This window comes from Melanostigma gelatinosum, assembly GCF_949748355.1.
Source record: "Melanostigma gelatinosum genome assembly, chromosome: 7".
Taxonomy (NCBI): Eukaryota; Metazoa; Chordata; class Actinopteri; order Perciformes; family Zoarcidae; genus Melanostigma; species Melanostigma gelatinosum.
The window spans coordinates 25,663,099-25,735,187 of NC_136640.1; the positions used below are offsets into that span (position 1 = coordinate 25,663,099).

Sequence of the window (72,089 nt, forward strand, 5' to 3'; positions counted from 1 at the left end):
ACATAGACAAATGGCTCGACGGCTGATGTATTTTTAACCATGTACTTAGTTGGCAAAATGGGGAATGCTGGGAAGGCAGCTAGAGGGAAATTTACTGATGCATGAAATCATACAAGCCAATAAGATTATAGCTTTTTTCACTACCATTTATCACAGATGGGTGAATTTACAATTGCACAACAATGCTAGATTCTAGTTGGTGATGTTGGTTCTCTGGTCAAATCAAGGCAGTATTTGTGTATTCCTGGTTGCTTTGGAGGACTGGACTGATGTGCAGCTGTGTAGACTGCTCTCTGGTCCCAGTGACATCTTCACAAATGTGTTCATATGTTTCACCACTATTAAGGAAAGGTGTCCACCCCAGTGAGTGTATATGAACACAAGAAACCAGGTTACTCTGAGAAATCATTTTAAGCAGGATATCATACGCCTCTACTTCTATAGGCAAGGCAAGGCAAGTTGATTTGTATAGCACATTTCAACAACAAGGTAATTCAAAGTGCTTCACATAAAACCATTAAAAGCATCAAAACATAAGGCAAAAGAAAAGGAGATTTAAAAACAATTAAGAACATTCATTGCATTAAAACATTTAAAAACAGTGTAAGAAATAAAATACAGTAGTAAAATGCAGAAATGCAGGAAATTGATTAATATATTAATTGAATGTGGTTCGTGGTGGAATGTGGTTTGCTGGCAGCAGCAAACAGAAAGGTCTTCAATCTTGATTGAAATGAGCTGAGGGTCTCAGCAGACCTGCAGCTTTCTGGGACTTTGTTCCAGATATGTGGAGCAGAAAAACTGAACGCTGCTTCTCCATGTTTAGTTCTGACTCTGGGAACAGAAAGTAGACCGGTCCCAGACGACCTGAGGGGTCGGGATGGTTCATAAGGTAGCAGCAGATCAGAGATGTATTTTGGCCCTAAACCATTCAGTGCTTTGTAAACCAACAGCAGGATTTTAAAGTCAATTCTTCGTTGGACAGGAAGCCAGTGCAAAGACCTCAGAACTGGAGTGATGTGATCCACCCTCCTGGTCTTAGTGAGGACTCGAGCTGCAGCGTTCTGAATCAGCTGCAGCTTTATAGTCCATCTTTAAATGTATTATTTTGAAGAAAAGTTCTCCCACACTATACCGCCCCCCTACGCTGTGCACTGGCTGCTGCTTGTATCTGGTACAAGATACGTGCTGTGAATGGCTCAGGGCCATCCTACATCCAGGACATGGTCAAAACATACACACCTGCTCGCTTACTACTCCATCACTACAAAGGGGCCCCTCTACCACTCAACAAAGTCTCACCTGTTTGCTGTCCTGGCTTCACAAAGGTGGAACGAGCACCCCATAGCATCAGGACAGCAGAAAGTCATCTGTTCAGACAACACCATGGCCCATAAAATAAAACCAACAAAAATACCTTTTTTCTTACCGTCTCTAAGTGGAGCACTTGAAGTGGATCAACATATTTGATGGTGTTGATGTATTTGTATGATTCTTGCACTTTTTGGGTCCTACCCACATGGTTGAATGGACTTCTTGTTTGTCACTTTGGAAAAGTCAATGTGATGTAATATGATCTCTCCGTCCATCCTGCTGGCCTGCCATCATAGTGATAATAAAGGCTTTGTCATGCATCCACGTTAAAGTTGATTAGAAACCCTGTTATGTGTAAATGTGTTTCTCCCGTAGAAATCTAGTAAAGGTCCATCTAGGTTCTGTACCACTTACAGAAACCTGATTTCTCCTATATTATGCTTGAAGGAATAGTTTTGGTAAATGCACTTATTTGCTCTCTTGCCCAGAGTTAGATGAAAAGATATGTACCACTCTCATGTCTGTATGGTAAATATGAAGACACAGACTGGAACCAAGGACCTGAACAAATCGGGTTAGCGGTACCCAGTGCGTGCACGGACGACCCTAGCATCTGACTGATAAGTAAAAAGCATGATGATCATAATAAATTAATTCATCAATAAATGATTGTTGGAGACGCTGGTATGGGCAGGTATGCTGTGCTGTGCTTGGCCCAATTACATTACTGTCTGAGTCCATGGAGGAAAAGGGATTCCTTTGTTAGCTGGTGATTCCATCAGTGGTGGAGGAGTCAGGCAGGGAAAGTTTGGGATCCGCTGTCAAATGATGCAGTCCCAACTGTGCTGTGTTCCACTCTGTCCCAACAAATGCAAAACCACATGTCATTTTTGCATTTCTGTTTGTGTATGGATTACACAAACACTCTACAGGAATCTGTAACAAAATAAAAATGCTCATTCGCAGATAAAAAAAAACAGACAAGCTATTGTCTCCCTATTGTTGCATTATCCCCGTGCTTCCAGTCTCTATGCTAAACTAAGCTAATCGCCTCCTGGCTGAAGCTTCACATTCAGAATATAGACACTAGAGAGTTTTCAATCCCATCATCTCACAGAAAGCACATCAACCTGGTTCTTAAAATGTTGAACTAGTCCTGTAAGTAATCAGATTACTGCATAGAGCAGACTCTAACTCTGTCATGTAGTGGGACTGACTTTTATGATGCACGAGGGCTACACAGCTGATTACACCATGTGAAACTGGAAACACATTGACTACATCAAATAAAGCAGCAGCACACATATCAAAAAAACATAAGCCGACATGATTGTGTGATTATGTTTAACAACAGGGCCATCCTACATCCAGGACATGGTCAAAACATACACACCTGCTCGCTTAAGTAATTACCATGGCAATTTAAAATCATACGACTGCCACAATTAGATAAGACTTCTGGTGATCTGTTGATTCCCTGAGTATTCAGCTCTATAAAGCTGATTTGGTCTGATCCTGGAAGCGTCTGATTCGAAAAGGTGAAAGGTCATAGGAGGGCACTTCTCCCAGGATGAGTTCACACAGGAGCTTTCCAATGATTGGTCCAAACTTGAAGCCATGACCTGGAGAAGAGAAGTCATTACAGTGAGCAAAGTACATACGGGGATCATCAAACCCCGCCAGATTAATCAATAATGTGAGCAAATCCATGCCCTGCACATTGTAGTTACCCTATAAATAGCCTGCATCTGTGGACCTTTGTCTGAGTCAGGCGATGGGTTTGAGCCCCACATGAGTGCATACATAAAAGAAGAGTAAAGCTGTTGCGATGCCTGTCACTGAGCATCTATTCACTTTCGTGAACCGGGACCAAATGCTAAATTAAGGGGGATTTGTTCTTTCTCTGCGTAATGGCTTCATGTGCTCAAGCCCAGGAGTGAGATGAGAGTGTGTGTATTTTCAAAATGCAGCAGTCTGATTGTCCTTGTTGCTAAGGTCTGGGAGGCAAATTGTGAATGTCAACAGGGCTTGAGGAATGCAGCACATTGCCATCTGACAAAGGTCTCGGAGCTCTTGTGGATTCTGCCTGGCTTTGAAGACATAAAAGCTTGGCTCCGACAGTTTGGCCACGTGAATTTTCATCTCGCTAGAGAAGGAGAATGGAAAACCTCAATAGATGGCCAAGCCCACGGGGTGACTTTGTAGCTGTGGCAACCCCCCAGTACTTGCTTTAAAGCACTTGTGTCGGGCTTTGATGACAAATGCATGTGAAGGAGGGCGAGGAAGGCAACGCCGTTTTTTCAGTATTTGGGAGAATCCCTGTGAACCTCTCCAATATGGCTCTGAGCATATTTTCTAGAGAATGAGCACAAAGAGTACAGATAATAATTAACAGTGAGTAATAAACATAATGAGCAAAAAGGATCATAAATGTCTCCGGAGACATTGTAATCTAAATATAATGCAAAACTGAAGTCACGGGAGAGTTATCCTAATTACCAGTTTCCGTCTTTAATGCGGATAATGTCATCATCCAAGTCATAATTACGACTGGAAAATGTGGAGCTTAATAGTAATAGTATGGTGGTATCTTTGAAAAGAAAAAGGTAACAAACATGGCTGTAGAACCTCAGGGATGGAAGTAATAACTCACATTTACTCTTGTTGCTGCAACGTTGTTTTGTGAACAAGTATTTTCTAACTTCAGTAATTTTATATTTTCTTACGCAAGTACTTTTTATCTCAAGTATTTTAGCTGACTACTTTTCAAGCCACACTGGTTATACTAGAGAGGACTGGTTCTAGTGGGACAGAGAGGATGAGTAGACTGGTTCTAGTGGGACAGAGAGGATGAGTGGACTGGTTCTAGTGGGACAGAGATGATGAGTGGACTGGTTCTAGTGGGACAGAGATGATGAGTGGACTGGTTCTTGTGGGACAGAGGATGAGTGGACTGGTTCTAGTGGGACAGAGAAGATGAGTGGACTGGTTCTAGTGGGACAGAGAGGCTGAGTGGACTGGTTCTAGTGGGACAGAGAGGATGAGTGGACTGGTTCTTGTGGGACAGAGGATGAGTGGACTGGTTCTAGTGGGACAGAGAGGATGAGTGGACTGGTTCTAGTGGGACAGAGATGATGAGTGGACTGGTTCTAGTGGGACAGAGATGATGAGTGGACTGGTTCTAGTTGGACAGAGAGGATGAGTGGACTGGTTCTAGTTGGACAGAGAGGATGAGTAGATTGGTTCTAGTGGGACAGAGAAGACGAGTGGACTGGTTCTAGTGGGACAGAGAAGACGAGTAGACTGGTTCTAGTGGGACAGAGAAGACGAGTGGACTGGTTCTAGTGGGACAGAGAAGATGAGTCGACTGGTTCTAGTGGGACAGAGAGGATGAGTGGACTGGTTCTAGTGGGACAGAAGATGAGTGGACTGGTTCTAGTGGGACAGAGAGGATGAGTGGACTGGTTCTAGTGGGACAGAGAGGCTGAGTGGACTGGTTCTAGTGGGACAGAGGATGAGTGGACTGGTTCTAGTGGGACAGAGGATGAGTGGACTGGTTCTAGTGGGACAGAGAGGATTGGTTCTAGTGGGACAGAGAATATGAGTAGACTGGTTCTAGTGGGACAGAGAGGATTGGTTCTAGTGGGACCGAGAAGATGAGTGGACTGGTTCTAGTGGGACAGAGAGGATGAGTGGACTGGTTATAGTGGGACAGAGGATGAGTGGACTGATTCTAGTTGGACAGAGAAGATGAGTGGACTGGTTCTAGTGGGACAGAGAAGATGAGTGGACTGGTTCTAGTGGGACAGAGAGGATTGGTTCTAGTGGGACAGAGAAGATGAGTGGACTGGTTCTAGTGGGACAGAGAAGATGAGTGGACTGGTTCTAGTGGGACAGAGAAGATGAGTGGACTGGTTCTAGTGGGACAGAGAGGCTGAGTGGACTGGTTCTAGTGGGAGAGAGGATTGGTTCTAGTGGGACAGAGAAGATGAGTGGACTGATTCTAGTGGGACAGAGAAGATGAGTGGACTGGTTCTAGTGGGACAGAGAAGATGAGTGGACTGGTTCTAGTGGGACAGAGAAGATGAGTGGACTGGTTCTAGTGGGACAGAGAGGCTGAGTGGACTGGTTCTAGTGGGACAGAGGATGAGTGGACTGGTTCTAGTGGGACAGAGAGGATTGGTTCTAGTGGGACAGAGAATATGAGTAGACTGGTTCTAGTGGGACAGAGAGGATTGGTTCTAGTGGGACCGAGAAGATGAGTGGACTGGTTCTAGTGGGACAGAGAGGATGAGTGGACTGGTTATAGTGGGACAGAGGATGAGTGGACTGATTCTAGTTGGACAGAGAAGATGAGTGGACTGGTTCTAGTGGGACAGAGAAGATGAGTGGACTGGTTCTAGTGGGACAGAGAGGATTGGTTCTAGTGGGACAGAGAAGATGAGTGGACTGGTTCTAGTGGGACAGAGAAGATGAGTGGACTGGTTCTAGTGGGACAGAGAAGATGAGTGGACTGGTTCTAGTGGGACAGAGAGGCTGAGTGGACTGGTTCTAGTGGGAGAGAGGATTGGTTCTAGTGGGACAGAGAAGATGAGTGGACTGATTCTAGTGGGACAGTGAAGATGAGTGGACTGGTTCTAGTGGGACAGAGAAGATGAGTGGACTGGTTCTAGTGGGACAGAGAAGATGAGTGGACTGGTTCTAGTGGGACAGAGAGGCTGAGTGGACTGGTTCTAGTGGGAGAGAGGATTGGTTCTAGTGGGACAGAGAAGATGAGTGGACTGATTCTAGTGGGACAGAGAAGATGAGTGGACTGGTTCTAGTGGGACAGAGAGGCTGAGTGGACTGGTTCTAGTGGGACAGAGAGGATTGGTTCTAGTGGGACAGAGAAGATGAGTGGACTGATTCTAGTTGGACAGAGAAGATGAGTGGACTGGTTCTTGTGGGACAGAGAGGCTGAGTGGACTGGTTCTAGTGGGACAGAGAGGATGAGTGGACTGGTTCTAGTGGGACAGAGAGGATGAGTGGACTGGTTATAGTGGGACAGAGAAGATGAGTGGACTGGTTCTAGTGGGACAGAGAGGCTGAGTGGACTGGTTATAGTGGGACAGAGAAGATGAGTGGACTGGTTCTAGTGGGACAGAGAAGATGAGTGGACTGGTTCTAGTGGGACAGAGAGGATTGGTTCTAGTGGGACAGAGAAGATGAGTGAACTGGTTCTAGTGGGACAGAGAGGATGAGTGGACTGGTTCTAGTGGGACAGAGAGGATGAGTGGACTGGTTCTAGTGGGATAGAGAGGCCGGCCAACCCTATCTACCCAATGAGCCACGACCACCCAAAATAAGTACATCAACTAAGGATGAACATCACAAATGTACTGAAAACATAAGTCTCCTGGTTGAAAGTCCTGTTTGTTTGCCCACTCACGGTGTGTTTTTTTGGTCTTATACTGCGTCATCACACTCTAGGAGCTGTTTCTCTGAGAATGTCAAAATGACAGTTTACACTGTAGTTACTTAAATCCCTGGTGCATCTTATAAGACGAAAGGGTTTCTTGTTCGTCTGTATCAGACGCAGAGGGATGTGACAAAGAGTCTGTATTTGACGCCCTAGAAATGAAATTACAAATGTGAAATCCTCTTTTTTTCCTATATTCCATAAAAAGTACCGTAAACAAATACTGCTCCAGAAACAGACATTGCCATCTAACCCTGAGTTAGATGAGAGGATGATATCAGTTTCATCTCCGTGCAGCAACTACAGAGGTCAGGGACATTCTGGTCTAGCTTATTAAAAACAAAAGGAGCAAAAACACTGCTAGCATGTCAAAACTAAAAAAAACAATATTTCTTTCAGTGACTTCAGCTTTTATATTGTACATGTTTGTCAGTTTATGAGTCAACAAGGTTTAGAGCTGAAACCTGACAGCCCCACACAGGGGAACTTTGAGATGATGCATCCAGTCACTTGTAACTGCTTGTGAAATCTCAATGCATATTACATGACTGTTTGCAGACATGAATAAAACAAGAAAGGGTGCTTGGGTAAATAGGACAGTTTTGGAGTTGTCTCTGGTATTTGAGCAAAGCTAAGCCATTCATGTCCTGGGAATAGCTTTGTGCTGAACACATGACAGAACTGATATCTCATTTGAAGCTGACACTCACTAAGACAATCAGTGGTTGTAGCTGCAGCACACAGCTCATAGAGGTTAACTTCAAAACCCTTAGTTTATCAATCAACAATAGTTTTCCTGTTAACATCCCAAAATCATGTAAACTGTATGTAAAAACCAAAGCGCATGTTAGAAGTAACGCAAAGAATGACAAATTCATGAAACTTTTTTCAAGTTGCACTATCATATCTTTTTTGACATTACAAAGGCTCCCTTCAACATGCTACAGCACTGGCTCTCTCCTCTAGCCAGTCATATACACATACGCACTGTTAAAAACCTACTGACAAAAATTACAACTTTCAATTGCCTTGGCCAGGCGTCCATGGTCGCCGAGGTACCAGTAACCTGATGTGTTCAGGTCCTATGCCTGGGCTGTCCTGGCCCTTACTACTCAAGGTTAATGCCAAACCTCAACCAACCGTCTATTCCAAGAAATGCAGTGGGATTCATAATTACGTGAGTATGACATGACTCAGTTGTACCGATGGAATTAATGCTGTCCTGAATTCAAAGACAACAGGAAATAAACATGGAAATGCGGTAGTGTCTGTATTAGGGAGCAAACAGCATGTACAGCTAATTAACAGGAGAGCGCTCAAGGAAACATGGTCTGAGCAAAATGTTTTAAAATATAATCATATAACGGTAACATTTTCAAATGAAAGCCTCTCTCTAATTCAAGCCTATTTCAAATAAAAGGCTGGTTCTCTCTTTTACTAATCCTGTCATTTCAGTTTTCTTCCTCCTGTCCAATGAGTCCTTCGTAGACCGTGACCGTGTTCCTCTGACCACAGACATATACCTCTGGAGCTTTTCATGTCTGAGCTTGAAACACACACCACAGCTCTGTGCTGCTCACTGAGCACTGGACCACTTGGCTCTGTGTTTCTTGGTTGAGGAGGAGAAACAAGTGATGCTGATTCATTTGGCTGCTGCAGTTTATGTGCTGGCACTCATCAGCACTTTTCCTTCTGCTCTTTGACTTGTTGAGCCGTTTGCATTGTTCATTTAGACATAGACTCCAACACAGAAGCTTTTTGTTGTTGTTGTTTTTAAGCATTTTAACTTTAATAAATGATTGTAGACAGAAGTGTGACATACAATAGCCTACATGCGTCAATAATGTTTGGCCGATATGTTAACATTTTCCAACCAGCCATTAGCCCAACAACCAATGCTCGCCAATATATTTGCACACGCGGCTAACCCCTCAGCTGCTGTTGTGGTTTCAGCTGAGAGATCAGAGGTAGAGCATCGTGAAACACACTCAAACTCAACAGACACAAAATAAAACTCACCAACATCTTCTTGGTCAGCCTATCCAACAACCACAAACTCTCACAACAATCTCAAACTGTTCCTCCACTGTCTCATACTCCGCAAATCAGCGATGGCCTAAATATTTCTACATTCACCTAATCCTAGTGTCAACATTCCTTGTGTGTTCCATGATGCTTACACAAGCCCACCACTTCGGACCGGAGTTTGTGCCGGTGCGGATTCATGGTGCCCAGATGATGAATTTCAATGTCAAATGATTTGTCTTTGCTATACAACCAAATGCCTAAACAAATAACGCAATTTCCACCAGTCTCCACTTTGTGTTTTGTGCTAATTTGCAAAAGTTACAATGATAATGCACTGAACTATAATGGTGTACATGGTAAACGTGACCTAGTGAGCATGTCAGCCTTGAATGCAAAGCACCACAATGCCCAAGTACAGCCTCACAGAGCTTTCAGCGTGGCTGTAGACTCTTATATGACTGTACAGCGTCCTAATAATTGCTCTAAATAAATTCTCACAGCTGGACGGCTGCTGGGTTCAGCTGTTACTAGGCTACAGATTACACTATTAGCTAGAGGAGTAAAGGAAGCTTAATTCCAATGCTGACAAACGATTTTGAACGAGTTTTAAATGTCGACTTCCGCGATATACAAACTGTAGTTCTGTATTGTTTTCTGGCAAGTGGATGCATTAACAGTGGGATGATGCAGCCTAACACACTCATGGCTTGTCAAAGATGATCCCTTTCCATAGATTTTCTTTGATTTGGTTCAAGATGTGTTGTGATGTACCTGAAAATCCTGCTCCAAACACAATGTTACTGTGGGAGGGGTGACGGTCCAGCACAAAATGCTGGTCAGGCGTCATCTGCAAAAACGACAAAACATGAAGAGTCAGATAAAAAACGAAAGGGTTTGGAACCACAGGGATCTCACAGCCTCGACTAATGCTCTTGTTCGATAAAAGCAATGTAGCTTGTACATATTTAGTCAAGAGCGATACAATATTCTTTTTCCTGCCTCTTAATTCCACCATATGGAGACATGAATAGCGAACTGACAGAATTGCAGATTTTCCTGAGAACCATTAGACAAGGACACACACATTGCCTCCCTCTCCATCAAAGTCAGAGCAGAAAACGTATTTAACTGGATAAAAGAGTCGAGCGCAGAATACATAATGAACTCTGACAAAAGGGAAAATGTTACCACAACTGTAGAGACACATGTAATTTAACTCTCTGTCCTCCTGGTAATGGAACAAAACACTTGCTGTTCAGTGAGAAAAGAGCGTGACTGTCAGGATTTGCAGGGGCATTGGACAAGGTGACAGAAATTATGTTTTCCTACAGCTTCAGTACGTGATCGCGGTAAAAGCAGCTCGCTGTGTGTTGCTGGAGGGCACAACCCCCACCCCCGCAACACACTGTATACTTCAGTGGCGGACCGTGCATTTTATACCTGGGCCTTCACTGCTGTCCTGCAGCTGAAACACAGCTATATACGGTTATTATTTATTTCGTGTAAAAATGAAGCTCAACACCTACAAATACACTAACTGCAGAGTGCAGATACATGAATATGCCGAGAGTGTCTTCTCTACTGTGCACTACTGTTAGAGTAACCGCCTGTGACTGCTTTGGGGCTCACGGCAGCACCGTGCTTTCACGTCAGAGTCAAAACACCAGAAAAGTCTCCAACACCAGAACAAGTCGATAGATTTGTCGCTAGTAGCTTTTGACAAAAAAAGTCTCCATGGAAAGTCCCCAGATTTAGTGAGAAAGTTGCCAAGTTGGCAACACTGGCACCGGCTAAATATGTCCCGAGAGCAACATAGGACTTAACAATGGTTCCTATCACATGTAAAACCAAACAAAAATCTATCTTCATAAAAACAAGTTGTACAAATAATAATATATAAAAAAGCATATTAAAGCTACTGCAGATGTAAAAACAAACACATTTAACTTACCAGAGCTGCTGTTCACTATTTAAAGACAAAGTGCATCCTCCTTTCTTTGTTAATAAAGAGTTTAATCTCACGGTTGTTCACTACATCCGTGCATTTTAGTTCCAGTAAGAAGTCCTTCTGGATTCATGGACGTCAGTGAAGACAGTCGAGCCTCCTCAGTTGTATTTCTTGAATACGTTTTAATGCGTTTGAGGGCTGAAAATGTCCGCTCGACAGAGGCAGCAGATATTGGGATTGTCACCGCCCAACATTTCACGCTAGCCCACTGACCAATCACGTATCTGTAGGCCAGCTAGAAGGCTCTGACATGTCAAAGAATACGCCCAACATGTCAAACTAAAGATCTGATTGGTTGAACACTATGACAATCAACAATATCGTCCCCATTCACTTAAACTGCAAAGGGATTCACTTGTGAGTCTGCAGGCCTCTGGCTCTGTTCTTACCTAGAGACACAGAGGTGAGATCTGATTGGATAAAAGCTCTACTTAAAACAAGCTGCACTGGAAGCAGAGCAACTGAGGAAGACAGGAGCTGTGCAATGAGAAAATAAGATAATGGAATAAAATGACAATACATGTAGTGTATTTATGAAAAATTATAAAATTATAAAATAGCTATAACTTTGTGATTCTGTTTAGGCCAGCAGAGAAGGCCTTGCTGGCCCTGACTGGTGTACATCTCAATCGAGTCAGGAAACTTACCCAAGAATACCCATATTTGATTGGCTGAACTGCATCATGTGATGTGATTTACACCGCATTGGTCGGTGTGTTTCCTGCACCGTTGAACAAGTGCCGCAAATGCTGGAAAAGCCGCGCCGGTTAAAATAGAAGCGCTCCGTCAAAATTTAATAATTCTCAATTATCTATCGGTTTTAGGTCCTGGGTCGGTATACAACGGCATCTGAGTCCGGGTCCAGTATGTCTGCCAATTAGTGACCCCTGCCCTAGATGCTCCCCGGGTGCTTTACAGCAGCCCACTGCTGCTAAAATGATTTCCTTCATCCTAAAATATGTATGCTTTATGCAAATGCTTGGATGGGTTAAATGCAGAGGTCAAATTGAATGTTTGTACCTGTATGTATATGAAAATTGAAAATACACACACACTTAACAGTTTAACTGCCAAATATGGAAGCCCATAGAGGACTTTATTAAAATGATAATGTAAACTTGAAGATGAAAATGGCAATAGCATTATAAATTTCCACATATATGTATTATTTTTGCAAATATTTGAATGAAAATGCAATAGATTGATGCATTAATATAATTCGATACAGAGAACAATTTTCAAATGTTGATTCAAATTTGAAAATTAAAATGCAATATAAACAATGTAACTTGATTTCCACTCATGAAAGCATGGGCATGGCTTTGTAGCGTCCCATTAAGTCGATGTAACATAGTCGGTAGAATTGCACACATTTGTCACCGACAAGTGTAGTGAGTGGTGGAGTGGGCACATGTATTGATATGAAATATGAGATGTGTATAATGGTGTTTCTACATTAGTTTATGGCTACCTGTGGGGGTGCGCCCAGCTAGTGAGATTTATAAAACGGAATCAGGCATACGTGCAGCTTTATAAATCTTGCAAAAGAATGCACATGCATATTTCTGTCTTTGTGCCGACAAAAGGTTAGAAGTTGTGAATCTAATATTTTATGCACCTGGCAATGATGCTGGGCTGTTTAGACACGTGTTGCACATGTCTGGAAAGTGATTGAGCTAAAAGGAAAGAGATTTCTGCGACTAAAAAATGGAATATTGTTGAAGAGAAGATACTTTGGAACGACCATCTTTTATTCTTCCTGTATGATGCCTTCAGCTCAACAGAAAGAGCATTGATTGAAATATAAAGGCCTCTAATAGTACTGTATGTTGATCCACTGATATTACTCTAATCAAGGGGTATCAAACATCCGGCCCGCCACCTCATTTTATGTGGCCCGCGAATCCGCCAGCAAAAAAAACAAAAATAAAACCATTAATTTTTTTTTTTTTATTAATTTATTATTTTGTTTACAAAAATTAACAGTTTGATGTGAAAATAAAAATATCCCCATGGTCGAAATGATGAGATAGAAAGTCGAAGTGATGAGATAGCATGTTGTCTGTGTACCGACATTAAAGCTATCACAACAGGTGGACAGGAGATGCAACAACCCATAAAGAGGATTTCCAACAAGTGATCGTCTTTCTCAATGGGCTTTCTCAAGAGCAGCAGCGACAGAGCACAGAGCAGTACATCACCAGCCTGTAGTGTGATAAACCGGAAGCAGGAACTTCCAACATGGCCACTTGGCCAGGTCTGTGTGGAGACTGCAAACTTGCATACTCACAGTTGAGGGACGATTTTCTCCGCCTGAAGTCTGAAGTCCGGAAAAGAGAACAGCTGATCGACGGATTCGTATCCGTAGCAGCGGCCAAGGCAAAGCATATCTCATCTATGCAATCTCAACTGGTCTCGGATACTGCGGACACTATTCCCTGGCTACCCGGCCCTGCGGACGGGGAGTGTAGTCGGTCCTCCGACCACGAGCTGAGAGGACCTGCTATAGACCAGACCCATAGCTCCACTCCGAAACCATCCTGGACGGAGGTGGTACGCCGCGGCGTCCTGAGAAAACCAACTGGGGAGTTTCCGTTAACCACCTCCAACCATTTTGCAGTCCTGACGGAGAATACACCCTCCCGGGCTTCCTCTACCCTTCACCCCTACTCGTTGGCGCAGACGGAGGTAACGTTAGCTCAACGGTTAGATGCAAGGCTCAGCGAGATAGAAGTACGGCTCCGCACCATGGAAGCTAAGACGCTGGTGACTGCGAGCGTAGCCGATGTGGCCCAAACAGACGTGGCTCCCGCTAACTGTCTCCCTGCAGCCCCCGAGCAGCCGGGGGGCCGGGTGACTGCTCCCGGGAGGCTCAAACCTGGGGCGAAGCACTCGACTCGCCAGCAGCCACCTCGCGTTACAAACGGGTCTTCTGCACCCAGCAGAGTTCTGGTCATAGGTAGCTCTATTCTGAGAAACGTGAAGTTAGCAACACCAGAGGCTACAGTTACATGTATACCCGGGGCCAGAGCAGGCGACATTGAGTCCTACCTGAAAGTACTGGCTAAAGATAACCGTAAATACAGTAAGATCGTTATTCACGTCACCGGGAATGACAGCCGGCTACGGCTCTCTGAGATCACTAAAGTAAATGTGGAATCTGTGTGTACATACGCAAAAGCCATGTCGGACTCCGTAGTTTTCTCTGGCCCCCTCCCGAATCTGACCAATGATGAAATGTTTAGCCGCATGTCATCGTTTCACCGCTGGCTGTCTTGGTGGTGCCCAGCAAACAATGTGGGCTTCGTAGATAACTGGGACACTTTCTGGGGAAAACCTGGTTTGCTTAGGAGGGACGGCATTCATCCTACTTTGGATGGAGCAGATCTCATCTCTGCAAATCTGACCCAGTTTCTGTATGGACCTGGTACATGACAACCCAGAGATCAGACCAGGAAGCAGAGTTGCAGTCTTACACACTCCTCTGAGCTTCCATTAGAGCAGTTACTCACGCAAAACCACATAGAGACTGTCTGCCCCACGGCCACTGAAATTAATTAAATCAAAAATAAACGATCGAGGAGTTGAACAAAATAACTTAATCCAAGTTAAAACTACCGCAACAATACAACAAAATAGGATAATTAAATGTGGACTCTTAAATATCAGATCTTTGTCATCTAAAGCTCTACTAGTAAATGAGCTAATATCAGATAATCATATTGATTTATTTTGTCTTACTGAAACCTGGCTGAGTAATGATGAATATGTCAGCCTAAATGAATCAACTCCTCCAAGTCATATCAATACTCACATTCCTCGAGGCGCCGGCCGAGGAGGTGGAGTAGCAGCCATCTTTGACTCTAGCCTATTATTACACCCTAAACCTAAACTAGACTACAACTCATTTGAAAGCTTGGTTCTTAGTCTTTCACACCCAACCTGGAAAACAATACAGCCAGTTATATTTGTTATTGTGTACCGGGCCCCAGGTCCGTATTCGGAATTTTTATCGGAATTTTTTCAGTTTTTATCAAGTCTAGTCCTTAAAACAGACAAAGTAATTATTGTAGGTGACTTTAATATTCATGTGGATGTCGAGAACAATAGCCTCAGTACTGCATTTATTTCATTATTAGATTCGATTGGTTTCTGTCAGAATGTACAGAAACCCACTCACTGTTTTAACCACACTCTCGACCTGGTTCTGACTTATGGCATGAACATGGAAGATTTAATAGTCTATCCACAGAACCCTCTTCTATCGGACCATTATCTAACAACCTTTGAATTCCTACTAACGGAGTGTACACCGTTAAGCAAGAGTTACTACACTAGATGTCTATCTGATGGTGCCGTAGCTCAATTTAAAGAAGTGATTCCGTCTGTATTTAACTCAATACCATGCTTCGATGTGACGGAGGACTCCTGTGCTAACTTTAGTCCCACAGTGCTACAAGCTCACTGAGAAGGACACTAGACTCTATTGCTCCTTTAAAAAAGAAGTTGGTAAAACAAAGGAGATTCGCTCCATGGTATAACCCTGAAACCCGCAAATTAAATCAAACATCGCGAAAACTTGAAAGAACATGGCGTTCCACTAACTTGGAAGAATCTCGGTTACTCTGACGAGACAGTCTTAAGACATATAAGAAGGCCCTCCGTAATGCCAGAGCAGTTTATTACTCATCGTTAATAGAGAAAAATAAGAACAACCCCAGGTTCCTCTTCAGCACTGTAGCCAGGCTGACAGAGAGTCACAGCTCTGTTGTGCCGATTATCCCTATAGACCTCAGTAGCAATGACTTCATGAACTTCTTTAATGATAAGATTATAATTATTCGAGAGAACATTAATAATCTCCTGCCCTCAACCGATCTTTCCACAAATAGAGTAACCTTAGAAACAGCTGTGAACCCTGATATATGTTTAGATGGCTTTACTCCCATTGACCTTGACAAACTGACTTCAACAATTTTTACGTCTAAACTGTCCACCTGTCTCTTAGACCCTATACCGACTAGGCTGCTTAAAGAAGTGCTACCATTAATTAGCACAACTTTATTAGATATCATCAACCTGTCTTTAGTAACAGGTCATGTACCACAGTCCTTCAAAGTAGCTGTGATTAAACCTCTTCTTAAGAAGCCCACTCTGGATCCAGAGGTGTTGGCCAATTATAGACCGATCTCTAACCTTCCCTTCCTCGCTAAGATCCTTGAGAAAGCAGTTGCAAATCAGTTGTGTGACTTTCTGTGTAACAATAGTTTATTTGAGGATTTTCAGTCAGGATTTAGAAAGCATCATAGCACAGAGACAGCTCTGGTAAAAATAACTAATGACCTTCTAATCGCATCAGACAAAGGACTCGTCTCTGTTCTTGTCCTGTTAGACCTTAGTGCTGCGTTCGACACTATAGACCACTACATCCTGTTGCAGAGATTGGAACATTATATTGGTATCAAAGGAACCGCACTGAACTGGTTTGGATCCTATTTATCGGATCGATCTCAGTTTGTTTATGTAAATGATGAAGCCTCGATGAAGACCAACGTCAGTTATGGAGTTCCACAAGGTTCTGTGCTTGGACCAATCTTGTTCACCTTATATGTGCTTCCTTTAGGCCAGCGGTTCCCAAACTTTTTAGGCCGCGCACCCCCTTCTACATCCCGACCGGGTTCGCGCACCCCCCCCCCCCCCTTAAAAAAAAAAAAAAAAAGACAGAGCCTTTTAAGCCTTCATAGCCGCATAAGAATCGGACCAATGAGAGAACAGTTTGCTCGCGCGTGGCATTTGTTTACAAGATTTATTCCGCTGTTAAATGTTGCAGTGTGAACACAAACCGAACAAAGGAGCAACGGCAACAAAGCAAACGAACTGAAGGTGTGAAAACGCCCTGAAACACTGCAACAAAGTTTCAATAACTTTCAGTGACACAAGGCGTCACTTTTAAAGAGCAATACGGATGCGAGGACACACGCACAGGCTCAGAGGCAGATTATCACATTTAATTTACAATTAATGAGCGACTAATGTAGCCAGGATGTCTTCGGACAAAGCATCGATGCGGCGCGACACAGTGTTGTTGGACACCGGGATCATGTCCAACTTTTTTGCTTCTTTCTCCCCAATCATACATTCCACCATCTCTCTGGCAGCTGGCAAGCTCACGTCTTCGGCGATTGTGTGCGGTAGCCCCTTTCTCGCTCTTCTGTGACCAGATATGAAGCCCGTAGTGCGTCATTTATAGACCCAACACATGAATGAGACTCCAGTTGTTTTTGGCTGTTTTGTAACTCCTCCAATTTCGATATAAACAATGTAAGGGGCTTTTGACTTGCACTGGCATGCTTGGTGTTCAGGTGGCGACGTAAATAAGAGCTTCAGACTGTTAGCCAGAACCTCACTGCACACCACGCACTGTGGCTTTGGGCAATCTGCGTTGCCAATCCAAGTGAAGCCCAGACACAGATATCATATTTCCTCTTTTTTTCCCAGTCTGATGCTCACTCTCGTTTCCTCTTTCTTCACCTTGACTCCGCGATGGGCCGATGTGCTCCCGATTTGTCTGTGCTATCCCTTCCTCCTTTTCGGTCTCCTCCGTCTCATCTTCCTCTGACTCTGGCTCGATTTCTTCTCCCGGTCTCTCCCCAACGCACCTCTCCGTTCCCCTCGCCTCCGATTCCTCTCTCTCTCTCTGTCCCTCTCCTCTTTTACGACCGATAGCTTCAGATGTCCCACCTGACAGTTTTTAAATTAAAATTACATTTTTTTTTTAATATTTAATATTATTACACCATCAGACCGCCATTACACTTTTCCTCTCGCGCACCCCCTAGAGGCAGCTCGCGCACCCCCAGGGGTGCGCGAGCACCCCACTTTGGGAATCCCTGCTTTAGGCAATATATTTAGGCAGAAAACACTCTATAACCTTTCATTGTTATGCAGATGATACTCAATTATATATATCGATCAAACCAGCTGAAACCAACCGGCTTGCTAAACTGGAAGCGTGTCTTAAGGACATAAAAACCTGGATGACCTGCAACTTCCTGATGTTAAACTCAGACAAAACTGAAGTTATTCTACTAGGCCCAGAACACCTCCGAAATCAGTTGTCGAATGATATAGTTTCTCTAGATGGCATTGCGCTGGCATCCAGCAGCACCGTCAAGAATCTTGGAGTTACCTTTGATCAGGATTTGTCTTTCAACTCTCAGATAAAACTTATTTCTAGGACTGCCTTTTTTCACCTACGTAATATTTAAAAAATCAGGCACATTCTGTCTCAAAGCGATGCAGAGAAATTAATTCATGCTTTTGTTACCTCTAGACTAGATTACTGCAATTCCTTATTTTCAGGCTGCTCCAATAAGTCTCTTAAATCTCTCCAGCTGATCCAGAATGCTGCAGCTCGTGTACTAACAAGAACTAAGAGGAGAGATCATATTACTCCTGTATCAGCTTCTCTGCACTGGCTCCCTGTAAAATCTAGAATAGAATTTAAAATCCTTTTACTTACCTACAAAGCCCGAACTGGTCAGGCTCCATCATATCTTAAAGAGCTTATAGTACCATACTGCCCTACTAGAACGCTGCGATCCAGTGATTCAGAGTTACTTGTGGTTCCTAGAGTCTTAAAAAGTAGGACGGGAGCCAGAGCCTTCAGTTGTCAAGCTCCTCTTCTGTGGAACCAGCTTCCCGTTTCTGTCCGGGGGGCAGACACACTCACCACATTTAAGAGTAGGCTTAAGACTTTCCTCTTTGATAGTGCTTATAGTTAGGGCTGGCTCTGGCTTGCCTTGGACCGGCCCATGGACAAACTGGTATAGGCAAAAACTACAGGGGGACTTCCTTAGGATACACTGAGCACCTCTCTCCTCTTCTTCACCTCCGTCTGTATGCATTGATGTCCCATTAATGCTCATTACTAACTTTACTTCTTCCCCGGAGTATTTGTGCTTTCTCGCCTCACAGGATGACCGCAGTTTTTTCTGGACACTGGTTCTTCGACCAGCCATGGCCCTGCTGACACCTACTACGATCTTCATTATTAACATTATTAATCCTATTACCGATACCATTAATGCACAGTTCTGATTTTGTCTCTTCCCCGGAGTCCTTGTGCTTCCTCTCCTCACAGGTTTCCATGGAGTATGGTTTCATCTGGACCCTGGTCCTTCCTCCTACCATGACCCTGCTGACTCCAACTGCTAATATCACTTTTATTATTACTCACATTACTATTTCATATTACCGATACCATTAATGCACATTATTGACCTGCTTCTTCACCAGAGTCTCTGTGCTTTCTCGCCTCACAGGTTCCTGTGTATCCGGGTTTACCTGGACCAGGTCTTGCCTCCTGTCGTGGTTGTGTCATACATTGAATGTGCTGTAATTACATTGCATGTGTTGTAATTCACTATCCTGTTCTACACATGACATCATTGCACTTCTGTCCATCCTGGGAGAGGGATCCCTCCTCTATTGCTCTCCCACAGGTTTCTTCCTCTTTCCTCCCCGTTAAAGGGGTTTTTGGGGAGTTTTTCCTGTTCCGATGTGAGGGTCCCGGGACAAGAAGATGTCAAACGTGTACATATTGTAAAGCCCTCTGAGGCAAATTTGTAATTTGTGATTTTGGGCAATACAAAAATAAATTGAATTGAATTGAATTGAACATGTGTACTTCTCTGTACTTGTGAACTTGTGGACTTGTGAAACGTCATCAGTCTCAGCCCAAGTACTGTTCCAATTCAAAGTTCACATCGAGCCAAGCACGGTCCTAATGTCCGGATGTGGCTCCGCCCATTTTACCGGGGACGCATCGGAGGTGACTTGTCTGTACTTGGGACAGCCAAATATCCCAGAATGCATTTTGCATCAGCAACAGGAAACAATGGCGGAGGAGAAATCACACAACTGGAAGTTGAAACTTTCGAAATACTACTGTTGTTAAGTCACAGAAAGTCATTTTAGGATGTTTTGAGGCGAGAAGTTAGTTGTTTAAGCATCAAATCTGTGGTCGGTTTGTCAAGATTCAGCCGATTTAAAAATCTGCTCTGACGATTTCGGAGATGTGAGGAGTTGCTAGCGGGATCTGATCCACATACATTCATTCATTTATTCATTTATTCATATATATATATATATATATATATATATATATATATATATATATATATATATATATATATATATATATATATATATATATATATATATATATGGTCCAGAGCCAGTGTCTGGTGGTACGTCTGGAATCCGTACCTTAAGGGGGGGGTACTGTCAGGATCCAGGATCCCTGGCTGACCTGACGTTCCATGGCCACACCCTTGAGTGTGCACAGCTGAGGACACTCCAGCTGATCACCTCCTGCTGCCTGACACACCAGACTCAGGGCAAACTAATGAGTCTCCTGGCACTACATAAGCTCTGGTCCTGCAGTCTGGGGTTGTCAGGTCGTACCGTCTTTCACCCGCGTCAACCCCGTGGCGTCCTCTGCCCTCCTTGTGTGTACGGATTACACTCCGCCGCTCTGCCCTCCTTGTGTGACACGGACTACTCTCGCCGTCAAGCTGCCAGCCCTCCGGTGTCGAGCCACGGGCCTCACACCGTCGCTCTGCCACTCTGGTGTCGGACCACGGGCTCCACACCTTCCCACATTTGAAATAAAACCTGTTCATAGTAAACTTCTGTCTCCTGTGGTCTTGCGTTTGGGTCCTACCTGCGAACTTCCACATAACAGCAGGGTTGTCATATTTAGTTTGATTGGAAAAAATAACCTCTATTTCTGCTTAGTACGTGTTGTGGAAGTCACAGATATCCCGGGAAACTAAACGAAATATGTTTGGAGTAGTTACATTTACACCGTCTTACATTTACAACCGGCCCTTTGAGGGCGACCGTGATGCTGATGTGGCCCCAGAGTGAAGATGAGTTTGACACCCCTGCTCTAATCAGTCACCAAGAGCCGGAATCCTATTTCATGTTTCACAGTATTCTTTATACTTACAAACTAAAGCTGTTCTAGATAGTGCTGTTACTAATTTATTACTGAAATTGCAAGTGTATTACTATTAAAAACGTTAAGAATAAATACCTTTTATGTCATTAATATTTGTTTTATTTAATGTAATTCCTAAGTCTTAAACTACAGAAATGCTGATGGTTATCATGGGATGTCTTCAAAGACTAACTGCTCACTGAAAGATGTTTTTAAAGCTATAAACTGAAAGATGTGACTGTACTGTGATTAAACACATCAATGCCAGTCTTAATATTGACAGTTCTTACCAAATGTATAAAAATCCCACAAACCCTCGACTTCAATATCTAAAATGGCTGCTCTGCGCATCAACAGTAAAAAGCTGTAGTAATAGGATTTCTATTATCACTTCTGTCTCATTATATTAGTCATACAGTACTTTACAACCTATCAGTGAAAATGTTGCTACCCTGGATGAACGCCTAAAATATAATAATAACCCCATCTGTGGTGCTGGAACACAGTCAACTCGGGTGTGAAGTCATTCCCAGCTCCTAATTCAGCATTAGGCACCGACCTTGGGGTGAAGTTACACTTTAATTCACAAAATAGAAGCATTTGAAGTGTAAATATTACCTAAGGACTTTTAATTAATGTATCATTAAATAAGTCTTGCCAGTTTGTTGAATCTTTTGATGTTCTCTCATGACCCATAGATGTCATTAAACTGCTGGACCTTGTGAGGCTAAAATCTCAATACTGTGATGTGGAGTGTGTAAACTGACCGTGTACATGCAGCTCTCCACCACAGCAGGTTCAGGGACCAGGCCAGGAAAACAGCGGGCAATGATGCGCTGGAGGATGTCAATATCAGACCTGTCTGTCTGCTTGTCTCTCTCGTCTGGGTCTGTCTCACCACCAATATGGTAGCATATCTGCACACAGAATGACATCATCGATATCATATCTATATGAAATGCAAAAAGCTCGGTAGCCCTGCCTACTTAGATGAATAGCAGCAGCAGCAGGCCAACGTTGTTCATAATATAACACCATCCAACCCTGACTGTGTTCTGTAAGGTGTGTATATTGGTGTTTATTGAATTTCTATAATTTCATGTTTTTGCATGCTTACTTGCATAAATACAGCATTTATTCATTTAGTATTCAGTCATCAAGGGTCTTTGTGTCATTTCTACCACCACCATTTGAATCACAACAACGTCAAAGAGACTCAGCATGGCACTCCTTAGGCACTGTCCACTGTTCAAAAGAGCAGCATGAGCTCTTCAGCAGTCCCTGTCAAGGATTATCAGATCATGCAGGGAAGCAAAGCACATTTAAAAGCTGATGTAAAGATGCCAATGAGTAATAATAATAATTCACTTTACTTGTATTGCGCTTTAAAAAAGGTACTCAAAGAAACAATAAAAGCAATTACAATACAAACAAAAATGATGGCATAACATTAAGGAACAACACAAAAACAAACATAACTAGCATCAGAGGTTAAAAGAAGATTTAAATGGATGAGTTTTAAGTGCAGTTTTGAAAGTGGCAAGTGATGGGGAATGTATGAGATGCTGGGGGAGAGTCTTCCAGAGGGAGGGGGCAGCAATGGAGAAGGCCTTCATTGACCCCTGTGTAATGGCAGGAAGCAAAGAAGACCATATTTTGGTCTCTGCACTGAGGGTGGAGAGCAAAGCTACTCAATATCCGTTTCTTTATCACCAACACATTCTCACGACCAACTCATCAAATACAGACACTCGGTCAGTGGCATTGAGCTTCAAACTATCACGCTCTAGGATCAGCATTCCGTTTAGGACATACCATGGACGGTGCATCAGTTTCCATCGTCTGCTCCTCGTTATATGCATCTTGTCCTTTCAAAATAAACTTCCGTATTCATGATTAGCTTAGGTTTAGGCAACAAAACTATTTGGTCACGTTTAGGAAAAGATTGTGGTTGACGTTAACAGCTCACAAGACAACTGAGTGAGTAACGATTCAGGTGACTAACCATGCTAACGAGTAACGGGACTAACGACTCAGGTGACTAACCATGCTAACGAGTAACGGGACTAACGACTCAGGTGACTAACCATGCTAACGAGTAACGGGACTAACGACTCAGGTGACTAACCATGCTAACGAGTAACGGGACTAACGACTCAGGTGACTAACCATGCTAACGAGTAACGGGACTAACGACTCAGGTGACTAACCATGCTAACGAGTAACGGGACTAACGATTCAGGTGACTAACCATGCTAACGAGTAACGGGACTAACGACTCAGGTGTCTAACCATGCTAACGAGTAACGGGACTAACGACTCAGGTGACTAACCATGCTAACGAGTAACGGGACTAACGACTCAGGTGACTAACCATGCTAACGAGTAACGGGACTAACGACTCAGGTGACTAACCATGCTAACGAGTAACGGGACCAACGACTCAGGTGACTAACCATGCTAACGAGTAACGGGACCAACGACTCAGGTGACTAACCATGCTAACGAGTAACGGGACCAACGACTCAGATGACTAACCATGCTAACGAGTAACGGGACCAACGACTCAGGTGACTAACCATGCTAACGAGTAACGGGACCAACGACTCAGGTGACTAACCATGCTAACGAGTAACGGGACCAACGACTCAGGTGACTAACCATGCTACCGAGTAACGGGACTAACGACTCAGGTGACTAACCATGCTAACGAGTAACGGGACTAACGACTCAGGTGACTAACCATGCCAACGAGTAACGGGACTAACGACTCAGGTGACTAACCATGCCAACGAGTAACGGGACCAACGACTCAGGTGACTAACCATGCTAACGAGTAACGGGACCAACGACTCAGATGACTAACCATGCTAACGAGTAACGGGACCAACGACTCAGGTGACTAACCATGCTAACGAGTAACGGGACCAACGACTCAGGTGACTAACCATGCTAACGAGTAACGGGACCAACGACTCAGGTGACTAACCATGCTAACGAGTAACGGGACCAACGACTCAGTTGACTAACCATGCTAACGTAACAATACTAAAGTCATGTGACAATGTTGACTTTTAGTTTCACACGTGACATTTTGCCTCCTGGGTGAAAGTTAGTTTGACCCATCCATCCTCGCCTCCCACCCGCCCTACACTAAATCTATCACTCTTTATATTAAACCAGTTGCTCTGACTGTTCAATAATGACAGGGGTGAGTTAGTTGAAAGCCCGGTGTGTCTCATTCAGACACTAAAGGGTGTGTTGATATCGGACGCTGAGGGGCGCTGACCAAGCTGTGGTATTTCACGAGTTGTACTGACAACAGGAAGGTTGTGAATGAAATTCAGGAGATCATGAGTTGTTAAACTACTGTATAATGAACTAAAATTCAAAAAATGAATAGAGAAGTGTTTTAATATGAGAACTAAATCGAAGTGATTAACTTTTCTCATGCCGTTTGTATTATCTTTGTATAGTTTGTATTATTTTTGTATAGTCTTATTATGGTAAACCTCTATTTTATGATACTCTAAGAACCAAACAAGTCAAATTTCAGAAGTCAACCTCTTGGAATACAGAATATATACATATGTAATTTGGTCAACAACACCTTTGTGTGGTGAGCCGTCAGGGCCAGCAAGGCCTTCTCTGCTGGCCAAGACAGACTCACAAAGTTATATCTATTTTATAATCTAATATTTTTTCTTAAATACACTACATGTATCATAATTTATAAAAATATTTTTCCCATAATCTTATTTTCTCATTGCACAGCTAATGTCTTCCTCAGTTGCTCTGCTTCCAGTGCAGCTTGTTTTAAGTAGAGCTTTTATCCAATCAGATGTCACCTCTGTGTCTCTAGGTAAGAAGAGAGGTCCGAGGCCTGCAGTCTCACAAGTGAATCCCTTTGCAGTTTAAGTGAATGGGGACGATATTGTTGATTGTCATAGTGTTCAACCAATCAGATCTTTAGTTTGACATGTTGGGCATATTCTTTGACGTGTCAGAGCTGCTAGCTGGCCTACAAGTATGTCAGCATTAACGAGCAGCTCAGTTTTCAGGTGCGCTGTGATTGGTCAGTGGGCGAGCACGTGACTATCGTGAAACGAAACTTAACTTGCCAGCAGAGTTGGAGGAGTAAGAGTTCAAATTGAAATTGTCGAGAAGAGTTGAGCTCACAGAGAAAGCCGCCTTGGATACTCAGACACGTTCAGGGGAAAGTCAGGATATAAAAGCACGAAGCATATACTCAGAAATCAATAGTTAAAGTATAATCAAAAGATAAGGTTTATGATCATTATATAACGAATGTTTAATGCATAGAGTGATTTAACAAATGTAAAAAACTGATTATAATCATGTTCTGTGTACCGGAGCTGAGATGTGGAAAAAGTGTTTGTCATGGTGTGTCAACAGGCCGAGTGAGTCAGGAACAGATGTTTTGGGCGTAAGTCAGGAAAACAGTCATGGGACATAGAATTCTGTTGCAAGAGATGACTCATAGAAGCAAGACGAGAACTCTGGTACTTTCCATACATAATCACACACACATAAGGGTGGGATGAAGATCATGTATTCAGAATAGGTGGGGGGGCGGGGGAAACAGATAGCCCAAATCAAGGATAAAAGGAGACGCTTGCAAGCCCCAAACTGGGATTTCTGCACGAGCCGTCCAGACGCTCTGAGAAGAAGATACGGACGATCGCCACTGAAGTATTCGAGGACTTCGTCTCAGTTCACGGAAAGAAGACCGCTGTTCGTGGACAAAGAATTGAAAGACAGAGATCTTCCTCTCCCCACTGCTCGACTTTAACAACTGAACAACGGAGGAACGCGGCAGTCCTAGAAAGACTTTGTACTGAGCCTTGAGGACTGTTGAACGGACTCCGCTGCGAGAGCAGGAGGACCGAGGGTCCGGCCGGACCTTCGCTCCTAACAACTCCAAAATAACTTTTTCACCGAACCATTGAAGATCCAGCTCCAACCGAGCCGTCTCGGCATCTAAAACTAATGAGTATAATCTAAGAAGAAAATTAAAGTAAAGAATCAAGTGTAGTAACATTTTATGTGAGCTGTAGCTTAACCCTTGCAAACTAACTAAATATAACCTGCAATAAATATCTAATCTGCATTTAAAGTAAAATTCTCAAGTGCATTTATTTGCTCAAGTAGTAAAAGTTCCTCGTGGCAGTAAAAAGTTAAATCCATTGTATGTCTAACAACTGAGTTCTGTAAGGTTATCCTAGAGACCGAATCCACTTAACAATCCCTTACGGTTTTAGAGGTAATCCTAGCCGTTAAAACCTAACCTGGCCTTTACCAAGAGCACGGATCCAGAAGAGGGAAGCTGCCATTACCGACGCGACTGGTAGGAGTGCCCGGGGCTAGGCTGGCCCCTCAGCCGAGCGCACTCAGACCGGAGGAAGCAGGGTAGACGTCGGGAGTAACAGCAGTTAGAAGAGCCAGGCGAGTTCCCTCGCAAGAACACCAGCTCGACAATCTTTTAATAGAGAGCTGAGTCAGTAAGTAGCCCCGTATCGGGCCAGAAGTATCCCAGGATCTAACAAAATATATGGAAGAAATTACACAATTTTTAGGGTTTTGCGTGGTGTAGTTTATTTATTTTTTTACCTAGCTTTGTTTTTTTAACACTCAATGGCTGAATAAGGAGGAGAAACGGATTTAGTGGCGGAGTTACTAACAACCCTTTCTCAAGAAAGAAGGACATTTCAGGAAAAGCTGGACATCGTAAGAAATGGTCAGTCAACCCCACAGCTGGCAGCCTGACTCAGCAGGAAGAGGATTTGTATGAACGGTATTTCTTGCTGACAGCGTCGGAGAAGCGTTGCACATTTTATGGCTGGGAATGCGTTTCATTTGAACTGAGCTCTTGGTGTTTGAAGCTTCGCTACGCTAACCTGAGGACACCGTAGCATTTGAAAACTTTTGGAGAGACTCAAGTGCATCTACAACTCAACAAACACGTTCGCAGGGAAACAGCTCCACAACCACAGCCCGGCGGAGGTGGGATCCCAGCCCCGCTGCGAACCTGCTGCAGCAGACCGGCGAAATACAATATCTCCTTTTGGTCCGTTAGGGCAGGGGACCCCAACCTTTTTTGCACCACGGACCGGTTTTATGTAGCCATTATTTTCACGGACCGGCATGAAAAAAACAAACTGAAAATACAACTGAAAAATACAACTCGCCATATCGCTGAATCAGTGGGAGCCCTGGGCTTGTTTCTCTGCAACGAGCCGGTCCCATCTAGGGGTGATGGGAGACTGACACCCGAAGTGTGTTCCTTATGTCCAGTCTGTTCCGTAACTTTGTCTTGGTTGCTGTCACTGCAGAAAAGCCCGCTTCACAAAGATAGGATGTTGGAAATGGTAGCAAGGTTTTCAGTGCTTTTGTGGCGATGTCAGGATATTCTGCCTTGATTTTCATCCAGAACATCGGCAGAGTGGTTGTCTCAAATGTACGTTTAAAGCCACCGTCATTTGCGATCTCCAGCAGCTGATCTTCTTGTTGCACGGACATGCTGGATTCGCCCGGTTTGTTTACAAATGGGTCGCGGATCCATTCCCTCGCCGTTCGTGGGTCTTTTGTGGTCGGGAAGTAGCGCTCAAACTCTTGTAAAAGCAGAGACAGGTGGTCGCGCACCAGCTGGGAGAATGCTGGCTCAGGCGCAGTGTCCTCCTCCAAAATCCCCACTAATGTTTGAAACATGTCAAATATCCCTCTGTCCACTCGCCGTCCCCATAATTCCAGTTTGGCTTTGAATGCAGCTACTTTATCTGCCAACTTGAACACAGTTGTCATTTTCCCCTGAAGTGACAGATTAAGTTCGTTGAGCAGGTTGAATATGTCGCACAGGTAAGCGAGTTTTGCGACCCAGTCCGCATCACTGAAATGAGCTGCCAGTGGCGACTTTTTTTCTGAGAGAAATCTCTGCAGCGCTCTCGTAACTCAAACACTCTGGCGAGTGATTTTCCTCTGGATAGCCATCTTATTTCTGTGTGTAAGAGAAGGCGCCTGTGCTCTGCACCCATCTCCTCACAAAGCTGCTCGAACAGACGGGAGTTGAGTGCGTGTGCTTTGACGTGGTTAATAACTTTAACAACATCATTAAATACACCATGAAGTTCAGGTGACATTTTGCGGCTAGCCAGCATTTCCCTGTGAATGACACAGTGCGTAGACTCACATTCAGGTGCAACCTCCTTAATCCGAGTGGTTAATCCAGACAGCCGTCCAGTCATGCCAGCAGCTCCATCCGTGCACACGCCGACGCAAAAGGACCAGTTCAGTTTTCCCAATATGTAGTCATTCAGAGACTTGAATAGTTCTGCCGCTGTGGTGTTGGTTGGCAATAACAGTGCACAAAACATATCCTCATGCACATCCTCCTCATAAAGATATCGCACATAAACGAGTAATATTGCCTTGTTGTCAATATCAGTAGACTCATCAACCTGGATTGCGTACCACGGTGACTTTTTAATCCTCTCCAACAGCTGCGTCTCAATGTCCTCTGCGATGTCCTCGATTCGCCTGGTGACGGTGGTAGCAGAAAGAGGCACCTGTGCCACCTTTTTAACTGCAGCCTCTCCTAAAAGTTCACGGCAAATATCCTTGGCGGCGGGCAGGATCAGCTCTTCACCAATAGTAAAAGGTGTTTTAGCCTTAGCAATGCGGTTAGCCACTAAGTATGATGCTCTCAGTGCACTTGCATTTACTGAAGTGGTGGCCCTCAGTAATTGCTTCTGTCTTTCTTGCTCACGTTTTTTTCTTTCAAAAAAATCCAAAGGCTTGTTTTTTAATCCAGGGTGCTTGGTCTCCATGTGCCGAAGCAGTTTTGAAGGCTTCATCGCCTCGTTTGCTAGCTTGTCGCCACATATTACGCAGAGCGGGCTTGGCGAGTGAGACTCACCTGTGGCGATAAATCCAAATTTTAAGTAGGACTCCTGGTATTGTCTGTTAAATGAAGCTTTCTTTTTCTTCTTGCAGGTCGAAGGCTCCTCTTCTGTCTCCTCAGTTGGCCTTTTCCCCTTTGCAAAGAAGCTCTCCAAAGATGTTTGTTCTTTACTCATTTTCGCTGGTTTGCGGGCTTAGTTTTGGAATGACGCATCACGTGACCGAGACGTCTTTACGTGTCAAGAGGCACAGGCGGATGTTAAGCAGCACAAGAGAATCCGGTCGTTTTTCAAAATAAAACATCTTTCAGACTCTAATAAGCAATACAACAGAAATTATATAAATTATTTATTTTTTCTGTGCGGCCCGGTAACAAATGACTTACGGCCCGGTACCGGTCCGTGGCCCGGTGGTTGGGGACCACTGCGTTAGGCTACATGGTCACATCGATGATGCGTCCTCCAATATATAATATAATGCAGTATAAATATACTTAGAATGTGTATATTCTGCTCATAGCACTGTATAATTACAGTCATAAGAACTCCGAAATATTTGTAATGCATTATAATAAATAATCACAAACATTACAAAGGATTTTATGAGTACAAGAAAACAGTTATTATATGAAACTAATACCTCTAGAGTCATCAGGTAATGTTTCATGTAAAGCTTAGAAATAAGAAAGAAAATAATATGTTTCTACGTTACTTATTTAGGCTCCTGTTGTCAGCCTGAAAGGTAAAAGAGTGACTGCCATACACACAAAGCTGCTTTTATGTGCTGCTCCTGTCAGCCAGGTCTGACACTTACACTCTCACCAGAGACCTTTTTGAAAACTTCCTGACAGGTTGACAGGTAAAAATACAACACAAACTAATTACAATATTCTTCTCCGTATCATTGCGTGCTTTTTGTCAAATTATGTTGAATGGTCCAAACATTGGACATACAGTAGCTCTGGTGACTGTGTGAATAATGTGACGTGGCATCACCATCTGTCCACTCCTCTCTTCTATGCATGTGGTCTGCTATTAGGCTGTGAGCTCCTGCTGGCCCGCCATCATGCCCAAAATAGAGATGTGCTATCAGATGACTTCAAACCCAGCACAACTCCCACAACTAATCTGATGCTGAGGTGAGACAAATTGCATTTTACAGTTGACTTTGCAGCATTGTTTTTATTTAAAAGTTGACTGCAATTGTACCACCGTGGTTCTCAAGAGCAACATTCCAGCCAAAAGAGGCAGAAAAGCTTCTCTGTATTTACAGATCGGTGTGAGGGTCATCTAAATCTATCACTCTTTATATTAAACCAGTTGCTCTATATTAAACCAGTTGCTCTATATTAAACCAGTTGCTCTGACTGTTCAATAATGACAGGGGTGAGTTAGTTGAAAGCCCGGTGTGTCTCATTCAGACACTAAAGGGTGTGTTGATATCGGGCGCTGACCAAGCTGTGGTATTTCACGAGTTGTACTGACAACAGGATGGTTGTGAATACTCTGAAATTCAGGAGATCATGAGTTGTTAAACTACTGTACAATGAACTAAAATTCAAAAAATGAATAGAGAAGTGTTTTAATATGAGAACTAAATCGAAGAGATTAACTTTTCTCATGCCGTTTATATTATCTTTGTATAGTTTGTATTATTTTTGTATGGTCTTATTACGGTAAACCTCTATTTTATGATAATCTAAGAACCAAACAAGTCAAATTTCAGAAGTCAACCTATTGGAATACAGAATATATACATATGTAATTTGGTCAACAACACCTTTGTGTGGTGAGCCGTCAGGGCCAGCAAGGCCTTCTCTGCTGGCCAAGACAGACTCACAAAGTTATATCTATTTTATAATCTAATATTTTTTCTTAAATACACTACATGTATCTTCATTTATAAAAATATTTTTCCCATAATCATGGGAATAGAGGGTCATCTATTGGTGAGCGGGGTGAAAGAAATGAATACATTATCAGTAACTGTACAAAATCTGTTATTTAGTTTTTGTTCCAATTAACGATATAATGCTGCTTCCACATTTTTCATTTGTAGTTATATTTTTTCTTTTACCTTTCATTATTTTATTATGTTGACCCTTTAATGTTTTAGAGGTCAGGTTCTCCATACGATATTCAGAGCGTTAATAGAGCAGCAAACAACTATTATCAGCATCTTTAAAGTGGAATTTTGCAGGTGGGGGAACCAAACCACACTTGCACATCTCGTGGAACATATGCTTCCATTTCATAAAATGAATCACCACAGTTAGGGAACCAGAGGGGGGGGGGCCAGGCTTAATATTAGAGGGCACTGCCTCCCACCTCCCCCCTAGAACCACAATTACTCTCACACATTTTTTACACTTAAAGTCTATTTTTGTCACGTTTAGTGAAGTGTAATCTGTCTAGACAGCTGTTTAAATAACAAACACTGCTATTCATATGTTTTGAACTCATTAACCGTATCTACATTCATTGATCAATGCTACCAGTCTGTCTGTGAGCTCACCTATCTCACTGCTGGCAGTTTACCCTCACTCGCTACAGTGGGTAGGCAAATAAAATCAATGAATAAATACACGTTACTGTAGAGTTCTTGATTTTTTTGTTTACAGAAGACGGACTATGTGTGGATGGCTCGCGCATCACTTCCGTCTCACTTCCAAAGCGGATTCCAGTAAGATCCACCGGCACAGTGGTGCAGCAGGGAAATAACCGTGGGGTGACGTTACTTTCTGATTTGTTCAGTGAGTATCGCTATAGTTACCTTGCATGGCAGATGGATTCTCGAGATTTTGATAGATCAAGCAAAACTCGCGGGATCACATATCACACAAAAACCCATCTGATCAGGCTTCATGTAATTTGTTTGTGTCTGGAAAGCCAATCAGCATCCTGTGAGGAGCTACTGGCAGCTAGGTGTTAGGTGTGTGAGGCGTCACGGAGAGGTGACTGTTTGTTCCAAACAACAATGGCGGCTCCTGAAGAGGTTAGCTTAAATGCTACAATAACATCAGTTCTATCAGAACTAGAGAGTATTTCTTTATTTAAAAAGAGTAAAGAACAACACTGAAGGCTTGTCTCAATGGAAGGTGCCGGATCGTTCTGGCCCACTTTAAATTTTGACAGTGTGGCTGCTACTGCCCGAAGACGTCGCAATATATATACACGCCAATGCATGTATATATATATTGGACGGTATATATTGGACTGGACGGTAGTGTTGTCAAGGTTCAATGGAGATATCGCTTCACTCTTTTCTGCATTTTAGATTGATACTCTTGGATTGAATCTTGTTTGGAAAGTCCACAAATGGCTCCCGTCATTTCTGTATTGGAGATATACATCTTTGTTTGAGATATATATACCTTGAGAGGAGACACAATCATAATGTTTGGCACACATATACAGAGCGTTTTCTCCCGAAAATCCCGAAAAATGGAGCAACATTTCTCCATTCACTTGAATGGGGTTTCGGCGTGAAGACAGCAAAAAAGACACTTAACTTTGGACCCATATTGACTAGCCCAGTATTTTTCAACCTTTTCTGAGCCGCGGCACATTTTTTACATTAAAAAGATCCCGCGGCACACAAACAACCAACAACGTTACAAAATGACACCTTTTAGCATAATACAGCATGTATGCCAGGGGTGGCCAAAATAATAAATTGTGACTACATTGAGGGCCAAATAGAGTCATCATTTAATAAACAGGATAGAAGGGATATTGAACAAAGTGCAAAAAGAAATAGGCTACATTATTTTATGCATATGTACCAGAGCCAGATGTTTGGCATCTTTTCTTGGCTGCCAGTTCATTAATGTCTGGAGTTAGGTTCTGTGCTGTGGAAACCCTCAGGATGGCGTGACGGTGCATCAGTGAGATGACTCCTATGTGGGTTTTTGTTCCTCTTCATCACAGAGAAACACTGCTCACACAGGTATGTGCTCCCAAACATGCAGAGCATTTGAGCAGCATGGAGGTCTCTCAGCTCCACAGGTGCTCTTTCCACGTCACCTGCAAACGGATTGCTGAGCAGTTCAAATTTAAATTTCCAGGTGCAAAGTCGGTAAATCGCCGACTGATCTCTGTGCCAAGTGCGCCCAGTTTATCAGCAAAATGCGCAGTCCGAACACAGCGGTGGAGACTTTTACTGCATCACACATGTCTGTGATCACACATCCCCGTCCCTGAAGCTGGAGGTTTAGCGCAGTGAGATGCTTTGTTATGTTGCACAACAAGCCAGCTCACATCGCCACTTTTCGTCTCGGAGCCATGTGGTGTGGCGGGCCAGTTATAATAAACACATGATATTTTCTGGTGGGCCGTTGGGCCGGATATATGCTGACAATTTATGACAAGTCTCTAAATGTGTTGATCCTTATTGGCTTTTCATCTGGGTTAGAATGTTGTCCAGGGCCCAGTTCAGAGTCTGCATTTTTCCTTTTCAAATATTTCTCCATCGCTGTTCGTCTTGTCACCGCAACTTCTCCCACGCGTCATTTCATTCTACTGTCCGAAATGAACACGGTCATTACTGCGCCACCTACTGCCACCCACTGGCATGGAAGAGTATTTATTACTTAGCCAGCCACTATATTGCAGCTCAAATGCTGAACAATGGCAAAGTATTTGCAACAACTAAATAATATTATATTGGACTCATTAAGTTAAATTGGACATTTTCCCACAGCACACCAGACGATCTCTCACGGCACAGCGGTTGAAAATCACTTGACGAGCCATATATCAACGTAGAAAAATGACGTAGTTTAAAACATAGACAAAACGATACACTTTATTGAGCCAAATGGGCATTTTGATAGCTAGCACTGTTTTCATTAAGTCAACGTCTAAGTTTCAGGAACATTTTGGGTCCGTTTCAGATTTTATAATGAGTGCGTATTGCACGGAATGTTCAGCACTAGAGTGAGGACATAATTGTCAGAGTGGTGGTGATGTGGTTTTTATGTTTGTGGTGTTAAACATTTGAGCTCCAGAGCAATATACAAAACTGGTAGCGTCTGTTTTCTTTGAGAGATTCGTGGTCAGATTTAACATGAAGTCTAATGGACTTGGTTTGAGCCATCTGAGCCAAATTTCCGTTTGATTCCATAGACACTTGGTTGCGACCAGCACAACATTTCCAAGCTTTTTGGCCAAAAATGGTGTATAAAGAGCAAAAATGATGGGACCTTGAGCAATTTGTTTGGAAGAAACACAGAATACTTTCCTGCTCTGCTCCACTCTGACAGTTATGTCCTCACTCTAGCGCTGAACATTCCGTGCAAAAACAAAACAAAATCTCTCGAGAAAATATATAGCACACGATTCCCGATCAGGCCGCATGTTTTGATGTATTTTTTGCGCAGTTTTACTGCCTTTGTGCTACAAAGCCACACTGAATAATGAAGTAAAATGATCAACTCGAAAAACAAACTGATGGAATCACATTAAAATATAAATGATCAGGAATATTATTTTTGACTTTTGTGGCAGGCTGTGCATTTTATACCTGGGCCTTCTGTGCTGTCCTACTACAGTTGAACCACCTCCTAATAATCTCATTATGACGCCACAGCTACGGTTATTATTTGTTTCTAGGGGTGTAATGATACACGTATTCATATTAAACCGTTCGGTACGAGGCTTACGAACCGAACAATACATTTGAATAATACATTGGAAAATGTAGAAGCTTGAATTGTGGGAAATATAATATTTTCGGTGGACTTTGCTCAAACTGGCAACCCACTACGTAAGAGACACTGACCCCAAAACATTGTACCCTGGTGAGGCGCGTGTGTTCCAGGAGGCGCGCTGAACTAGCTTAGCAGGAAATCCAACAGCAGCACACGAGCTACAAACTCTCCCCGCAGCGTTTAGCTGTTCCTACTGATTCAAACAGGGATAAAGCAATCCCCATTTCTCCAGAACATAATTCTTGCTTTGTAAAAGAAAACAAAAGCCCAAACAGAGAATCAAATGTCCGAACCTAACCCCGTGATGACGGGATGCTGTATCATTAACGGACAATACATAGAGTGAAAATCAATGTAATTAACACAACGACAAGAACCAGTCACATATATTTATATGACAACAAAGCACGACAATTTAATCCAGCAAACCTGCGGTGCTAAAACACGTATCCCACAGCACACTGAAGAGCACGGGCCATTCAACTATGATTCACATCAGAGGTAACAACATTAACCATATCATACAAACGACAGCAGAGACAAATGAACACAGTAGTAACACTACTGCAGTAAAAACACAAAAGCACTTCATTTACCAAAGCTGCTGTTAACTTAAAGACAAAGTCCATCCTCCTTTCTTTGTTAACAAAGAGTTTAATGACGCGGTTGTACAGAACATAGGTGCGGCCAGAGGTCCTCCTATGAACGTGTTCGTTGAGTTGTAGATCCACTTGGGTCTCAGCAAAAGTTTTCAAAAGCACCGTAGCTTGTAAGTGTCCCATCGTGCTATGGAGTCGTTTTGCTGCCTTGCAGCAAAACCCTCTAACGCTAACCCTCAGGTTAGCGTAGCATAGCTCCAAACAGCTCCAAACACCAAGACACTCAGATGCAAATGAAACGCATTCCCAGCCATAAAATGTGCAACGCTTCTCTGACGCTGTCAGCCAGAAATACCGTTCGTACAAATCCTTTTCCTGGCTGGGTCAGGGCTGCTAGCTGTGGGGGTGGCCGACCCTTTGATACGATGTCCAGCTTTTCTGGAAATGTCCTTGAGAAATCCGTTTCTCCTCCTTCAGCCACTGAGTATTAAAAAAACAAAGCTAGGTTAAAAAAAAAAAGAATCTACACCAAGCAAACTGCTAGAAATGTCATGTCAATGTCATAACTTACATATCTTTCAACTTGAACTCTTACTACTAACTTCTGCTAGCTGCTTCAGCGTCATAACAGTCACGCTAGCCCACTGACCAGTCACGACGCACGTTATTGCTGAGCCAGCTGAACGTTATTGCTGACGTAGTTGTAGGCTACCTAGAATACCCTAGAATTTATTCAATATGCAAAGGCTATCCTGCAGGCCTCGGGCCTCTGTTCTTACCTAGCGACACAGAGGTGAAATCTGATTGGATAAAAGCTCTACTTAAAACAAGCTACACTGAAAGCAGAGCAACTGAGGAAGACTAACTGTGCAATGAGAAAATAAGGTAATGGGGAAGACAATTAGAATATATGAATATGTGCATTTGTGAAAAATGATTAAATAGCTATAACTTTGTGATTCTGTTTAGGCCAGCAGAGAAGGCTTTGCTGGCCCCGACGGCCCACCACTGCATTATTACCATGGATATTGAGGGCTCTGTACAGAATCAAGGGTCTTCTTCTTGAGGGTTCAGTTATGCGACATACCTTCATTAGGCCCGGGTACTCATTGGATGGGAGGCCGTAGATGTGATATTTGGTCTCCTCGCACTCAGTCAGCAAGAAGCAGGGAAAGCGCTGCTTCACGTCATATGTTCCTGGAACCTTCTCCTTCCAGTAGTACACGTTGACCTTCACCACCTATAGTAGTGAAACCAAGAAAACCATTCGTGCCAGCCAAGTCCCAGAGATCTGGCTGTCCCTTAAGACCTAGTGATAGACCATAGTGTATACTGCGCATTAGTTTTGATGCACAGAACTCCTTGATTGAAATTCATAAGGTTCCTCAAGCACTAACAGCATACTACTCCAACACATCCTCCAAACAAAAATAATAAAATAAATATAGGCTCTTACTACAACTGACAACAATAGTTGGATGTCAATATATTTGCTGTAAAGATACCTTTTGTTCAAACTGTCCATTAAAAGACCCAATGAGGTTTTATAGTGCTAATGACAGCACAGTACATGGACCATAGATAGCCATTAGATCACATTGGATGCAAATATGATCATAAGTTTCCCAGAGGAGAGATCATTACCATCATCAGACATTGTCCTCTGAGGTTATTGAATGTTCACACTAAATGTCATGGTAATCTTGGTAGTTGTAGTTGTTGATTGTGTGTTACCTCAGATATGATAGATAGATTTTTATTAATTATATATTTATTGTACAACTCAATACTACACTTGTTCTCTGCATGAAGCATGAAGCCATACACTTTAATGAATACACACTGGCACAGAAATAGCAGCTTGTAATAAAACCTCCATAGCACCTACTCAATCCCCCTCATCACTTTTTTCTGTCTTGTAGAAGTGCAATTATCAAAGTAACTCTACGGTGGTGAAGGGAGAATTAGGATTTAATGAAATGTACACATGGTTGTACAAATGACGTCCATCTGAGGGTGGCAATAATAAGGACACATTGTTCAGGAGCTTTCAATGTAATGAACTAACCGGCCGTGCACTCATTCCCAGGGACCATATAAATTCAGGCAGAAGTGCTCCGGCGAGTCAACGAGCTCAGAGCCTGTGCTTATTCTACCAGTTCACTCAGGCATGGCATTCCCCAGCCCCCCCAGCCTGCTGCTAGCCTGAATAATGCAATTCCAATATCAACTCCAATTCTCCACTATAACAGCTGTCTGCTTGTTTTCCCATCACCTTCTCTTTTCAGCCCATGTGGCATATTGCGAGATGGAAAAGACTGCATTGCTGACTGAGGCCTCTGAGCTGTTTAAATATGGAGGAGTAATACTTTTGTTTCTGTGGCAAATTCAGGTGGGCATTTAAATATGTTTGGGCTTCACCATGTGGTTGGAACAGGAGTTGGGAGTTGGGCCTACATGGTTCAACAGCCTGATTTTGGTTAAAATCACACCAAGCCCCACCAGACGTAGTTCCACTGTGCCCCCCCCTAGGGGGCGCGTCCCCCAGTTTGAGAACCACTGTCATAGCCTGGGCTCAAATTCAAACCTTATTATAGTATAATAATAATAAAATGAACTGTTTACTCCCAATGTGGAATAGTACTTTGACTATGGACACTGTGAGTGAACACCAACTTTGAGACTTAATTTATAGTTTGGTTATTTGTCCCTGTTCTCAGGGTGGTGCCCCGCTATTATTAATATTTGTTAATAATCTCCTCTTATTTTAAGAATCTTATTTATGTCAATAATTTAGTTTTTATACTTGCTGATAACTAACACGTTCCTGCCAGATCCCAACAAAGAGTAGGCAGGGCAAGATTCCAGTGGTGAAAAGAGAAGGAAACTGGATGAGAGATGGACAACTTCAAGTCGATAGCATACAGAGTCTGATGTGAAATGTGTAAAACTACTGTTCATTTAGGGTTGTTAATCAGTTTCACTGATTCTGTGTCATTTATTGCAGTTATAAAGGGATCTTTCATTTGACGAAATGATGCCTCATTATTGGAGGCTTCATTTTATTACCCTGTGTTTCATCCTTTATTGTGGAGCACTTTATAAAGTGTGCTAAAAACTAAATCATTTTTCATCATCATCATTGTTAGGATATTACTGCCAAAAATGGTGTGAAGATCAACAGAGAATCCAGAAACCGAGAAATGTGCGTTGATGTTTAGGATTACATCCACCAAGCTGACACCAAGCTTTTGGTATCATTAACATGTGTGTTAACTTCTTGAATGTCTTGGATCCTCTTGAAATTCACACCTGAGTACAATACAATACAGACATTTCACGTGGGACAGCACGAAATTGATTACCTTGAGTGGCAACTGTAAGCCAGTGTGGGCCAGCAGTTTATTGGCCCAGGGTCCAGCGGTGATCACCACACTCTTGGCTCGATACACACCAGCAGAGGTTGACACTGTCACAACAGGGCCAGGCTTGATGTCAGTTACCTTCTCATTGTCTCTAATGACCCCACCCAACTTCTCAAACTGCCGCTGGGAAAAGAGAACAACACATCATGTGTTACTGAAAATCCTTCACTGAAAATGTTAATAATTTGTTCAGTTGAAAGAGCGATGATATTGCTTACTGTGAATGTATTTTAACAAAGTCACACTGGTCGGGGAAATGTAGTCTACACCATGATGTAATTGCAATGCATTGAATGTTTCATAAAAAAAGTGATGTACAGTATATATATATATAAAAATCGACTTTGTACTGCCAACAAGAAGCCTCCAGCACATTGTAATGGTAGCAGTTCTATACATTCATGTTAATTAAGAAAGTTGCTCACTAGTTAGGGTGTGACTAGGACGCGACCCGAGTTAAAAATAGTTCAACCTTTGGAATGCTTAAGTGTGTGACAAGGAACCATCAATCAGAGCTAGCAGATTTATTATTCTTTCTTCCATACATAACAGTCTTTGGTAAATGAATGGAGGAGAGGTTAATCATTTCAGTTCAGGACTACCCGTAGAGTTAATATCCGTGCCACGGATATTTTACTTGCTTCACCCTTGCCCTTTCACAACATCTGGTTGAAAGGTCAGGCAAATTGTCTCAGACAAATCAAGCAGTTAAGCTAATGTGAGGAACTTATGCTGCTTGAAATCCATTAATTTCTGTTTAGTTTAGTCCGTGAGACTTACTGCTAAATTACTGCAACCCCTTCAAAAGCACCTTGGATAAATTGATGAAAGCAGCATGACTGTACTTTATGTTTAGTGATGATTAGCAATCTTAGTTAGCATGCTAACATACTAAACTAATATGGTGAACATCAACCGAACATTATACCTGCTTAACAGGTTTTCTGGTCAAAGCACTACTGTCTATATATAAGTACAGTAGCCTAATGCCTCACACAGCTAACATGGCTAAATTATACAACTATACTAAACTGTTATATAAACGATATTGTGACGAAGACCCTCTCCATTGCAGGCATTTGTGGACTGTTCAAGACAATAAGAGACTCGCACACTGAGTTGAATGTTCATTGTACGGTTCAGATATGGTCTCAGGAGTAATTATTGAAGGTCGGGCCTGTAGACAAACATATTATTAGTTTGGTTATCTGTAACTGAAATGATTGAATATATTAATAGTGCCGTCAAATAACATGCATGTTATTGCGTCTCCTCTCCAGGGTGTTCGTCCTAAAAGAGTCCCCAGGGTACAAGATCACCATTTTATAGTTCCGGGAAGGCACCATGTGGGAATTACTAGAGGGGTGGTAGGAAAATTGAATCCTCTGTTCGGGCTAGATATGATCTCTATGGTGAAGTTTTACCATAGAGATCAGATAGAGAATTGACCTTTAGAATGTTAGGCATCTATTTTAATGTATTGTTGTAGATTAGGGGATTGTGTGGTAGAGTGAGGGGCGGAGTCGCCTATCTTGCAGTGATGTGGAGGTCCTCGTTAGTGGCAAGCTATATAAGGCTGCCACTATTACATCTAGTCTGTCGCTGCCAGGACCACATGCTGCCCGTGGTCCCTGGAAAGTTATTATACCATGTATTTGTTTGTTTGTTGGTGAAATAAACACCTGGTTGGGTACACACACTCTCTGTGTCCATCCGCCTGCTTCCAAAGTCCTAACAGATATACTACATTCTACACTATTGGTATTCTGATGCCAGTAGTTCATAGTGAAATCATTGAATGCACTGATTTACAGTTGCCTCTTAAGTTTACCCATAGGTGAACTGCACTTTTTGGTCACAATGCAGAGTTTAGCCAGCCTCCATCATGGCAGTGACTAGATCAAGAATGTTGGGGTTTTTCGAGCCCTAAACAGACCTGAGTCTGCCCTGCATACAGTCATGAGGAAAAATCAGCAGTTTGTTTTGAAAGAGAGAGAAAAAGCAGACATTAAGAAACAGGCCACTCTGAGATACTGTAATAAGACGCATCAATTCCGATATATATTAAGATATAATAGTAAGGCAAGAGGCTATTAAAGAGTCAAGGCATGATAATGCCCAATCTGTCACTACAAGCTTTAATTTATAATTGACTGCTGCTTCACAAAAAAGTGGCTGAACAATGTATCCAGTCAATTGGCACCTCAGTGAAATAACAGAGCAGTGTTTTGTGCTTGACCTGGCAGCCATGGATGAGTCGGTTCTCTACCAGTGCCTTTTCTATGTGCTGACAGTAATGTGAATATATTGCTGAAAGATATTCCTGGTGTGAGCCATTACATTAAAACAATATAAATAGGCATGGAATATGTTCAACTATCCACATCTTGGTATTTTTCAGTCCACAACTTATTTTGTATGGTACATATTTCTTAATCAAGACACAGCTTTCTGCCATGAACCCTGGAACAGACATGAAAGTAAATTTATGTTTTATTTAAATATTCTTTTGAATATAGTCGCTAATTTTGCATTGATAATGCTGGCAGTGTCCTACAAAATGTATTTCAAAGGGATATGTCTTTTAGCATGTGGAGGATGTAGACACTGTGTGCACTTTTATTTTTACCAAGGAGAGAAAGAGCTTACATTTGTTGGAAAAAGTAAGTATTGTTTGAGGTGAATTCACTATAAAGACCTCCGTGTCTTAATTAGACTTCAAGTCATAAAGGCAATTTAAAGGAAAACTGCAGCTTATTAAAAAAAAAAAAACATATACATACACATACACACACACACACATAAGTTCTTTCAGTTATACATTGTACTTACCAAATAGTGGCTGAGATTTCAGAACACCACTTAATTTTGAGGTTTAACTTAAAGTAAACACACCTGAAATGTTGGTGTTGATCCCTCATTTCACTGGAAAATTGTAAGTGCACAACTATGGCACGATAGGTTGTAGCAGGAAGTGGGTCTGTAAACTGTGGTGGATATTTACAATAAACAGTTTGGGTAATAGTTATACTATTCACCTTTGTTTTCTAAATAAGTTTGAAGCAAAGGAGGACCCCACTTTGTCTCAAGGTGCACCATCCTCGGACGTCCACATCATATTCTATGGGGACCACATGATTGGCTTTTACTTATGACATCAGTTACAGAAGCTAACATAGCTAATGCTCTATCAGCAGTATCTGTGCAGTACCTGTACAGTCTTGAGTGCACGGTCAGCATACAGAACTCCAGCGGTTATGTCCACCACCGCGCCATCTCCCACAGCCAGGTTGACATTGGGGATGTGCTGGGAGAAGGTGTCACGGTTCAGGATCGCCATAGGAACCTTGTTTTTCTGCAGGTTGTTCTTATACAGCTGGTAACTCTGACTGTCCTCTGGTCCCATCACCAGGAGCCCTGTTTGTCTGACAGGGGAGATCAACGGAGATCAAGGTAGCATCTTAGTAAGAAATGGTCAAAACGCATGGAAGCCTACACAAATCACCAACTGTGAAACATTATTAGTACGAATGTTGAAGGACATTTAAATCCAGGGGACATCATAGTATTATTAGATTAGCCAAACAGGGCAATGACACGAGGTCAACTTCACACAGGTTGGATAAAGGAGTGCAAGCACAGCCAAAAATAATGGTAATATCCTCTCTGCATAGAAAAATGGCATGCAAAACTTTGCTACAAATGTCTAGCTTCACACATTATCATTCTGATATCTGTTTATATTTCTTTCAAAACAATCACAATCGTCTTTGGCGGCACTAAGCACATGATGCCGTGACATTGCCCTTACAAAATAAGTAGCGGGGGCTAGGGTTGGAAGGTACTAAAGGTACAGCAAGTAAATTGATGTGAATTTGCCCTAAGGTATGAATTTTGACGGACCAGTAGAGCCTATATGCATCAATCAGCCACCTATTGAAACAGGCCAGCTTTCAGCTGACGACTTGGACATTTCCTATTATTTGCAGGTCACATTTATACAAATGTGCCACCACCATGTAATAGTTTTGCTTCTGCACACAGCGGCATAGTCAATAGCGTCACAGCTGCTCACACAGACTAGTCACATGTTGACGATTTTAACAATTCTGTCAAAATCAGCAGGGGGAGGCGGCTAAAAACAGCTGTTTGCGACTTGCATCTATCTCTCGTTGGCAGTCCCTTCTCGCTTCATTTCCTTTTTGTCAGTGGATCGCTACAATGGAGGGGTATGGAATCAAGCCAAAAGACGCGACTATGTCAATTCTTAGTTGCGGACACTCCTACAGAACAGTTGGTCAACCTTTGAAGCAGGAAGTCGGTATTTAAACTGTTATGGATCACACAAAATAAGGGTAATAAATTAGCTATTTGCCTAAATTTTCTCTTCTAAATTAGTTTGGCTCGCTGGCATTCAGACCTGAAATTGCACTGCATTCAATAAAAGAAGTTAGCAAGTATCTGCATGGTTACAAGAAAATATGCCATGGAAATATGAAATACAATCAAATGAAGTCAGTTGGGAATGGGAATAAACCTTTAAAAGGATACAAGCATTGACATTTGACTGGACATCATATGACCAGTGGACAGCAATACAGCAGCTCCAGTGTGAATTTATTGAGTCCCAGAGTGAGCGGTTGTGAAACATAGGGTCTGATTCAGTCATCTGCCTGATAGATGGCTGACTCGCCCTTTGCCAGCAGTGTTTTCTAAAGGCTGCTCCGACATCTGTCAGCAGCCATAAGGCACAGACAACCCCAGCGAAAAGCTTCAGCCATTCATCAGAACATTTTATGACTATGTCTCCCTGTGTGCTTGTGTGTTTACGAGTGTGTGACGGAGGAAGGAAAAGCCACGCGTCAAGTGTCGGATCATAAATATGATACCTCATCTAGTCCAACCTGTCAGACTTGGTGATTGGTGGCACTGGTTCAGCTGCTGGATGTGCACACATGTTGCCATGTATGTGGAGAAAATAAAAAGGTTTTAGCTTTGCCCTATTCCTTTTACGATGGCTCCATCTGTCCCGGAGGCACCGGCAGTAGCGGGAGGCATTGCTCACACCAGCTTCACCTGGACATTTGTCATGGTGACGCACACCTTTTTTTCAAGCCCAAGGGCACAGGTGGCCTTCAGATGTGGACCCATCAGTCATGAGCTGCAGACGGGTGCACAGGAGACGGGGAGGCACACTGTTTCTAGGGAACATAATGTGGGCGTGGCTTGGTACCATGAACTATTACCCTGACGGAAGAATAATGAATGTGTTATTCAGCTCTCTGGTACTGAGAACAAACAGAATATGGCCACAAAAGTTAAAGTGCTGCAGGAGGGTTGTTCACAGTTCGATACCACTGTCATATTTATAAACACACAAATTCCTCCCCGCTCTGCATATGAAAATCAGAGGTTTAGTGAGATGAAAAAAGCCCCCGTTCCAAATTTAAAGGCATGGGAGCTGTCAAGGGGTGATTCAGTGATGCCGGAGGTAATGAGAAAGTCATGCATTTATGGCTCCCGTAGATTGAGTTGCTGCTTTTGTGCGTACATAGCACCTTGAATGTGACAAATCCCTGTGTTCTGGCAAAGCTTTTGTTGTGTTCCGTTTAATGGGTTTTCTCTGTGTTTCTGCTGACTGCTTACCTGTACAGTTTGACACCCGCCTCCTGCTCCAGCTGGGCCCACAGCTCGTAGGACTCCTCCATCATGTGGGTGTAGAAGCCCTGCTCGTAGGCCTTCCGGATGATGCGGGTCTGGCCATGGGAGCTCCCTCGGGTGTGGGGCAGGATGAACTGGAAGGGTGAACATAATATCACTCTGTTCAAACTAAATTACTTTGGTAATAACATCCACAAAGGGCCAAAGGTATGTGGACATCTAAACATTTTACCCACATGAGACAGTTCAATGTATCCTCACAGAACGGTTGGTATGATATCTCAAGGAAAGTTATTTCTCATTTTTCGTGTGTGTCCAGCAACATGAGCGATCAGTGCGCCTAGGCAAGCCCCTGCAGTGCAGAACCTGTTGTTTAGGATAGATGGTTCGATTTAAGAAAATATCATGGTTTTTAGGTTAAAATAACTACATTTGTTACGTAACTTACATAGGTGTGAGTTAAGTACACAAGTTATGCAACAAAATACCTTTGGATTCACATAGGACACATTCAGAGAGTCCTGTGTTTGTTCAACCCATCCACCACACGCTGCGGACTTTGTTGCTCTTTGACTTCCTTAGCGGTAGCCCTGCACGTTCTGGCTCAACATTACGTGGGTTGTATATAAATTACAGACCATTACTTTTCGTAAGTATGAGTATGAACAGTGAATGAGAACAGCCTGGATAGCAGAACATGTAATTCCAAAACCATGTGCATTCAGCCTCCACACTTCTGGAAAGAGTTACCACTAAGGATGTACCGGTCCGTGCTGACTCAAACAGCTGGATCGGGATCTATTCAGTTTGATTTTATGTTTCCGTCTGATTACACATGCCTGTGCTACATCACGAGTCAGCAGCACGCCAGTAGACCGCATCGCTCAGGGAGCTGACAACAAACATGTCAGCTGTTTGGAGGTATTTCACACTTGCAACGTCAACAAGTTCTACGGCTACTTGCGATGTCTGCAAAGCCAATGTTTGGAGAGGTGGCACGAGAAACTTAATCAAGCACCTCCAGAAGCTTTATGCCAAGAAATCCTTTCATACATTTTCTGGTGCACGAATTATGATACATCTATATTTATTTGTTACATTTTGATTTACAAATTTAGGAAAGCAATGTTTAAAAGACAAGCCTGATTTTGCCTTCCAGATAAAGAATGATCCCAGTCACACAATGAGGCATATAACTCGGTATTGGCTGATATCCAGGTATCTGGATTGGGACAGAAAAGCTGTATCGGTGCATACATACCATCAGAGAGCATTACCCCAGATGTCCACTGGATGCAAAGGCCTTGCATTAAGGTTGTGCTGCGATTTGAGAGTATTGCGAAGGTGCAGACTTGGTCTCTAACATGGAAAAACAAGGTGTTATACTGAACCCAATGATCTCTCACTCGCAGTAAGTTAACACTGTTCATCCCCAAATACAATGCACCGCTGCATCAATTCCATTTTGAGTTTGTCTTCACGTCGCTGTGCTATAGTTCCAAGTCCAGCAACAATGTATTCAAGATATCTGCACTTAGGGGGACGAAGGCAACTGGTGCCTGCGACTGGCCCAACCGCGGTGACGCGAGCGTCTCCGATTGTGCTGCGCTTTGTCACGTTTCAATTGGATTTCTAACGTCCACTGGAAGGGTTCCAGAAAAAGAGCATCTTTAAGAAGCAGCTGTGTTTTCAGCAGCAATATGTTTAAATTCAGACGGAATACACGTTTGCATCTCATCGGCAGTCTATTTGGTGCCTGATACTTTGACTTTCTTTTACTCTGTAATTAAGTACATAACAAAAAAAATGTGTAAAATGTTTCACAAACAATGTATACGTCTTTCTTTTCTCAGCAGTTGTCAGACATGTCTTGCAATTGAATGGTGAAATGCAGCATTTATACAGCGCCTCTCCAGTCAACATACACTGATGGCAGATGGTACCCTAAAAGGTGACACCTACGGGTGGGGGAAATCGATTCATGTAAGAAATAAGATTATTGCTTCCGGTTAGAGCATGTAGCGAGCAGACGCGTGCGGAGAAGCTCCAGACTACTTTTTATATTTGACCTTTAAGACCTTCTTTTTGTTACACTTTTTAACCATACGGCAAGTTTCCAAACCTGCTAAGAAGACAACTGGATGGAAAAATGACATCGAAACATAAACAACAAGGCTCACAAACCCAGGCAACTCGTGCTAGTACTTCGCTAGCTGGAAAGTTAGCGCAAGATAAAATGGCTGCGAGCCCATCCCCAGGTGAGGAAACCCACTCAGCCCCCGAGAACGTGGGGGAGCCCGTCACGATGCAGCAGCTGTCCTCCCTGCTGGAAAACCACCGTACCGGTATGAAAGACGACATGACGGCGCTGATACAGACTTCATCTCAGTCACTACATGTTTCCATGGACGCGCTGCGAGGGGATGTGATTTCAATTAACAAACGTCTCATCGAAACAGAAACAATAGTGGGCAAACACTTTGAGCGCTCACTTCGGCCGAAGAGACCATTAAATCCATGCAGTCACAGAATAAACTTCTCGACGACCGTGTGGAGGACCTGGAAAACAAGTCCCGAAGATCCAACCTCCGCATCGTGAACGTACCAGAGGGCAGAGAAACTGGCAGGGAACCGAAGCAGTTTCTAGAGGACCTGCTAATGGAGACGACGGGACCAGTTGTTTACTTCACCTCCGCTGATTGACCGCGCACATCGCACCGGACCGGTACCAGAAAGAGGCTCCACCAAGTCCAGGTCTTTTGTTGTGTCCTTTCACAACTACTCTGATAAGGACAAAATGTTAAGATGGGCCATGAAACACGAATTAAAGTTCTGCAACGTGACTTTGAGAGTGTACCAGGACATGAGTGATTCCCTTGCCAAGAAGAGAGCGGCATTCAATGACATTAAGCAAGAACTGTACAGAAAAGGGGTCCGCTTCGGACTGCTACACCCGGCCCGTCTGCGCGTCACCTTTGAAGGAGAAACCGTCTGCTTCGACACCCCGGAAGAAGCAAAAGCCTTCTACGACCGTCGGATAGCCGGCTAACGAAGTCATGATCACGGTCATATAAACAGGTACACTGGGGTGGTTATATGTGCGTGGCTCTCCTCCTGATATGTAGACTATTTTTACTTAATTTTTTTCAGTTTCTCACCGGTTGGTGATATGGTTATTGTTATCCCCGCTACTATTATTGTTAAGGTGAGAGCCACTTTTCTCTTTTGCTTTCTAAAATACACACCACCCCGTGTAATACAAGCTTATGGTCTGATACGTTTCAACATGTACTTGTTGTGGGTAATTATACTTCATTATTATTTATAGTGATGTCACAAAGTTAGTCTTTCACACCAATTTAATGTGTTGGGAGAATCTCCCAGTTAGGAGAAATTAAGGAAGGCCTTACTGGAAGTACAAGTTAAGGGAGTCCTGCAGCTAGCCCCTGTTAGGGAGTCCAGCATAGGAATGGTGTTTTATGTTCAATATGTTGTAGTTTTTAGTGTATTATATAGTTCAAAGTTGTACGGCAAGCACACTGCCCCATGTCAAAACTAACCTTTAACCTTAAGCACAAAGTAGACCCATGTCAAATGTAATAATGACAGGAGGAGGTACTACCAGAATTGTTAGCTGGAATGTCAAAGGACTAAATGGCCCCATTAAAAGAGCAAGAGTCTTTGCTCACCTGAAAAAACTCAAGGCCGAAATAATTTTCCTACAAGAGACTCATTTATCAACAGCAAACCAAGTTAGATTACGAAAACCCTGGGTTGGTCAAATCTTCCACTCTAACTTTAATCGTAAATCAAGGGGCGTGGCTATCCTTCATAAAAAAGTACAATTCACTGCAGCCGACATCATCTCAGATCCAAATGGCCGTTATATTATAATTTCAGGTTCACTCTTCCACACACCAGTGATACTTGTTAATGTATATGCTCCTAACTGGGATGATGAATACTTCATAAAGAAAATGATCTCCAGTCTTCCTACCCTAAATTCTTATAATTTAATATTTGGAGGAGATCTAAACTGCTTAATCAATCCCAGTCTGGACAGATCAAACCCTACTTCAAAACCACCTTCAAAAATGGCAAAAACCTTGTTGGCTTTTATGGATCAGGTTGGATGTGTGGATCGCTGGAGGTTTCGGAACCCCACTGATAAGACTTTTTCTTTCTACCCACCAGTCCTACTCTCGAATAGATTATTTTTTTATTGATAAAACCCTCCTTCCTTCAGTGGCTAATACAGAATACTCTGCAATAGTAGAGTCTGACCATGCACCAGTAATTCTAGATCTATCATTTAATCTCTGACAGAAACCCCGTCCTGTATGGAGGTTTAACTCTCTTCTGCTTGGGGATAAGACATTTTGTGAGTTGATAAACAGAGTCATTGATGAGTTTATTATGAACAACCAAATAGACGGCGTATCCCCTTCTCTTCTGTGAGAGACCCTTAAAGCGGTCATTAGGCAAAACAAATTGCGTAGAGAGAAACAGGATCAACTCACCAAATCAATCAGGGACCTAGATTTACAAAACTCAACAACACCATCCCCTGAACTTTCAAAACAAAGACTTAACTTGCAAAAGGAGTACGACTTATTGTCGACAGGCAAAGTAGAAAAACAATTATTACAGGCTCGTGGATTTCAGTACGAACATGGTGAGAAAGCAGGAAGATTGCTAGCGCACCAACTCAAAGTTAAATCTACCTCTCAGCAAATATCACAAATTAAAAACATATCTGATGTTCTTACAGTAATTCCATCTGAAATGAATGATAACTTCAGGGATTATTACTCTAATTTATATAAATCAGAAAGCCCACCCAACAACACAGACATGGAAAAGTTCCTTGAGAGTCTTATATTCCCGAATATTGATAACAGCCAAGAAAAGAAACGAGACCAACCATTGAATACAAGCGAAATACTGGGATAAATTAAAGCTATACAAAGCGGCAGATGGTTTCCCCATTGAATTTTTTAAGGGATTCTCAGATAAACTATTACCACTTTTGCTTGATATGTTCAACGACTCTTTAACCCGAGGTACTCTGCCACAAACCCTGACAAATGCATCAATTACTCTGTTGTTAAAACCCGGGAAAGATGCAAATGAATGTGGATCCTACCGACAAAGTTCTCTTCTTAATACAGATTATAAGATTCTGGCAAAAGCCCTAGCTATGCGTCTGGAAAGAACAATTCATGAAGTAATTTCTGAAGACCAAACTGGCTTCATAAGGAATCGCCATTCTTTCAGTAATATCCGCTGCCTTTTCAATGTTATCTACTCCCCTGTGTCTTGTGAGGTCCCAGAGATGGTTATCTCGCTAGATGCAGAAAAGGCATTTGATAGGGTGGAATGGCCATATCTCTTCAGGATTTTGGAAAAGTTTGGTTTTGGTCCTAAATTTGTGGCATGGGTAAAACTCCTCTACTCCTCACCTAGCGCCTCTGTCGTCACCAATAGATCAAACTCAGAATATTTCAATTTATACCGAGGTACCCGCCAAGGCTGCCCGTTAAGTCCCTTATTATTTGCCTTAGCTATCGAACCATTGTCCATTGCTCTTAAAGCATCCCCTAACATTAAAGGAATTCACAGATGGAGCACTGAGCACAGGGTCTCGCTATATGCTGATGATTTATTAGTTTATATTTCGGCCCCAGTGGAATCTGTCCCCGCACTAATTGAAGTCCTGAAGCAATTTGGGACATTCTCAGGATATAAATAAAATTTCTCCAAAAGTGAATGCTTCCCTTTAAACAATTTGGCAATAAAGACTCAAATATCTTGGCATCTATATCACCCGTAAATTTGAGAGTTTATATAATAGGAATTTCTCTCCACTAATCACCAAAATGAAGGCAGACTTTGACAGATGGAAAAACATCTATACTTCATTAACAGGCACAGTTAATTCTGTCAAGATGATTGTTCTACCATGCTTCTTATATCTGGTGCAATGTCTGCCAGTGTTCCTGCCAAAGCTCTTTTTTACTACCTTAGATAAGCATGTCACAGGCTTCCTATGGGATAATAAACAACCGTGGATAAGTAAAGTGATGCTACAAAGACATCTATCTCAAGGTGGACTTTCTCTTCCCAATTTCAGATATTACTACTGGGTAGCAAATATACAGAAAATAATATACTGGATCAAACTCCCTCAAGTAAGCTGGTGCCTAAATTAAGCTAAATCTTGCCCATCATCTTCTTTTCTACCATTGGTAACCTCTAGACCAGGGGTTCTTAACCTTTTTGACCTCGGGGCCCAACTTTTCAAGTACAAAGTGTCCCGGGGCCCACTCTGACTATATGCATCAAAAGTGTCAGACAACCTGTAGGTCATACAGAAACAGAGCAGTGGGCCTTTGGAGTCAGTAAAAATTTAAGATTTTTGTCCGCATAAAATAAAAAAGTATCTTTCAGTATAAATAACTGCCGGTGGCTGTATCTGTACAGGTAAAGGACAGTATAGGGCTGTAACTACACTATCAGTGAACAACTCCCTCAAATGTGAAGAAGATTGGACAAAGTATGACCATTCTACAGTGTTTCTTCCATGAAGAGATCCAGGCGGAGCTCTAAAAGGACATTTGGAGACCCAAATGGACACATGGTAACCACATGATATTCTGACACACTAAAGGTGTTTCTCCCTTTATATTGTGATTTTATATTATTTTCCTTTTATTTTTAGCCTTTGCAAATTGCAAAAACTATGTATATATGGTCGAAGACATGGTGTGTGAGTAGCGGACTTGCTGTGCTTAATGGCTGCGGCCGAGCGCACAAACGAGAATGAGAAAAGCTCAGTTACGCAAACGTTGGTTGACGGCTTATGGAAGAGGAGGATAAGGTTTGTACTATAAGTACTAGCGTTTTCTGAAGGCAGTAGCTCCATGGTAACATCCGCTAGCACGTTGTCGGGTCTGTAATGTGTCTTTTTCCGTCGAAATGCTGCAAGATACGACTTGCAGCGGTTATGGCGACTTTGGACAGTGTGTGTGTGGGCTCCTTTTGTGGAGAAACTATAAGAAATGAAAGAAAATCGATGATTTCTTTGCAAAGATGAGGATTTTGGGCATGCTGGGATACCAAACACGGCCATGTTTTGTGACGTATTTGCGCAAACAAGCCGTAGGAACGGAAGGGGAGGGGATCGAGGATGCCGGTGTTGAACAGGCAAAACCCTTGTTAAATAAATGAGATGATACAATGTGATGATCACAAAGACATTTATTATCATGTGTATGTAAACCTGCATACACAACAAGAAGCCCAACAGACTTTCCCACGAGTGTTGGATGTTTCGTCGCTACGTGTCGCTTTATTTCTGAAGGCTTCAGTGCTTCGTTTGATAGCATTAGCTCACATTCCACACACTGAGCACTCGGCTCTGCCTCGTTGCCTCCGTTCACAAAGCCGTACTTAAGAAAGTCAGGATTGTACTTGCGCACACATTTAGACTTTTGGGGGGTATGGCACCACTGTCGTCTTCATTTTTTCTTTTTAATAACTTATCCATAACTTTCGCTACAGGCTAGCGGCTAGCTGAGTGTCTTCTTCTGCTTATTGCAGCTTGTTAAACAACTGACTGACTCATTACCGCCACCAGGTGGTGGGAAGCTATATTGTAACTGAGCGTCTCATGGATAACAGTAATATCTCTGGTGTCTTCAATTGATAACCTATGCGGCCCCGCGGCCCTCGCGGCCCACAGGTGCAAAACTGAAAGTTTTTCGCGGCCCTCTAGGTGGCGCTCGCGGCCCAATCATGGGCCGCGGCCCTATCATGGGCCGCGGCCCTAGACTACCATTCTCCCCAAGAAAATATTCATCCAACCCGATAGTAATTGCAACATTAAAAATTCTGCCGCAGTTTCACACACAATTTGGCTTCAAAGATCTATCTACTGTAACCCCTATTCATGATAATCACCTCTTCCCTCCAGCCAGACTGGACTATGCATTCTCACTATGGCTTAAAAATGGCATTTTCAACATGGGTCAGTTATACATTGGTGGGGTGTTCGGAAGCTCTGAGGATATATTTAAGAAATATAATATCCCTCACTCCCATCTGTTTCGCTACTTTCAAGTGTGAAATTTTGCTAAATCTAACAACCCCAATTTTCCGAGTCCACCGCTAGACTCCGTGTATGAGGAAATTCTGAACACACCACCAGAGGAAAAAGGATTTATATCCCGAATATATCAAACCATTAACTCTATTACTGTGACTAACATTGTCAAAATCAAAGTAGACTGGGAAAAAGAACTTGCCATCAACATACCAGACTCATTTTGGAACCAGGCCCTAATTAGAGTCAATAACAGCTCTTCGTGTGCACAGTTAAATGTACTACAATTCAAGGTACTGCGTCGCCTGCTCTACTCTAACTTTAAACTTTCAAAAATGTACTCCAATGTAAAGGATAACTGCAATAGATGTCACAACTTACTGACATGTTTTGGTTCTGCCCCCAACTGGCAAATTACTGGGAGACAATATTCAAAGTTCTATCACAATCCCTTAATCTGAATATTTTACCCAACGCCTGGATGTGCATCTTTGGTGTTCAGGGGAGTGGAGGTCAGACGTTAATGAAGCAACACAAAAACATAATTGCTTTCTCAACCCTCTTGGCACGAAGGAGAATCCTATTGGACTGGAAGTCACCTCGTCCTCCCAGTTCCGCCATGTGGTTAAAGGACCTGGTGTTCTTTTTAAAAACCCATCAGTTACAGTTATGCAGGTTTATATTGTGCACATGGTTTATTTTATTAAATAAAATTGCTAAATCAACTTCAAACGGATTTATAACTAAATAAACGTTCATTATAGTTTTTTTTTTATTGCAGCTTTACAGCCAGGCAGTTACAAAATGAATTTACTTAAGATAATCAATGAGCACATTTGGTGAAAGAGTGGCCCAATAATGCCAGCTGCTGCCTGGGAGGAGTCACTGACTTCTGACTTTGACCACCACGTTAAAGCACTTCTGAGCAGGATAGGTATAAGATTTCTACCCTGAATAAATGAGTATGTCATTCATGTGCATGCACAAAACTTCTCTCCTGCAGCCTCTTAGCTGAGATTGTTAAAAACAAATGTTATGGAACAAAGTTTCGTGCGTAACACACCTGCTCCAGCAGCAAAGTCTTCTGCTTCTTTTCTGCCAGCTGATAGGCCGTGAAGGAGCCCTGGACTCCGGCCCCGATCACAATGCAGTCATACTCCCAGTTGGTCGACATCCTGCTCTTATTTAGCACTGACGCCCCAGCATGCACATTCATAAGCTCCTTCTCAGTATGCGGGAACGCCCATTTCACGTGATAGGGAGGCGCGAAGGAATTTGTTGGTGCCCTGAGTTTTTCCTGCTAGGGGCTCAGAATGTGCGCAACAGAACAAGCTCCATCAGTGAAAAGCCTTCGTTTAGGGCGAGATTACACATTGCTGAGGTCCGGGTCTGCACCAGTGTGAGAAAAAATGTGATTGGTAAGGAGCAAAACAGGAAACGAGTACCCGACAGTCCTCCAAAAGGGCCAAAACCACCTTCTAATAGGGCTCAAGTCGAACTTTGTCGTGTAAAAAAACACAACTTCTGTTTATGGAGGACCAGGTATCATTCGTGTTGTCTTTGTGCCTGTTGCTCTATATTTACACTGGATTTATTTATGGAGTCAAAGTTATTCAAATATTATTTTCCCGATGTAAACAAGTGGTTTATAAGCAGGGTAATCAACTTTATTTGTATTTAATTATAATAATGTATATCCAGTAATAATAATACAAATAATAACAGAGATGCAACAGAAACGTTTTTTTAACGTTTTAAATACAAATTAATTCATGGTATGGCTATAATAAACGGCCTCAGTTATATAAAAGATACAAATGTAAATATAAAACAAGTATAGTCATTGAATGGTCGTTTTCAGAATGTTTTAAATTTACACAACATTGAACGATTACACTTGTCAGGAGCTACAGTATTTGAGGTGGAGAGAACGATAAAGATTGAACGAAGGTACAAAAGTTGAAAAGCATTTTATAAAGGCGGTAACAGCTAGGCTGTATTTAACTGTCCAAACCTGGAACACTAAAACAAAATGTTGTGGCAAGAAACCAGTCAAGATTTTAGCTTTATTAATTGAATCAATATTTTGTTTCACTGTCAAAGAAATCCAATCGGTAGTTGTGTTTGACAAGCAAGACCTTTAAGACGAAGTGTAATGTTACTACATAATCGGTGGGAAACTGATTTATGTGTATACATTTTTGCAAATACACAGTTTCACCAGCTTATGTATTAGGCGATACATGCAGTCATGTTGTATGCAGGCCTGTTGGTCTGGTGCTGACACAGCAGATTGTCAGTCGTTCCTCCAGTTACATCTGGCCATTTCCAGCACTGCTGTGATTCTGTTTTCCCACAGATCAAAGTGCACCTGTTACACTTATATAACCATGAATAGCCTACTCAGTCCAGAGGTCACTCCTCTGCAGCCTCAGTAACAGAGCTGCTCAGAAATAGCATGATATGTTCACAATCTAATATTGTGGCACAGTAAATATAGATTCAAACTGATTAACATGCTCCTTACCAACTGGAGGTTTGTAAAGCTCAACTTTGACTGATAATAAACATGCAGCAATGCAATAAAAAACATGCAATAAAAAAAATAAAAAAACAGTATCTATACCATGAACGTGTCAGCACACACTAGAAATTACAACAAGATAAAAGAGAGAGACACTGAGAGCAAAGTTTTTTTTTTACAACATATTTTAATGAGCTAATTGACTGCAGCAGAGATTTGCTATACAGAAAAAATCCATGTTTTGTGAAGTGCTCTTTTGTATTGGGTTCAAAGAACGCTATCAGTTCAGATGCGTAGGTTTGTTTGGTGTCTAAAGCTATATAAAGCACATTGTCCCCCAGGAATCTTTAAGGGTATTTCTGCTGAGTCAGCACACATGTATGCATGGTTTACGCTTCCTCCTGTTTTTTGTCTTTTGTTTGGGAAAGTAACATCTTTAAATGTGCACGTGGCACTAATTCACCTCAACTATACATGAATTAATTTTCATTATTTCATTAACCCCTGCAGGACTTTAACAGCTCTTATGTGTGTCAGCAAGATTTCTGCTCAATTTCAAAACTGTCTGCACATTAAAAACACATCCCACATATCTGCACTGTAATGAAATGATGGAAATTGACGGTGGATTTTCAAGGGTATCTTACAGTATTTCATAATAACTGTAAAATACAGTTAAATGTCATCCCTCGCATGTAAATTAACAGTCAATGCTGTCAATTAACCATAACAGCAGACTACTGTAATTTATCAGCATAATACAGTATTTTCTGTGAAGTTGTGGAAATAAGATTTTCTATGCAAGTTCAGTGAATCACGATCCATCTACATCGTACTGTCTATTGTAGGTTAATGTGTCTGTAATGATGATAGAATATTTTTTATTATTCAAACTGTTTATTGCCTGAAAGTCATTTTTGAGTGACAAGCCGTGACTGACTGCTCTTGAACATGACTTTGGAGCACAGCTTCACTTCATCCTTGGGGTCACTGTGTTAGGAGGGTCGTCTGGGAACCGGAAGGTCAACGGTTCGATCCCCGACTGGGACGTGTCACGTGTCGAAGTGTACCTGAGCAATACACTGAACCCCCGGCTCCCTGGGCGCTGATCAATGGCAGCCCACTGCTCCCTATATCCAGGGATGGGTCAAATGCAGAAGTCTAATTTTGTGCATATGACAATAAAATCCTAACTTCCTTCTGGGCACAGCCATGTGGAGATCAACCGAGATCAACCGAGGAGCCAAGGTAACGTTACGCTTATCATCTGAAATTCAAAGTCTCCATGATTATTGAACTGTTAACATCTCAGATAATGTTTTACTTGGTCTGTTTCATTACATTATGTTAGAAAAATTCACTCGAGACTGGTGTAAAAATCATTCATCAATGGACATTTATTCTTTGCAAAGAATGAGACAGGGTTGAGTCACATACAGAATGTACATCAAGACCGCTCCAAGATCTGTCTCCGAGTCTCTGGTATTTATACTAAGTAAACAACATGCAGTGGGCTGGCACAAGGTAACACACACGTTTCGCGTTTCACACAGGCGTCTACGTATCTGGACACTTTAACTATTCGTTCTAGTACAAAGGTCACTTTCTATCGCAAATGAGCCCTGCGTAAGTATTGACGCTTTCTACACGTTTGTTATCATTCTTATTCAGGACAAACAGCTGAAGTGTTCTTTCGGCAATCAACTGCTTCTTAATAGATTAAACATTTGCTGAAGACCTAGTGTCAGTGAAAGTTCGCACAAGGACACAGGCCTTAAACACTACAGAGGAGATGAGCTTCTGTTAAATGTATAACATTCTTTAATCATTTAAACGCATACTAATTGGTCATTTAGATTTTTCCCAACACATAAGTTTGCTAATATTGGTGGAGCTATCTCTGTAACGTTAGCTCGAGCTCAAGTAGCATTAAAAGGTTAGCTAGCTAACAGCATAGCAAGTTAAGTTAACATAAATAAAGTTAATCACAATTACAGTGTTAAGATGTAACGTTCGTAACATAACATAAGAATGGCAATAGTATAATAATATCTTCTTATAACCTACTGTGTATCACCAAGTAAGATTTTAGTTCTCATAGAGTTTTTGTTTGTAAAATTGCTGCAGTAAACGCGACTGTGCTGTCTTGCACACCGAGCATAATGGACACACACACTCTGCCTGCTCCAGTCACCTCACCACCACAGATAGCTGTCTTATGGACGGCTGTCAGGTTCAAGCGGTTCCGATGCAGACAGACAGTGACTTTTTACGACCATGATGATCACACCCGAAGCGCATTTCTCCACGCCAGTCAACAAGATTCAATTGCATTGTGGGAAGTTGCTTCACCCATGGGGACAAATAGTCATGATATCTCTGTCTCTACTGCCTAGATTGTGACCTTTTTTTATTTGTCCATTGTGAGTCCCTCAACTTTATGGAAGTGTAACACAAAATATCTGGTCACTGTTTGTTTTCTCTTACAGACCCCAAACCATTAACCTAAGAATGCTCTCTGACCTGATTCTCATATCCATATCTGCTCACTCAAGACAATTACTTTACAGAGGCACCAAACCTTTGTCATACATGTTTATGACCAGGAACAAGAAATGGAACAGTGGCCCTTGGATGATGAGGCTACCAGTGACAACCTGACATACACCGTAGAACTTTAGAGTCCTTCTAGAGTCTATGCAGGCCGTTTCCTGACTCAGAGGTCAGAGTTCTCTGTGAGAAGTCACCAATATTCACTACACCAGAGTTTAAGAGCCTGGGTTTGACCAGTGAAGGAGGGTGCATACTTTTGGCTCATTGTATATTGTATATGGACAAATACTGATTCACTCACAGATTTTGTAGCAATGTTTTCCTCCTTTCTGTATAAAGCAATCACAACTTTTAATTTTTAAAGAAAACTTTGTGTTTATGACTACAATTATTTTCAGATCCTACTAAAATTTGATTTTGAGGTTTTCAGAAGGTCTAAGCTATCAAGTAAAGGGTGTGAGACCTCAGAGACCCCCTGTATTTCACACAGTGGAGACCATTATGCATACTTCAATGTGTAGCAAAGGTATGAAATAACTCCTAATGCCCCTAATGGGGCACATTGTTATTCAACAGCCCGATTGCACATTCTTGCTGCCTTTGCTGGAAGAGGTCATAACCACACCTGGAGTAGGTTATGTTAGATGAATTGTGTGTAAACAGTGGACTTGGTGGGACACGGTCTCTGTTCCTTCCACAGGGGTCTGAGGACAGCAGGCCGAGCAGATGGATGGTGAGGCAAGACAGACCTGCAGAGGGTTAGATGGTCAAACACCCCGCTGTTCCACCATGTCACACACACACGTGAAGTGTGAACCTCCCCACAGCTACCACCCTGCTACAGCACGCCACAGAACATTAACCTCACACACATTATTCATCCGCTCTGTGTACAGCTCTACTTAAAGCACCATATCAGTAATGTTGCATGTTTCAGCACATGTAGTTTAAATTACATAATGCTTCTACTATAATGCTAAACAGAAAGGATCCAGTAATGTTTTATATATTTCAATAACTTCCAGACAGCCATTGGTTTCCATTTATTCCACTACAGTGCGAAACACAAGATGTGTTCATATGGCAAAAAATACTTCCTACTTAAAGGGGTAGTTTGGGTGTTTGGAAGTGTTGTTGTCGGAGGTTCTTCTCCATAGTCAGTGTTTTACTACAGTAGATGGGGTTTGGAGAAACAGACATGAGAACCAGCACAGGAACAAAGCAATGTACTGCTGTGGACGTATTTCAGAATACCTGAAAGAATCAATGTCAGTTTAAATGTACAGCATATTTAGAATAAAACACAGCTTTACCTTGCCATCACACAGTCAGAACATCATGATCCCTGAACACATGCTCTCATTAGGAACTGACAGACCACGGCAACATTCATCATAATCAAAATGCTTGCATGTGCTTTGTCTGTAGTGTTAGATCCTGGGGTACTTCTGGCCCGATACGGGGCTACTTACTGACTCAGCTCTCTATTAAAAGATTGTCGAGCTGGTGTTCTGGCGAGGGAACTCGCCTGGCTCCGCTAACTGCCGTTACTCCCGACGTCTACCCTGCTTCCTCCGGTCAGAGCGCACTCGGCCGAGAGACCAGTCCTGGCCCCGGGCGCTCCCACCAGTCGCGTCGGTTATGGCAGCTTCCCTCTTATGGATCCGTGCTCTTGGTAAATGCCAGGTTAGGTTTTAACGGCTAGGATTAATTCTTTCTAAAACCGTAAGGGATTGTTAAGTGGATTCGGTCTCTAGGATAACCTTTCAGAACTCAGTTGTTAGACATACAATGGCTTTAACTTTTTACTACCACGAGGAACTTCTTACTACTTGAGCAAATGAATGCACTTGAGAAATTTACTTTAAATGCAGATTAGATATTTATTGCAGGTTATATTTGGTTAGTTTGCAAGGGTTAAAGCTACAGCTCACATATAATGTCACTACACTCGATCAGTTACTTAATTTTCTTCTTCGATTATACTCATTAGTTTTAGTTGCCGAGACGGCTCGGTTGGAGCTGGATGTTCAATGGTGCGATGAAAAGGTTCTTTTGGAGTTGTTAGGAGCGAAGGTCTGATCGGACCCTCGGTCCTCCCGCTCTGCAACGGAGCCCGTTCAACAGTCCTCAAAACTCAGTACAAAGTCTTTCTCGGGCTGCAGCGTCTTCTCCGTTGTCCAGATGTTGAGAGTCGAGCAGTGGGGAGAGGAAAACCTCCGTCTTTAAATCTTATTGTCCACGAACAGCGGTCTTCTTTCCGTGAACAGAGACGAAGTCCTCAATACATCAGTTGCGATCATCCGTATCTCCTCCTCAGCGCACTTGGACGGCGCTCGTGTAGAAATCCCAGTTTGCTGCCTGCAAACGTCTCCTTATATTCATCATTTGGGCTGTTAGCCCCCCTTGTTCAATACATGAGCTCATCCCCCCCTCCCTCTGGAGAGGTCGTTGGGTTCTTGAACAAGTCCATATAAGTCCAGGCTTCCTGCCTCTGACTCATCTCTTGCAACATCTTGCAACATTCTCCTCCTAACTCCACCCATAACATCTGCCTCTGAATTCTGCAAAGTCATTGTGACTATTACCTTTATCGCATGTCATTCTGACTATACAGTTCTATCTCAGCTCCAGTTACACATTTGTTAAACACTCATTACAATAGTTAAATCACTCTATGCATTTTAAACACTCGTTACTTATTGATTAAACATTTTGTTATATAATTCATACCCTTTATCTTTTGATTACACTTTAATCTGAGTATATGCTTTGTGCTTTTATATCCTGATTCTCCCTTGAATGTGCTCACATGTTACCGAGGCAGCTCTGAGGGGTCAACTCTTCTTGACAGTAGTGTGTTGATGATTTTGGTTACGGTACAGCATGATCTAGATCAGTGGTTCTCAACTGGTCTGGCTGCGGGACCCACCATCACCTCTTAATGACAAGCCGCGACCCACTGAAAACGGGTCCGCGACCCACTTTTGGGTCGCGACCCACCAGTTGAGAATCAGTGATCTAGATTTCCAGTCAGTGACTCTCCACAGAAAGATAAAATGAGACATCAGTGTGCTGTTTATGATCTGGGAAGCTTACTGAGATGCTGAAATCACCATCTGCTGGTAGTGAAAGTTTATTCCCTCTGTGTTCATGGCAGAGGCTTGTTGCTGAGGCCCTAGCCATCCATGTACCTCAGCTGTGTGTAATATGACGAATGGTTTGCCTCCTTGCTTCCTAAAACACCCTTCTGCTCAGCAGCGGGGGAGAAAATGCAGCGTCAGGGCATTTCCACCAAGCACTGCCACTGTCTCTGACATTAGGGAACCTGGAAGCAGTCAGGAAAGATGATGGTTCCCCACTGCTAAATGCCCTCATCACCCCTTTTAAGATTGACTTTGACAAAAACCAGGATGTTTATGTTTTAGGCTGATCGTAATGGTTGTAGTAATATTTTGAAAGATTTGTTCTTAATGCTAATCAGACATCATAATAGTCATAATTAAAAAGAAATACACATGCCCAAATGTATAAACTGAAAGAGAAATTGGTTGCTGTAATTGTTCATCATACTGCCTAATGCTATTCCAGTGTAAGTGATGGGGAGCAAAATTCCACTTACCTCGTTCTGTGCAAAATACATTCCAAAGTTGATCAGTTAGACTAATTAAGTCATCGTTCTGCACTCACTTGATTGATGATCTTTCCCGAATCTTAACCATGTGCTTGAATTGCTTGAAAATAGCCTAACCGTGTCATGTTAATCATGATTTAGTTGCAAAGAGTGGATATTAGGACCTTTGTTGTCCTACAATATCCACACATGTTGTCAGTGAATGATTCTGAAAAACATTTACTTGTGGATTTAAAAAAGTAATCCAGGTGACGATATGTGTCTTCAGACATATATGTGGCTGCCCTTATTTGTGTAAGGCAGCAACAGAAAGGAAACACAAGTGATGTTCTTGTTTCTGCCACATTGGATTTAACCGAATAAACAAACTATCAAAAAGTACATGGACCAGAGTTCTGTGACTGCACTCACAACAACCAGATGTGGGTCTCATTTCACTGTATTTGAACATAAGAACTGAAAGTGGAAGTATATCGGGAGTTACATTTACAGTGAGGATCACACACAGATGCAGTTTATTGGAATTCACTTCCAAATGAAGAAATTCAATTTCAAAGTATTCAGATTCAGTTTTTTTCAAGTTGAGCAGTTAAAATTCAAATATCAATGATTCAAACAGACATTTCTGCTCATTACCAGGTGTTAAAGCATTCACTTTGTGTTTTAGTGAGCTGCTCATAATCAAAAGAATTTCTCATGGTTCAGCAAAATGTACTGATATGTAAATGGTCTGGATTATTATTTAAATTCTAGAATAGATAGAGAGTCTGGGGATGTTTGACATATGTTAATGCACACTGGCTGACAGCCAGCTTTCTCTACCATTTCACTGCCTGAATAGATTATTTGGCAGAAAATCCAAACCAGTGACATTAGCTTCATTTGAGAAAAGGTCACACAAAACAGACAGCACTCCCAGAGACTCAGGTAGAACTCCACTGCTATTTACCTGGCATTTACTACTGGCAATGTATTCTGAGTCATGTTTAAATAGTATGTAAATATTCATGACGATTGCCCATACCAACAGGACAAGGGTATGCTCAGGAACCTCTATGAATAACTGAAGCCTCATGAATATTGAACAGCTCTTCCCCCACTGCTTCAGTTTCAGGTAGAGTCTTTGCAGGTGGCGGGAAGCATCCTCCTCTTTGTTGTCGTGATAATGCTTTGTTCCAGTGGCCTCGGCAGAGAAACGCCTCTGACCTGAAGAATAGTCTCTCCACTTTGCCTCTGCTGTGCTAACGACTCTGTTTGACCGCTCTCTCCTGTACATGAATTGCTGGAGCATTAGCAGCTTCATTCTCTCTCTGTGGCCCCTATTGCTGCCAACTTTAATGGCTGCTCTTTAATCGTCAGATGGATGTGAGCTCACTGAGGAGGAACAGGATTACCTTTGCTTCAGGAGGGTGTTTATGGATAAAAGCTCAGACTGCACACCGTCTCTGACCTGTGTGTACAATAGATGCTGACATCAAGATACATTTATCAGGCTTAAAAGCCACAACTACTGTGTATTCTTTTATGTGTAGATTATCCAGTACATGTGGACATGCTGAACCTTCTAAATACACTTGATGTTTATTTTGTTCTATTCTGAATATGCACATGTTGTAAACGATACATTCTAAACCATTCAGTTATTTTTCCAGAAAATGAAAAATCTCACCAAGTCTCACCTGGATGCTGTAGCATATGTTAGAATATAGTGTCTGTTGGGGGATGGTGAGACAGCTGTCTATCCGTCCCTCTGGAGCTGGTAGACAGGCAAAGTCTCTCTACTGAAGAAGCTGGCTGCTGTCCCATCAGCCTGCAAACGGTCATATGAACAGCATCCTCCCACAGTTCAGAACTTACTCACATTGTCATATGTATGAAAACCTTAACTGATCAAAATAATTAAAAATGAATTTATATGTATTCCTGCCCTATCCTCAACCCCCCCCCCCCCCCCCCCCGAAAACAAACAATCAAACAAACACAAATCTAGTGGCATGGCTTACATTGCACATTTGAGATTTATGGTCAACAGAAGATGAAACCTACTATCTTTGGTAGTGACATCATCGAGTCCACATTTCACATGTCCACTGCTTTGGTTTTCGACCAAATATCTGCAAACCAATGACATCCAATGTCATCTGCCAACTAACAGTGATCTTCAAGGTTGAAGTCTGGCATTTTGTTGAATATTGTGACGAAATTTCCTCATCTCCTGTCCAGCAGACTGGAATTTTTCTTTTGTACACACGAGACATTTGTCTCTGAATTATCAGGAGAACATCTTCTCTGAATATGTATAGAACATCCATTGATTTATGTGATACTCGTTATGTTCTGATGACGAAGGTTTGGTCTTATGGTGGGGCTGTATGGAAGGAAGACAACAGTCTTCACATATTATTATGATTATGGTTAATATTGTTATTATTGTTAAATATATTCCATCATTTCATGTCAATCTTGCCATTCAAACCATAATTTACAAAAGTCCTTTAGAAGAAGAAGAAACATTCCTTTATTAGTCCACAGTGGGGAAATTATTCTCTGCATGTGACCCATCCCTGTATATAGGGAGCAGTGGGCGGCCAATGACAGGCGCCCGGGGAGCAGTTAGGGGTTCAGTGTCTTGCTCAGGGACACTTCGACACAGGACACGGTGCAGCCGAGGATTGAACCGGTGAGTTTCGGTTGGTGGACAACCCTCTCTACCCAGTAAGCCACAGTCGCCCCAATTTAGATTATAAAGAGGGAATTCATTTAAATCACAATAGTTTGAGCTAACTAACTGGTGTTTTCCTAAAAACATGTCAAGTCTTTTAAGAATTTATCCTTTTAGTTCTGGAAACCAAACCCCAATTTGCCAAAGTTTGACAAAAGTAATTATATAAAGACTAACTGTCAAGTTCTCCCCTTCTTTGTGCAATCTCCACTTGAAGGAGTTGGACATCTACCCAGAGTTGCTGGACTTCACTCAATAACCACACTTTTCTTTTCCTCTTATCTTCTTTTATTTCGTGATTTCAAGGTTTCAGGTAAGTCGGTACTTTGCAAGTAAGCAAGTAGTTTGCAAGCAAGCAGGTAGGTGAAAAACCTTTTGAACCAATAAACAAGAAAAGGGTTGTTTTTACAATGTTCTGGAAAATATACATTTTTAACAATTATTTCCTTTTCCCTCTTAAATTAAACAAAGTGCGACATAAATTCCCCAACTGTTATTATTAATGCATTTAGGGATTTCATTAAGTTAACTTCAGATTTTAAATATTTTACATTTACTTAATTTAAATAATGCCACCACAATAATATAATATCATAATCATTTTAACTAATTTCTCCGCTACATATAAGCTCACTAAACAATCATGACATCATTAAATTATGAATGAGAATCAAACATGACACACACTGGCATTTATAGGGTTAACGACCGCACTGCCGGTTCGGCCCCGTGGCTAACACTAGCGGCTATCGCCTGCACAAACATTTACTTTCAATTGTCCGCTGGGTCTCCTGATGGACTTGGTGTCTTACCGGCTGCCTCTCTGGCGTTTGTAGATCTGTTTGCACGGGGTTGGATGTTTTTGCGCTAAGCATTGCTTCAGTTTGCGGCTTCGCTTCACTTCCTTTCTTCCTTATTGATGTTGTGTGCCACCTCATTTATAGTCCGTGCGGCAACTCGGACTGCCGAAAGGTTCCTTTCCGGTTTGCAACATGAGTTCATTAATTATTTCTTTAGTTTGACTTCACACCTCCCACTCGATCTTCGCCTGGAAACGGTGTGAAGATCGACAGCTTCAAAGGCAAACTTGGTTCTCCTTTCCCTGCTGCGTTTGACTTTCTGCCTGTTCCTCTGCAGGTAATAGGACAACGAGCCGCCTGACGTCCCTGTGAAGGACGGTGGCTTGGATCTTTTCCCTCCTGATTTTGGGAATTGACTTGCCTTTCAGAGCTCTCGTGACAGGGACACAGTAGCTCGGGAAAACTCTTACATTGACGTCCCTTACAACGCCTTTATCATCTGGGGTCGTGCCGATGACTCTGCCAAGCTTGAACTGCCCTCGTAGCGCATTCTGGTCACACAGCCACACAACATCTCCAATGGCAACATTTCTTTGTTCAGTATGCCATTTGCTTCGGACAAATAAGTTTGGACCAGCGAGTTGGCTCCAGCTCCTCCAGAACTTGGTCACCTCCGACTGCATAGCTCTCAGTCTTTTGTACGGGTAGTTGTGAAAGTCAAAGGTTTTCAAGTCCCCACTTTGAGAGGCCCGGCCCAGTAGGAGAGTGTTGGGTGTGACATACTGAATGCAGTCCTCTTTGCTCTGTACTCTTGCGTCAATTGGACGCTCATTTGCTAGGTTGGCTGCGATGTAAAGAGTTGTCTGGAACTCACTGTAGCTTAGTGAAGCCTCATTCCCAAGATTCTGGAATGCCCTCTTTACAATTCGCACAGCAGCTTCTGCAGCACCATTCCTGTGTGGAGAATCGGCTGGATGGATTTTCCACTGCCACTCAGTTCCATTCCTTGCTGCGGTCTCTTCAAGGTTTGCTTTGTCTAGGTCCAAAACCCTGTAGAGCTCCTCCAGGACTGGTTTTGCTCCAATAAAATTGGTGCCTGGGTCCGACCACATCTTTCTTGGATGACCTCTGATTGCCGTGAACCTTTGATAAGCCATTAGGAAGCTTTCAGTTGACAGGGTGTTTGCCAGCTCGGTGTGAATGGCTCTGCTTGCCATGCAGCAAAAGACAACTCCCCAGACCTTAAGTGTCACTCTTTTCTTGACGTCATCTTTAACTTGGTAAGGGCCAAAGAGGTCAACTGATGTGAACTCAAATGGCGCAGCAGGTTCAGTCCTTTCTGGCGGCAAGTCAGCCATTACTTGTTGACACGTCTTTGCTTTTCCTCTCCTGCAGACCATGCAACCATCAACAACTTTTTGTGCGATCCTCCTCCCTTTAATGACCCATGCCTTCCTCCTCATTTTTAGGAGGGTTCCAGCTACTCCCTCATGACCTTCATTGTGGGCCTCTCGAGCTATCAGCTTGGACACCCAGGCGTCATAGGGTAAGAGGGGGATGCTAACTTGAGCTTCCTTGAAGCTTTGTATTCGGCCTCCACAGACCAGTAGCCCAGTGTCTTTGTCTTTGTGGACCACAAGCCTGTCTAACGTAGTGCCAGGGAAGGTTGTGTTTTCTTGCGCTGCAAGAAAAATGTCTCTCAGGGCATCCTCTCGTTCCCTTACAGAGATGACTCCTGTGGAGGAGATTGCCTCCCACTTTGGACTCTCCACAGCTTGGCTTCCTTTGCCAAACTGTTTAGCTGCTCTCCAGATCCATGCAACTGTCTTTACCAGACGGCTCAGAGTGCTGTATCTCCTGACATCCACCAGCGTTTGGATTGCAGACCCTGCAGGTAGCCTCCGTTGCTCTGTTTGTGCCTCCTGTTTCAGTTTGTGTTCCACTTGCTGCTTCTTAGCCTGAGCTCTGGTCAGTGCAGCAGCATATGCCTTTTTTTGAAGTTTTGTGACGTTCTCCCTGGCAGTGGCTGCGAGTTCTTTGGCTGATGTGATTGGCCACTCCTCCACTGGCAAGCTTAGAAACTTTGGACCTTTTTGCCACTCTGAGTCCTCATCGAGATCTTGATGGCTGGCTCCTCTTGTTATAATGTCGGCAATGTTTTGTGGGCCAGGAATCCACCACCAATCCTGGACCCTTGTGTTGCTTTGAATCTCCCCGATCCTATTTGCGAAGAATGTTTGATAGCCATAGCTTTCCCGTTGTATTGCACCAAGGATGGTCTGGCTATCAACAAAATGGTACCACCTCTGAATCTGGATTCGGCTGTGCAGTTCAAAGTACTTTTTCAGCCGTGAGGCAAACACTGCTCCACACATTTCTGCTTTGACAGCATCCCCTCCTTGATCCAAAGGAGTAAGTTTTGCTTTGGACTCCACCAGCCGGATGACCGGGCCCTGGTCTGAACTCCATCGGAGGTACATCACTGCTCCATAAGTATGCTCGCTACCGTCAGAGAATGTGATCGCCAGGGGACCATCAGTAAAGCTTGGGGGAGTCAGTGCTCTGGTGAACTTGACTTTGGCAAGTTGGCCGTACTCCTCAAAGAGCTTTATTGCGTCCTCCCTGAGTGCATCTGAGAGCGCAGTATCCCATGAGTCCTTTACAGGTGCACTTCCACCCTTTGCTTCCTGGAATGCCCTACGTACCAGGATAGCTCCCTTCTGCTTGATGGGAGTTACCAGGCCGACTGGATCATACAGCCCTGACACTTGGCTCAGCAGTGCTCGCCGAGTCAGGGGGTTGGGTGTTTGGGCTCTTATCTGCTCCTGCAGAAGGTTTTGGCTGAGTCTCATCTTTTTCTTTCTCTTTGAGAAGTTTATTCCCACCATGACATGGAGTTTGTCCTCTTCTACCATGTAGCCAAGGCCGAGTGCTTTATTATCCTCGTCTCGCATCTGGTTTGGTAAGACCATGGTCTTTTCCGCAGCCTTTTCCAGCTTGTCACTGCACTCTTTCCTCCCACTTTGCTCAGAATAAACCCAAGGTTTGAGCTCGAACCCGCCAGCTTTCAGAATCTGTTGCACATTCGCCGTGATGGTTTTCAGCTGGTCTAAGTCATTGTGGGACGTGAGAATGTCATCAACGTAGCTGTCTTCTTGAATAACCTGCCGTTCCTCTTTGAGGTGAGTGAAAGGTGGGAGGTTGGCAGTTTCACGCATTGCAAGCTGTGCGATGCATCCTGCTGGCTTGTCACCGATGTTTACCCTGGTGATTGCATATTCCCCCAGCTCTTCGTCCTCTGAATCACGCCAAAGGAATCTATGCAGGTGCATCTCCTTTTCTTCCAGCCAGACTGAGTTATACATCTTCTTTATGTCCCCCAGAGCAGCATGCACTCCACCCCTGAATCTCAGGAGCACTGCACGAATCTGGTTGAGGACATCCGGGCCTTTCATCAGTAGGTCGTTCAGGCTCACACCTCTGAACTTTTGACTACTGTTCCAAACAAGTCTCACAGGGGTTGTGACAGAGTGGGGGTTTGGAGCAATGAGGTGACTCACATACCATACTGGCCCATGCCAGTTGATCACTGTGTCTCTGGATAACTTGGTTGCAGCTTTCCGATCTATCATGTCATGGACTTGAGCAGTATAGGCAACTTTCCATTCAGGTTCTTTGGCCAGTTGCTTTTCCGTCCTGAGGAATGTGGCCTCCACAGTCCTTTTATTGTTCGGCAGGGAGTCTGGGTTCTCTACCCATGGATATCTGGTATGCCAGTGTGGTTCTTTGCTGTGGGCGTCTCCTGTGACGTAGGTGAGACCCTCTTTCACCACTTGGAGTTCTCGCTCCTCGGCAAGAGTCATTTCCTTGCCACCCGGCTGACAGTTCCCACAGCGGCAGCCTCCACACTTTGGCTCACATCCTGCGCCGATGCTGTCCCATCTCCACCACTTTAAAAAGTCCTGGTTGATGGCTGAAGTGCTTGATTCACAGAGCTGGATGGTGCCTTGATTATTTGCCAGCGGACCCTCTGGGACCATGCTGGTGAGTTGTTCCTCATATCTTGCAGCCGCTGCTCTCATCGACCTCGCAAAGTGTGTCTTCGACATGTGAGCTGACACGGTGAGTTCTTCAAAGAGTTCAGGATGCGTTCCTCCCACTGTTTTCCCCAGTGGACCGTCCCACAGCACAAGGTCTCCAACAGCTCTGATCCTCTGTGGCGCTAGTTGACCTTCTTTGTGGCTAATGAGCAGACTTATTTCTTTAGGTCTCCGGAGTTCATCCAGCGGTGTATCTGGGAAGAATCTCTGGAGCTCCTTTGGTTCCACATGTTTGTGTATCTCTGCAATGCTGTCCAGTCCATAACACACCAATTGGTGGGCTCTGAGAGTGCCTTTTGGTGTCTTCACTCTGATCCTGAGGAGGTATCGTTTCGTCTCTACACGAACCTCCATGCCCCCAACTCCATGGACGACAAGTGCGACTTCTTCATTTCTGAGGTTTAGCCTGCTTGCAGTCTTGTGGGTTATGTAATTGGTGTCAGAAGCCAAATCGATTAATGTTCCAATTTTCTGCCCAGCGTTTGCTGTGACCTCGACAAGCATCATCAGTACTGGCAGCTCTTGAAGTCCGCTTTCCCCTAAAAGGCTTGGTTGGTCTTTGACAGTATTGAAAGCCCTGGATGCAGTATTGGAAAACACATTTCGGCATTGGTTTGCCGATTCAGGTGAGAGTTTCCCGAAGAAGCCCTCCTGCTCCTCTGTGTACTTCCTCCTGCCTTTATCCCCTTCCGGACCGAACCTGCTCCTCTTCTGACCATCGCTGCTTCTCTTCTGACCATCGCTGCTTTTCTTTGCCTCAGCGTTGGGGCACAGATAGAAGTGATGCTCAGGAGTATCTGCATCCTTGCAGTCCTGGTTTCTGCACAGGAATCCAGGTTTGCACTGTGAGCCATCGCCATGAACCTCCAAACATCTTTTACATGCTCCCAACCTTTTTACTGCAGCTCTCTTCTCTGCTAGTTTCAGCGCTCGGAACTGTCTGCAAAAATAGATCTTCCACTTGTGTTTTACATCACTGCAGACCACACACCCTTCCTGGTCGTTGCTTGATTTGGTTGACTTGGTTCTGGCATATCTTGGCTCCACCTTGGTTTCTCTCTTGTTTGGCTCTTCCTCCATCAGTTGCTCAAGCTGTTCATATATGCTCTCCTGGTCTTTGAGGAATGCCAAGAGACCGTCGAACCGACCTCTTGAAGTCACATCATTCCTCCTGTCAGCTGCATACACAAGCCATTCCTTCTTGAGTGTCTCCGGGAGTTTACTTTCAATGGACTTAGTCACAAGGGGATTTTTTATAGCACCTGTGTCTCCAAGGTCACTCAAATCTTGAAGTGCTTTTTCCACAGTTTTAATTAAGTCGACGATTTTCCGTGGCTGGTGACTTTTGACAGCTGGCATCTTCTGTATCTCCTCCACTATTTCTATGGCAATGGATGTTTGGTTGCCGTAGCGGTTCTCTAGCACACGGAAGATGTCATCAGATGTGTTGTAAGCCGTGAGCCGAAGGTCTCGTGTGATCTTATCCTCCAGGCTGTCTAGTAGCTGGACCTTTTTCACTTCTTTTGAGCCTGTTGGCTCTCCCTGACTCTGCAGCGCTTCCCAGTCCTTCTTCCACCTGTGAAAATCACGTTTGATGCCACCAAACTTGGGGAGGGCTGTTGGCTTTAGCTTGATGGTTGGTATCCGATAATTAGATGTAGCTCTCACCTGGGTTTGTCTATCAGTATCCTCCTTTATGGTTGCTTGTATGAAGTCAGCCTTTCTGGAGACCATCAAGGGGACGTGAAGTTCGAGCTCTCTCACATGCCTCTGAAGCTCCCCCTGAGCCTCTGGTGGGGCCCACTGCTTCCATCGGCCATGCGTGTCCTTTGCTGTTCCTACCAACCCTTTCAGTTGGTCCAGCATGAATTGATACGCTTCCTGGTTAATGTTTGGTTGCACAGCAGCGACGCGTTCGCATGCTGCCTCTGCTGCTTGTAGTGCTATAGACATTTCCCTACTTCCAAAATTGACCCAAAGAGTCTTCTGGAGCAACCTCTTGACCTCCTTCAGCTTCTCTTGGCACTCATTTGTAGTTTTTTCCAGGTCGGCTTTTGCCTGCTCCGTTAACATGACTTCATCCGTTTCCAGCTCTGCTTCGAGATCTGCAATAAAGCCAGCTTCCAGCTCATCATTTGCCTCCATGACGTTCTCTCCTAGTGCCTTGAGTTTGTTGAAACTGTCTCTGAGCTCTTCTTCAGACATGTCCGTATGTGACCGGGTTATACTGTTGACCAGACGGGAAAACACTCTTTTGGCTGTAGTTCTTTCAAGTTTCAATTGTTCAACTGATTTTCCAGCTTCTTGATTAGCCATGTTTACTTTTATTTTTAAGGTTCTTTAATTGTGAATTTGACAAGTGGTGTTTCCAATGGCGCCTTTACTGTTGCTTATGGTGCTTTATTCTCCACTCTTTTTCCTTTCCAGGATTCCAGGTTTTTGCTCCTGCTGTTCCAGCTTTAAGCTCCTGTACTTTTTCCTGGCCAGCTTTATGGTACTGGCGGTTTTTCACTGTCAAGTTCTCCCCTTCTTTGTGCAATCTCCACTTGAAGGAGTTGGACATCTACCCAGAGTTGCTGGACTTCACTCAATAACCACACTTTTCTTTTCCTCTTATCTTCTTTTATTTCGTGATTTCAAGGTTTCAGGTAAGTCGGTACTTTGCAAGTAAGCAAGTAGTTTGCAAGCAAGCAGGTAGGTGAAAAACCTTTTGAACCAATAAACAAGAAAAGGGTTGTTTTTACAATGTTCTGGAAAATATACATTTTTAACAATTATTTCCTTTTCCCTCTTAAATTAAACAAAGTGCGACATAAATTCCCCAACTGTTATTATTAATGCATTTAGGGATTTCATTAAGTTAACTTCAGATTTTAAATATTTTACATTTACTTAATTTAAATAATGCCACCACAATAATATAATATCATAATCATTTTAACTAATTTCTCCGCTACATATAAGCTCACTAAACAATCATGACATCATTAAATTATGAATGAGAATCAAACATGACACACACTGGCATTTATAGGGTTAACGACCGCACTGCCGGTTCGGCCCCGTGGCTAACACTAGCGGCTATCGCCTGCACAAACATTTACTTTCAATTGTCCGCTGGGTCTCCTGATGGACTTGGTGTCTTACCGGCTGCCTCTCTGGCGTTTGTAGATCTGTTTGCACGGGGTTGGATGTTTTTGCGCTAAGCATTGCTTCAGTTTGCGGCTTCGCTTCACTTCCTTTCTTCCTTATTGATGTTGTGTGCCACCTCATTTATAGTCCGTGCGGCAACTCGGACTGCCGAAAGGTTCCTTTCCGGTTTGCAACATGAGTTCATTAATTATTTCTTTAGTTTGACTTCACACTAACTGACCCATGGGCACACAGATGGGCCCAAGTACATCTTCTACTTAAACAGCATGGCCACTGTTTGTGAAGATGATAACTGCATCATTCTCAAACTCAAAACAACAGTTGTGCTGTGCTGAGGGAGTAAGATAGAGCCCTACATGTCATACAGTATTCT

The 72,089-nt window shown here is 42.9% G+C and overlaps 1 protein-coding gene across 2 annotated transcripts; it reads right to left on the bottom strand.

The window, feature by feature from the left end:
• Positions 1-420: 420 nt before the first annotated feature.
• On the bottom strand, positions 421-53,418 carry pipox (pipecolic acid oxidase). Of its 2 annotated transcripts, XM_079271733.1 has the most exons (8): positions 53,294-53,418; positions 44,112-44,260; positions 41,677-41,890; positions 38,406-38,588; positions 36,128-36,280; positions 21,582-21,731; positions 9,572-9,647; positions 421-2,936 (listed from the first exon to the last, which is right to left on the bottom strand). In XM_079271733.1, the coding sequence occupies exons 1-8, from the start codon at positions 53,402-53,404 to the stop codon at positions 2,806-2,808; spliced, it is 1,167 nt and encodes a 388-aa protein (XP_079127859.1). In that variant the 5' UTR covers positions 53,405-53,418; the 3' UTR covers positions 421-2,805. The 2 variants fall into 2 exon arrangements, with proteins under 2 accessions (XP_079127859.1, XP_079127860.1); XM_079271734.1 differs by lacking the exon at positions 9,572-9,647.
• Between the last annotated feature and the right edge of the window lie 18,671 nt (positions 53,419-72,089).

Excerpts from the sequence above, each read along its gene's own strand:
- pipox (XM_079271733.1), bottom strand. The coding sequence starts at position 53,404 with ATGTCGACCAACTGGGAGTATGACTGCATTGTGATCGGGGCCGGAGTC. Across the intron at positions 41,891-44,111 it reads GCGGGTGTCAAACTGTACAG|ACAAACAGGGCTCCTGGTGA; the intron begins GTAAGCAGTCAG and ends CTCCCCTGTCAG. Across the intron at positions 36,281-38,405 it reads GCTTACAGTTGCCACTCAAG|GTGGTGAAGGTCAACGTGTA; the intron begins GTAATCAATTTC and ends TCACTACTATAG.